At 40.1% G+C, this 71,620-nt stretch overlaps 5 protein-coding genes across 7 annotated transcripts in view; 2 read left to right on the forward strand and 3 right to left on the reverse strand.

Annotated features, from left to right (window-relative positions):
- Window positions 1-7,260: 7,260 nt before the first annotated feature.
- Window positions 7,261-18,770, reverse strand: LOC146501306 (poly(A) polymerase type 3-like). Its single transcript, XM_085133516.1, has 18 exons — window positions 18,499-18,770; window positions 18,090-18,251; window positions 17,901-17,967; window positions 17,715-17,796; window positions 17,442-17,551; window positions 17,305-17,358; window positions 17,093-17,207; window positions 16,898-16,987; window positions 15,428-15,566; window positions 15,229-15,301; window positions 15,006-15,126; window positions 14,691-14,775; window positions 12,396-12,449; window positions 12,108-12,227; window positions 11,909-12,015; window positions 11,602-11,831; window positions 10,266-10,363; window positions 7,261-7,326 (listed from the first exon to the last, which is right to left on the reverse strand). The coding sequence occupies exons 1-18, from the start codon at window positions 18,504-18,506 to the stop codon at window positions 7,314-7,316; spliced, it is 1,728 nt and encodes a 575-aa protein (XP_084989642.1). The 5' UTR covers window positions 18,507-18,770; the 3' UTR covers window positions 7,261-7,313.
- Window positions 18,771-20,787: 2,017 nt separating this feature from the next.
- agbl5 (AGBL carboxypeptidase 5) lies at window positions 20,788-44,911 on the forward strand. 2 transcript variants are annotated; one of them, XM_085133077.1, is made up of 17 exons: window positions 20,788-20,905; window positions 21,645-21,938; window positions 22,025-22,196; window positions 22,332-22,498; window positions 22,632-22,809; window positions 24,162-24,340; window positions 25,897-26,428; window positions 26,613-26,782; window positions 27,029-27,164; window positions 28,799-29,016; window positions 29,117-29,310; window positions 31,703-31,882; window positions 40,569-40,711; window positions 40,845-40,897; window positions 41,069-41,256; window positions 42,760-42,893; window positions 43,003-44,911. In XM_085133077.1, the coding sequence occupies exons 2-17, from the start codon at window positions 21,715-21,717 to the stop codon at window positions 43,075-43,077; spliced, it is 2,943 nt and encodes a 980-aa protein (XP_084989203.1). In that variant the 5' UTR covers window positions 20,788-20,905; window positions 21,645-21,714; the 3' UTR covers window positions 43,078-44,911. The 2 variants fall into 2 exon arrangements, with proteins under 2 accessions (XP_084989203.1, XP_084989204.1); XM_085133078.1 differs by lacking the exon at window positions 31,703-31,882.
- On the reverse strand, window positions 44,244-45,611 carry ost4 (oligosaccharyltransferase complex subunit 4 (non-catalytic)). 2 transcript variants are annotated; one of them, XM_085133080.1, is made up of 3 exons: window positions 45,606-45,611; window positions 44,849-44,986; window positions 44,244-44,376 (listed from the first exon to the last, which is right to left on the reverse strand). In XM_085133080.1, the coding sequence occupies exon 2, from the start codon at window positions 44,983-44,985 to the stop codon at window positions 44,872-44,874; it is 114 nt and encodes a 37-aa protein (XP_084989206.1). In that variant the 5' UTR covers window position 44,986; window positions 45,606-45,611; the 3' UTR covers window positions 44,244-44,376; window positions 44,849-44,871. The 2 variants fall into 2 exon arrangements, with proteins under 2 accessions (XP_084989206.1, XP_084989207.1); XM_085133081.1 differs by having other exon boundaries at window positions 44,840-44,986.
- Window positions 45,612-45,721: 110 nt separating this feature from the next.
- Window positions 45,722-58,764, forward strand: selenoi (selenoprotein I). Its single transcript, XM_085133079.1, has 11 exons — window positions 45,722-45,822; window positions 45,906-46,185; window positions 48,042-48,110; window positions 48,511-48,619; window positions 49,215-49,289; window positions 52,934-53,196; window positions 53,284-53,392; window positions 53,476-53,524; window positions 53,621-53,801; window positions 55,626-55,805; window positions 56,291-58,764. Exons 2-11 carry the CDS (start codon window positions 46,129-46,131, stop codon window positions 56,396-56,398), a joined length of 1,200 nt encoding a protein of 399 aa, XP_084989205.1. The 5' UTR covers window positions 45,722-45,822; window positions 45,906-46,128; the 3' UTR covers window positions 56,399-58,764.
- A 12,456-nt stretch (window positions 58,765-71,220) lies between these two features.
- Window positions 71,221-71,620, reverse strand: part of LOC146501310 (hormonally up-regulated neu tumor-associated kinase) — a 15,925-nt gene continuing 15,525 nt past the window's right edge. Inside the window, exon 11 of the mRNA XM_085133500.1 lies at window positions 71,221-71,620. This exon is cut by the window's right edge and continues 788 nt beyond it. The gene's annotated coding sequence lies outside the window, so the exon portion shown is untranslated.

Raw genomic sequence — 71,620 nt, forward strand, 5'->3', positions numbered from 1 at the left:
TTTGGTTACTTACAAATAAAATGTCAAGTTGTAAAGGCAAAAAATTGGCCCCTCGGAAGTTTTGCCTCCAGGGTTTCCACATCCAGCACACCTAGAGCAGGATTAGCACGCTTTTGTCTTCATGTTTCCAGCACCTTTTTGCTAATAGCCAGTCAGGATACAGAGTTTTTTTATAAAAACTTTAACCACGCAAACTGCAGTATTTTTATTTTTATTTAAAAGGTTCATGAGAACTAAACAGCTGCGTGCTGGAGCACCGAATATGTTAAATGAGGTGTATGAGGCTCTCTCATGCCTCATGCAATGAAACATTTATAACTGCTTTTAATTTCTGGCATTAAAGTATTCGCCTTTAAATTGAGTTTAAAATTTTAAATGAAACAGTAGACATACAATATTTTATTAATATTATATCGAATGGTAATTCTGCTTGAATATATAGAGACAACAGTTTAAAAAAGACTACAGTCAAAGTCTTTGAAGTGTCATTAAATCGAAAGTTAAAGAAGCATAAGAAAACCATAGCCTGTATAAAAAGACGCTCTCAACTTGGCAACTTGGTTTCTTTATTTTATTATTATTATTATTATTATTATTATTATTATTATTATTATTTTCCCACCGCCATGTTGGGCTTTTTAGAGACAGAAGTGACCATACATAGGTAAGCACATAAAATGATGAGTCATCAGCTAATGCTAATAAAGCACAAAATTAGACCACACCCTCAGCTCGAGGCTTTAACAAAATCCAAACATGTCAGTTATTAGAAATGAGTTAGTTAACTGTTCGTTGGTTTGGTCGATGTTTTTCTGGACAGGTGCTCCCATGAAGACCAGCCTTTTGTTCTAAACACTCGTGTGGTTAATCCAGAAAGGGCAGTTTCTGTCCCTTCTGAATTGACTTCATTCTCGGCCCCAGAGGACACGGCGTGGGAAAAACCTGAACTAGTAAGGCAGTCTGTTTGATCATGTAAATGGGCAGCAATTAACTTGTTTGCCCCCATGACATTTATCAGTCCAGGGTAATAAAGTTGGTAAACAGTGAATGAAAACACTGAAATTTAAAGCTAAAAGTCATATAAATAAATAAATACCATCAGCTATCTGTGGGATTTGAACATAAAGTCTCTTAAGTGTATGTTAACATGAGCGATGAGCCAACTCATGCTGTTTTTGTAGCGCTGTGAAACAGCAAGGAGCTGACAATACTACTGTTTTGTAGAATTGGATAAGAATTTTCAATATCATGATTTTCTCACTTATTAATGCTCTCAGGGAATATTTGTGTGTATGTGCTCACACACATCCGCACAATCCAAAAATGGGGAAGCTTTGTGTCCATAAACAGAAAGAACAATAGACTCAATATTGGATGTGACATGAGACTGCGTTTGTGTTAACAGATGGAAATCAGCTAAAGTTCAAAGACTCAAGAAATGCAGGGCCAGAGGAAAACCTTATAGTAGCCGTTGGATATTTAAATAGTTTTGTGTAACTGTGTCGCATTTTAACAGCTGGTCCAGAGGCTATAACTGACAAGAGCTAACTTTTACCACTTTTCTGTCACGCACAGCCCATCTATCTCCAGGCAAATCATAAAAGAGGCCCAACCTCCAGGTGAAAATGTCCAGACATGGTAACACCTGTTCAAGTTTTCAGTTTATAATAATAATAATAATAATGGATTGCATTTATATAGCGCTTTACAATTCCACTATTCATTCACTCTCACATTCACACACTGGTGAAGGCAGCTACAGTTGTAGCCACAGCTGCCCTGGGGCAGACTGACAGAGGCGAGGCTGCCATATCGCGCCATCGGCCCCTCTGGCCATCACCAGTAGGCGGCAGGTGAAGTGTCTTGCCCAAGGACACAACGACCGAGACTGTCCGAGCCGGGGCTCGAACCAGCAACCTTCCGATTACAAGACGAACACCCAACTCTTGAGCCACAATCGCCCCATTTATCCAATATTTTGGTTTGTCATTAAATTTCTAGAAAACCAAACTACTCTGCAGAGTGCTCGCGCCCTGGTGGGTTTCATAAAAGACCCTGGAGTAGGAAGCTTGAATAGCTTTCAAAGAAGATTTTTTTGCACTAAAAATCTTGCAGATGGATGACCAAAAAGAAACAGTGTAGCATTTTTCAGTTCTGTGTTTCATGTTTCACGATGACCTTTCAAAAAACAAGAAAAACAAATATTGAATTTAATTGGAACTTTTTTCCTTTTTTAAAAAAATCTTTTTTTTTTAGCAATTTGGTAATGATCTGAAAGTGAGATTTAATAAAAAGCTCAACGCTGATGAGACAATCTGAATTTCAAATGTAAATATGATCAATAATGAATTGAGAAAAAAGTCTTTTTTCCCCCACGCTCATAAGTCTGCAAATGAAGACACAAATTTAGTCTGGAGTTGGTTGCGACTGTGCCATCCTGCTATTTGTGTTCCTTAATGACTTTCTAATTCCTTATCAGTGGGTAGCTAGCCTCCACAGCAGGCAGACAGCGAGCAATGGCAGGGTGCCATCCAGGAACAGGTGCTCTTCCATGTTGTGCTTATGGTGTCCGTAGGCCTCAATTACATCCTTCAGGTTGCTTTTGAATTGAGAGAATCCCAGTGGGCTCAGCGCCTTGCTCTGAGCTTAACTTTTTCTCCTTACACATTTCAGAGCTCGACATTGACTTCAGTTACCACTTTGTTGCCCTGCTGGAAACTTGGCTATAGGGTTTGTTTTAATTTGGCGGGAAACTTATCCCATTGCAGAGACAAAAGAGGTGCCATTAACTCAACTGAACTCCGGTGGAGGTACCTGCAGCTTTACATTTATTTGTTGTTTTTTTATGACCGCCATCACATTTGAGCTTCATTCTACTGGAAATCTTTATAAGCGTGGTTGCTTTGAAAAGGTACAATTATTTTGTTTCAGCTTTGCTTAAACATGGTCATTTGAACCAATTACAGTTACAGGTATAAACACCAACCAGTGTTTCTAGACTTGTGCTGTGAAAAGGTGTAAACGCAGAATTTTAAACAGGTGGCAACACATTGTCATCCCTGAACGTCCAATGAGACAAAAGTACAAGGTGTCTCTTGGCTTTGGTGTGTAACCAACACCAGGCTGTGGTTCGTGTCACGTTTGCACCTTTGACTCCTGAGCCTTGAGTGTGGTAGGTATTTTCCCTTTCACTTGCTGGTTAGGTTTAGCCATTGAGAACTATTTGGAAATGTTACCAAAAACTACTAGTTTAGGTTGAGGGAAAGATGGTAGTTTGTGTTAAAACACACTGCTTCCCAAGATTAAACACATACATCAGAAAATGGTGTTTAACAAGTGACAGACCCACCTCATTACTCATTTTTCTCTTTTCTTTTATTCTTTTTAGCGTTTTCAACCTTTATTAGAAAGAGCAGTCATACAGTAGCACTCCTATAACTGCATACCTATATTTGAGACAATTCAATTCAATTCAATTCAATTTTATTTATATAGCGCCAAATCACAACAAATGTCGCCTCAAGGCGCTTCATGATACAGAGAAAAGCCCAACAATCATATGACCCCCTATGAGCAGCACTTTGGCGACAGTGGGAAGGAAAAACTCCCTTTTAACAGGAAGAAACCTCCGGCAGAACCAGGCTCAGGGAGGGGCGGCCATCTGCTGCGACCGGTTGGGGTGAGAGAAGGAAGACAGGATAAAGACATGCTGTGGAAGAGAGACAGAGATTAATAACAGATACGATTCAACACAGAGAGGTCTGTTAACACATAGTGAGTGAGAAAGGTGACTGGAAAGGAAAAACTCAATGCATCATGGGAATCCCCCGGCAGCCTACGTCTATTGCAGCATAACTAAGGGAGGATTCAGGGTCACCTGGTCCAGCCCTAACTATATGCTTTAGCAAAAAGGAAAGTTTTAAGCCTAATCTTAAAAGTAGAGATAGTGTCTGTCTCCCGAATCCAAACTGGGAGCTGGTTCCACAGAAGAGGGGCCTGAAAACTGAAGGCTCTCCCTCCCATTCTACTTTTAAATACTCTAGGAACAACAAGTAGGCCTGCAGAGCGAGAGCGAAGTGCTCTAATTGGGTGATATGGTACTACAAGGTCATTAAGATAAGATGGGGCCTGATTATTTAAGACCTTGTATGTGAGGAGCAGGATTTTGGACAACTGTTTCTACTGAAATGTGTTTGATGTTCTGTCAATAAGAAAAGTTCAAGTTCCTGTCAAACATAAGGCCTGGGGTCCAGAATCAGCCCTGCAAAGACTCCAGTCTGGCCCACTGGACAGCTTTAAAAAAACGTGGTGAAGTGCACAGATTTACATTGTGGGCTTTCTGTGGCACACAGTTAAGCTTGAATCAAACAATGCACCCTCCTGCCCTCTGGGAGGCGCTGTAGGATCTCACTGATCTCGACTGCAGTACTGTAAATGCTGTATTCATACTGTACAATACAATAATTATAGTTTTAGAACTGTTTATTAATACTCGCAATTCTATATCTATAATCTGCTGTAGCTTTTTGTATTTATAACCATACATATAACCTGTTCATAGCTTGTACATATTCATAACATACCTTCATACTGTGTACATTGTATCTATAATAGATCTATATTCTGTAACATATCTATATCATGGCTAAAGCACTTTCTGGATGAATGCAAACTGCATTTCGTTGCCTTGTACCTGTGACAATGACAATAAAGTTGAATTCAAGTCTAATTATATTCTATTCCATTGTGTTTAGTGCCAGGGTTCCTCTTTGATACTGGTACAGTAATTGCTGAAATCATTTACATGATATTAAATAATATTAATTAAAGTTATTAAAACTAAGCCACCTTTTAAACCAAGATATTTACATTAAGTCTTACGCTGCACTCATTTACATGTGGCTGAAAAGTGTTTAGAGGAGCGTATGAAAGTTGTTTACTGTCAACAGTAATAAGTAAACTTCAGAAAGAGGTCTGAATGGAGCTTTTGACTTCACCTGTTGTCAAGAATTTTGCTTGACACAAGTTCACAGGCTGTGACTAATTTAAAAGATCGTTACTCGTCCCGACGTATACGTCAGCCTTTGCTGCAAAGCAGACACTGAGCGTTTTCTTTGCTTTTTAGGACAGTTTTCCAATTCCATAATTTCCAGACGACTGTCAGAATAATTTAGATACATCCTGATTATGAGTCTATTATTAACACTCTTGTTTTCATTTGTGGAGCATAAGCAGGTCACACTTTACAAACAGACAATATTTTGACTGTCAGAATCACTAAGCTGATATCTACTCTCATTAATGCAGAAATTACGATCCATAAACACAAACAGCCAAATGCTTTTATTTCTCTTTCACTGTTTTTGAGCTTTAATCTAGCCAAGTTTCCTATTTTGTCCTATAATTTCCTTACTTGGGGACATTTAGAGGACAGACAAGAATTTTTCTTCTAAAAAAGACTCGTATAAATTAGAGGCACGCTGTGACCAGCACCTGGAAAGCAAAGATTAGCATCAATTTAGAATATATGTTATTGATATCGGTGTGTTTTATGGGCTCATTTTCTTCTTGTAAAGCATATTGAGACTTTGGGGAGTTCACATTTAAATAAAGTATTAATTACTTCATTAATTTACTTTCTTTGGTGCTGAAAATGTGGCTTTGGTCCAAACTTTAATGGGCTTCCAAAAGGCATTACATTTACATCGTGTAGTTTCTGAATCCTTGCTATCGTGAAGTCTTCTGAAGGTAACCGTTTAAATGCTGCAACACAGAACAAAACCAAAAAACTACATTGTAAAAACTAGAAAGCTTTCCATGTGTAAAAACTTTTGCTTATTTAGGTTTGTTTGCTGAGGCATTCCAGTATATGTGCACAAATTCAATAGGTGCAGGTGTGGAATTAAGCAGCAACCAGGTGTTCGAGAGTTTGTGGATTTGTATGCTTTTACAGGTAACTGCTGCTAAAGTGGATCTGACAGTTCCTGGTGGTGGGGGTGGGCTGTGACAAGGAGGGATTGACCCTCTTATCAGTGATCACTTTCAAAGAACTAATATGCACACAACCCCACCTCTTGACTGACAGCTTCAGTTAACTGAGCAAACACAAATATAAAGTCATTTTTCTGCCACTTTGTAACTCAGCGTAAGTCAGTTAACCGAAGCTGTCAGTCAGGAAGGTTGCGTGTGTGCCGTTGCTGTTAAAGTGACCATCAAAAGGCCAGTTCCTCCCTTGGTTTCCGCCCCGTAACTGTCAAAAGTCAGTCAGTCAATTAGCACAAGCAGCACTTCAGTTTCTAAAGCAGAAGCTCTTGCATGCTTGTGGGGCTGATTTATGTGCTTACATGCTTTTTTCTTCTGCATGCAGCAATGCATGTGTGTGTAGCACTATAGTTTCAGTACAATATAGGCCAGGGGTGTCGGACTCCAGGCCTCGAGGGCCGGTGTTCTGCAGGTTTTAGATCTCACCCTGGATCAACACACCTGAATAAATGATTAGTTCATTACCTCTTCATTGGTCGTGTCCAAATTCATGGGCTGCATCCTCCTGAGGCCGCATTTGTAGACCGATTACGTCACAGCGACGCGCCGAAGGCTGTCCAAATTCGTAGACTCCTCCGAATGCAGCCGACAAATGCGTCCTCCTTTTCCCCGAATTTGAAGGATGGGTCGGGTGTGTCCTTCGTGGCCCACCATATCCCAGAATTCATAGCGCGGCCCAGCCAAGCTCCAGTTTCCGGCAATGGCGGCCGCTACTAAATTTTAAAATTACTCTTATTAATGTTTCTGGGCCACAAAATAAACTTTAAACATATTTTCAGGCGAGAATGTGGGTTAGCTCGTTGATAATTAAAAATGAACACAATAACGGAGAAAGATTTCGGGTCCATTTTCGATTTTCGTGCTGTGGCGCTGACAACCGGAAATACTCTGAATTAAGGGCGGGAGTAGATCGAGAAGGCTAGACCGTCCAATTCCATAGCCGTTTACTTCCGGCCTACCCGACCTCCTGAGGACCCGGCCCACGTAGACCGCGAAGGCCGGTTCCTCAGGAGGATGCAGCCCATGAATTTGGACACGACCATTGCCTCTGCAGAACGTCAAGACATGTTGAGGAGGTCATTTAGCCTTTAAATCAGCTGTGTTGGATCAAGGACACATCTAAAACCTGCAGGACACCGGCCCTCGAGGCCTGGAGTTCGACACATGTGATATAGGCTTAACACACACAAAAATCAGGCAAATAAAGGAGATGGAGTATTTCATTTTTATGTATTTATTTTGCAAGCAGAAAGCGATCCAACCGGTGGCAATTAAGTGGTCTGCCTGTAAGAGAAACAGGCAGAACTAAGTTAGCGGTCAAGCTTGTAACACCTGCAGAACAATCCTGCACAAGTACAACAGATATCATAAAGATTTAACAAATAATCGTGGAGTTTGATTTGTCTTGTACACAAAGTAAAGACTAAAATGTGTGTAACAGATTAAAAATCTTCATTATTGGTATCAACTGTGTTATCTTCCCCAGAAATGTCAGTTTCCAGAAATTAAAAGTAATTTATAGCCCCAAAAAGTGATTAACAACAAACTCAAGCCAAGATTTCTTTTTTTTTTAAAGAGAGCAAAAGAGAAAAAGAATCCGATGCTTATTCCGAAGTATTACGCTGGATCCTGTCAGAAAACTGACACAGGCACATTTCCCAGTGAATGGCACGTCTCTTCCACCACACTGGTCAGATCACTCAGAGCAACATAACAGTACACATCTACCAGGCCTCCTCTGATCTCTCCCAGGAAGGAGACAACACTTTCATATCAATACCCTGTCATCTCACAATGTGGCATCTTCCCCTTTGAAGGTACAGTAGCGTTGTTGCTGTTGCTCAGATGTGAAACTCTTTCTTAGCTTTTATCATCCTGTTTTTTGGGCAAGGAGGAGAGTAGTGGGAGATGAAGGAAACAATTTCTTTTTAACTTGGACCCACCAAAGTGGAAAGAAACAGCGTGTTGACAGGTGTGTGAAAGGAGTGCTGCTGGGTCAACTGGGGAACTTCAGAGACCAGTTTAGACGGCTTAACAAAAGTCTCTCAAAAGAGTGGGCTAGTCTTTCTGGCAGAAGAGCAACTACACTCGTGTTCCAATCAGAAGTTAGCACTGAAGGCTAGTTTCTAAGAATAGATGATTTATTTATTTATTTATTTATTTATTTATTTATTTTTACCAAAGATTACTATTTGAGAAAAAAACATGCTGGTGCCAGAAGAGACAGAAGCCGGAGAGATTTACTCCTTGTCCTGAATTACCAGCCAGCTGTAAACTACAAGTCCCATTCCACAGCAGGAGGATCACTCCTCCCATTAGCCTTGGCAAAGAGCCGACCACAAATGTGGGAGCCGTGGTCGTCGGGAGGCCCGGTTAGGACGAGACCCTCTGTCACTCACTGCGACACTTGTCATAAAATCATTGTATCGCCATCAATCCGGGGACCTAACCACCACCGCAGCAGATGGAGGCCCAGCAGGAAGACAGGGGGCCGTGCCCTGAGCCTCAGCCCCACACAGAGTGCACACGGCAGGAGTAAGCAGGGCCACAACTACAGGGGAGCCCCAGACCTTAAACTGGACCTCCCGTGGATACACCTCTGGATTGAGTCCTAATGTTGTCCTTGATTAATTACAGACAAATGCAAGTGAGGGAAAAACAGTCTGGCTTTTAACTTCAGTCAGATCAGACACCTATTTAAAAACACATCAGATCATCAGCGATTAGTCTGGATCACAATTGTAGATATTAGGAAATACATCAAGGTGTAAACAGTGGCCTCACAGAGCCCTCGCAAATTTTAACACGAAAACAGTGATAAACGCGGTGTGCAAAGAATAAACATGCCTTGCCTCCCCTGAATAAGGATATGTAATGATATTCATAAAGAGACCACCTACTGAGAGTGCAGAAAAAACTGTTCCTTAGCAACAACATACACACTCTTACAAGCCATATCTTGGGAAATTTTGACCGGATTGGGATGCAAACAACAGAAAACCTTTAACTAGGCCATGTTATGAGACAGCTCCCTATGGATGAGTATCTCAGTGTCTCGCCTGGCACAAATCATCCCCCCAAAATGATACATATTGCATATCAACAAAAGACAGTAAAGAGAAAAAGAGCCAGCTCGTGGTATTTTTGCAAAATTAAAATCTCGGCCCGTTTTTAATCCCGTTCAATTTTTACTTGAGCGATTACAAATCGTACCATTAACGTTCCAACATCCATTATGACTAAATGTCAAAAAGAACAAAAGTACCTTTTTGAGCTAGCTTTAAAAGAAAAGAAAAATCACACATGTTGTCACACAACGGATACTTTGTGCTCTCAAATGGTCACAAAGTGGTCAGCCTCACCTTTTCTCCCTCAATCACTCGGAATCAGTTTCATATCATCAGCTGAACGCCGCAAATGTCGCATTTGGTGTAGAAATGAGAGAGGAAATCTACTCAATGCAAGTGAAAGTATGAAACTCCGAAGCCTATGAGGAATTGAAAGCTTCTTTTTGTTTTGTTTTTTCCACTTTTTTCTTTTTCTGGCAATACTAAATTCTTAAGCATAGTTCCTATTAGCCTCTTTATCCACATAGATTACAGCCCAATAATAAGTGATGTTTGTTTGTCCCTGTCATTAATTGCAGTTAATCAAAGACAGCAGATGACTTAAAAGCACCACTTAGCAAAGAGCTGGAAGAGGTCAACAGACAAAACACTTTCCTCTGGGAGCAGGGCTTCCGGGAAAAAAGAAAAAAAGAAACAATAAATTATTTTTAAATGCACAACATAATAGATCACCACCCCCAATGTATCAATTAGCACCTCACTACTATTATCTGGTCTCCAAATCGACACACTAAAGTGAAAAACGCAAGCATTCGGATTCTTTAATTTCCTTCCTCAAAGTGCAGAATATTCGCAGAGATAACTGAATCCAAAGCTGCTCCCATAACTCTAATCTGCAGCATTTTTTTTTCTTTAGCAGCCACTGACTGGCATCTGAAAAGTTGATCTGTGCACACATTGCTTCACTGCAGTTGAGTAGAAAGGCTTCATTGCCCTCTTGTGGTAAAGAGATGAAATTCATGTTGTAAGTGTAGCTTTCAACAGGACTTCCCTGGACCTCACAAAAGCTGCTATGTTATGTGATTTTTGGCACATGGAAGACATGAACTGGGGGAAACTAGGGAGAGGTTTCTGTTCATTCGTGTTCTTCTGTACCTGGGGGCTGCAAGGCTGACGGCGGGTTTTGCAAATGCAGAAGGTCCGGCGACGTGGCCGCCTGAAGGGACGTTGTGAGGCCGGTCGACGGGCAGACTCTGAGAGGCAAGGAACAGACTTATTCACAGCATATTAATATCTCCTGACAGTCTAAGAAAACTGTTAACAGTCTGATGTCTTTATGTTAAGGTAGGGGTGTCAAACATAGGGCCCGGGGGCCAGTATCAGCCCTTCAAAGACTCCAATGAGGCCCAGTATTTTGTAGCAGTATTTTCACAACCTTTAAAGCTTTTCCTATTGATAAAGATCCTCACCCCCTGCCATCCACGCCACACCAAAGTACAAGAATATTTTCTCTGAATTAATTAAAACTTCATAGTCTCAATTACAGGATACTAACTTACTAAGCAGTGATTTACCAAAACCTTAAATGTTTTTCATAGGGATGCAACGATACCAATTTTTTCAAACCAATACCATACCGATACTTGGATCTGAGTACTTGCCGATACAGAGTACAAAAAACGATACTTCTACCACACACACACACACACACACACACACACACACACACACACAAATACAATTAATTGGAAGACAGGTTTTATTATATTCCCTGCCGATAAAAAATAAAATCTTAATAAAAATGACCACAAAAAAATTTCAAGTGAAAAATAAGCACTTCTGTTAAATTATTGCAGAGTCTCCACATTGTAATTTTACAAAATATCACTGAGCTATTGTCTCAAGCTTTCAGAATAATAAATAAACTCTTCTGTTCGGAATAAAATAAATACAAATTAGGTTTGCGAATAAAATAAACTTTTAAATTATTGCAGAGTGTCCATATTGTAAACAAACAAACAAAATAATTATTATTAAATAAATAATAAAATATAAAAAATTATAAAATAAATAATAAATAAAATAATAATTGGCCCCCTAGTGGCCAATCTAAAAAACTACAACAGAAATGACAAGCCACCCTCTGATTAATGAAATAAGTTGGTATCGGTTCATGGTATCGGTTAACTTTTACGCGTATGAGTACACACACACTTTACAGTATCGGCCCCGATACCCGATACCAGTATCTGTGCATCCCTAGTTTTCCATGTAGTTTCACCAGTCAGGCCAACTTGCTTAAGTCAGTTTGACACTCCTGGGTTAAGGTACTGTACAATACTACTACAGATTCTAGTAAGTGACATGGCTGAGTGCCTAATCCACCTTAAAACCAAAAAAAATCGACTTTTTTACCACTTAAGAAAGCAAAACAAAAAAAGAAAACCAATCTAACATCCAAGAAGCAATTTGGATGGATGATTAAGCAAACCTTGTCATCTTTGAATTTTTTGGATGGTGTCTCAGATCTATGGCGTAGTTCTCTCTTTGTCGCGCCCTGTTTGTCAGCGTTGACAGGTGAGACGAGACAAGGCGGCTCAGTTTCAGAGGTTCGGAGAGCTTTCTGCTGTGGATCATAAATGAGGTCTTCCCTCCTTAGGCATGCGACTGATAAGGACATCCCTTCATCATATATGTTAGAGCTCCTGGCCAGGCTGTTGACTGCAACAAAATAAAAACGCGTTTTATAATTTCAGGAATTACTTTTTTCTGATTAAAAAAAGAAAAGAAAAACTTACTGATATTAGCGAAAGTTTTGAAGCTGCGCTCTAGATTTATTCTACATCTTTCAGAGTCTTTCACATTTAAGACAAGTCCAATGAGCCACGTTGTGCTCTGTCCATCTCTAAACCAGACAGAAAAACAGGCACGAGTTAGCAAAGACAACGCTACTCGTAAACACGGTTTAAACGTAACCAGAACATCGCTTGTGTTTACTTCTTATTCGCCATTCTGTGCCCAGGAAAGGCGTGCGGGTGAACATGGGCCAAGGAGACCAGCTCATTTCTCTCCAAAGTTGACACCAGTAATCTGATTTTCGACTCCACGAGGCCAACCCTGCCAGAGCGAACAACACAGAGTTTTCAGAAAGAGGACGGCGCTACAGCAGCCGGGAATGAAATATTAAACAGTTTTCAGCCTTTAAGAGAAGTGCTGGAACACATAAGAAGGATTCATACCCAAAGTCATGAGATGTTCCAGTTTTGCGTTGCGCTATGTACTCACCATTCGAGACGCTTCTCTTCTGTAGTATAAGATGCTTCCAACACAGCGAAGTGCCTTGAAACATGAGACAGAACAATGGCGATAGGCTCCACACATGCTGGAATCTTACATTAATCATGCTTCCTGTTTTTGAAGCTGATTGACTGTCTAATCAATATTTAAAGCAAGTCAGGCAGTGTAACAGGACAGTGGGTAACAACGCTGTACACATAACAGACAGAATACTGACGTACTGATGATTTCCCCTTTACTGCACTCGGTGTAGCCCTTGCAACAAACCACACTTTAACCTCCTAAGACCCGAACTCTTCCACGGCAGCATTTTTGATTTCTCTTTGATATTTGGGCTGATTGGGACCTGATGAATGTAAAAACAAAGAATGACCAGATTTTTTTTTTACCTGATTTTTGTTTCTAAGAAAAATGAGAGCCACATATGAGGATATTTGTTTAAAATTTCGATAGAACAGTAGCAGTATAATGTCCTCGAAAGTGGATATCAGGCCCTTGTAGAGCAAAATTGAGTATTTTGGTCTAAATAACCCAAAATGTGATGTCCACATATGTGGATGCCAGGTCCTAGGAGGTTAAAGCAACAGCTGATGACTACACCATCCATCCATCCATCCATTCGCTTACACTTATCCTTTTCAGGGTCGCGGGGGGCGCTGGAGCCTATCCCAGCTGTCATGGGGCGAGAGGCGGGGTACACCCTGGACAGGTCGCCAGTCTGTCGCAGGGCCAACACACAGGGATAGACAACCATTCGCACTCACATTCACTCGCACATTCACACCTAGTGGCAATTTGGATTATCCAATTAACCTATCCCCACAAGCTGCATGTCTTTGGACGGTGGGAGGAAGCCGGAGTACCCGGAGAGACCCCACGCAAACACTGTGTGGAGAACATGCAAACTCCACACAGAAAGACCCCGGCCTGATGGTGGAATTGATCTCAGGACCTTCTTGCTCTGCGGCAACAGTGCTAACCACCGTTAAGTAACCCAGAAGATCAGAACACACGGTGAATTTATTCAGACAGGACGATGTAAGTGCAGCAGAAATGACAGAAGCTACAGATTCCACAAGAGTTTAGAGAAAGCATTAAAGAATCAGAGAATATCAGGAGCTCAAAAATGACTCAAACCGTCCAACAGCTCATATAGCGATGAATAAATGAGAAACTGCTACAAATACCCCAACAGGTTTCAGTTTATATTTGAATCATGGACAGAAAACAGCAAAATCTGTTCAACAAACCCACCACTCCACCATTATGCAAATGTATGTCTGAAGCAGCAAAGCAAGAGTTTAGAAAGCAAACAAATAATTTAAAATCCCCACAAAAACTGACAGACGAGCCGCTTCCTATAAATGACTCAAACAGACTTCACTGAACGCAAAAGCTGATCCACTTTTTACATTTAACCAATCAGGTTTCTTGTATATTAATTGAATAACAGCAGTGCATTTTCTGTACAATCATCGTACAGTCGGCATCTCAGACATTTTCCAAAAAGAATAACATAAGACAGCCTGGCTTAACCACCCACTTTAAATTTACACAGCACATAGAGTAAGATTACAACGTGTGCACAAAACATTCTTATTTTGCCCTTTATATACAGTAAAGATACTTGTTGGAGCTATTTGTTCTTATTTTTTATTATTTTGAAATTAGTTAAAGTTTGTTGTTAGTTTACTTATATTTTGGGATTTATTTACAAGTTTATTTGTCGGTTAATATTTTGTTTCAATGTTTGTTTGATGTTACTTTGTTAAATTAGTCAGTAAGAGCTGTAGTTTGTAGTTTGTTTCTATAAATAAAGAGACTGGTATAGGACCAGCATGCACTGGGGTGGGCCTATGGTTTTTTACCAGAGCAGGAGAAGCAGCAGGAAGTAACAAAAAATGGAACCATAAAACCATAAAAACGCAACTTTCAAGTTTGCACAGTGGACTTCTTTTGCCTGCGTCCAAAATAGTATCTCGGTGCAGCAGTGGCTTGTGGACTTTTAATTGTGGGATGTTTGGTTTGTCAAACAAAAGGAATTGCCACTACAATACTAAAATGTAAATAGCTGTTAATTTCATTTAATTTATAAATATTACATTTTAAAAAGTCAAACATCATCAAATACAACGCTCTTTTCTTTGTCAAAGTACAAATGAACAATCAGAAGACACGAGTGCAAAACATCGATGTGTGGTACAATATAAGGAAATTGGGGAAGACAGTTGTGTTCTGTGTGTGGCAATGTCGATTTTCATCTTTACATGTCTTAATACATACTGGTACTTTTTGAAAAAGTCCGTTTGTTCAAAGAGTTCAGACCACTTTGCTTTTGTCTGCTCTATTTCCAGGCAGATGGCGTGACCTGTGGATGAGGAAGGAAATAAAAGTGGTTAGAGTGGTTAAAACTGGTTAGAGTCCAGGTGTAATTAAACCCCCTCGCTTTGCTTACAGAGGAACATCCCCGATGTTGTGAGTGAAACAGTCCGAACAGTCCAACTCAACTCAGTGAACAGTTTCTTCACATTGGAGCAAACAGAAAGGTTCAAAGACTGTTAAATTACGCTTGTATTTATGGTGCTTATAATCTCTAACCTCGATCAATCTCCTCATTCAAGATGGCAAACGTGGACCGAGAAACGTTGACTGAGGTGTTCTGCTGCGGGTACGCCGGGGTGATGATGGGCATTAGGTGACAGCGGTCACGTCGATTGACCTGGAAATGCAGATGCACGTTTTACTTGTGCTTTTTGAAAATATTCATTTATTAAACGTCTGGTGGTGGTGACTCCACCAGATGTTCTTTAGCTGGGCATACCTTGGTATCCCAAAAAGGAAGGTTGTTGTAGCATTTTTCTACTTCTATCAAGCGGATTGGGATCGGCCACACCCTGAGACAAAACATATGAGAGTTTCACAGCAGCTGATCCTTGTTTGCATTGGGTGTTGACACTGCAATTTAAAAATAATTGGGCGTTTTTTCATCAATGAAATGGGGAAAAAGTGAGACAACTCGCCACATGGAGAAGATCTTGAAGAATTTTATCACCAGGGTAGAAGCGGTAGCATTTGGGTACACCTGACAAATCCTGGCTACCATTATGGCCCACGATACACCGCCCAAGAAACCCAGCTTGTTGGAGTAAATGTTACGCTCTGAAGGGAAATAACAGAGAACATTAGACTTCAGCATTTATTTATTATCTCAAAGCACCCTTTAGGTATTTGATAAGACTTTTATAGTTTGCATTGCTGCTGCTTCCTAATTCTCCTTCTAATTCCTAATACTCAAATACTTGGACAGGTACTAGTCACTGGCCGTGTCCAAATTCATGGGCTGCATCCTCCTGAGGACCCGGCCTTCGCGGTCTACGTGGGCCAGGTCCTCAGAAGGTCGGGTAGGCCGGAAGTAAACAGCTGGGGAAATTGGACGGTCTAGCCTTCTGATTAGCGTCACCGCTGTCTCGGTGGAGTTTACTAAACCGGCCGTCTGCTCCTTGCTATCTAAAATATAACAGGACACTGGCGTAAATTCTCGACCATCTCACACTTCTGTTTAATCAGTTTTCTGTTTGACGTTTATTCAGCTGTGTAAAAACCAAGGAGGAACCCACCCAGGGGATTAATAAAGTTTTATTTTATCTAATCTAATCTAATAACTTTAATCTCAGCCAAACCGATTTACTCACGAACAAATAAAACACTGAAAAAAACCCAACAATAACATTTTTAGGTTGTCTAAGTGACTTATATATTACGTTTAACCTGAGTAGCGAAAGTCCGCGGTGATCTGAAAATGATGTGCCGGGAGTTGTGCCGTTCTCGGCGGCTTCAGTGACCCTCGAGCTCCCGGCTTGCTATCGAGCTGGTGGGTAGCAGATGCTCCGAAAACGTCGAAGCACTTTTGCAAATATGCGATATCTTGATAAACCGAGCAGATATTTGATGTTTACACAGCTACTTTGTCGCCTGAAAATATGTTAAAAGTTTATTTTGTGACCCAGAAAGATTAGTATGAGTAATTTTAAAACTTAGTAGCAGCCGCCATTATCGGAAACTGGAGTTTGGCTGGGCCGCGCTATGAATTCTGGGATATGGTAGGCCACGAAGGACACACCCGACCCATCCTTCAAATTCGGGGAAAAGGAGGACGTATTTGTCGGCTGCATTCGGAGGAGTCTACGAATTTGGACAGCCTTCGGCGTGTCGCTGTGACGTAATCGGTCTACAAATGCGGCCTCAGGAGGAAGCAGCCCATGAATTTGGACATGACCACTGTGTCACTAAACAATAAATCATCACTTATTTTTTGGCCTGTGGACAGAAGACTATGTCAAAATACTAACAGATGTGTCAGGAGGTAAACTACTCAAGGTCTACATTTTTTATTTCAGAATGTAAGGCGCGTGCTTGAATGAAACGCCAACATGGCTTAACAATATGAATATAAATGTGTAATTATCTTGCAAGTTGAAAGTCCGACTCACGTTTGGCCCATAGTTTGATGGCTCTCAAAGCAACCCTAAAGTTGAGAACATTGGGTACCAGCCTGAGAATCTCTTCTGTAACTCTGTAGCCTAAAGACAAGAAATAAAAGTCAAATTTTGTTTTATTTATTTATTTTTTAAGGGCGCTAATTGCTAATTAGCAATTTAATTACCAAATTTTAATCTGACACTTACCGTTGAAACTTCTGACACAGCGTGCATCTACGACGTTCTTCACTATGCTGTTATTGAGGAGGTCAAGGTTATCAGGAACGCTCCTCTGAGACAGCAGAGCGAAGACTAAGTCAATCTTTTAAGTAAGACAAACACAAAAACATGATTAAGACAGATACAAAAACACTGAATCATCCTGCATTATTAAAAAATTTGCTCTCTAAACAAATTACCTGTATCCCTTCCCAGGACAGTGTGATGACCGGGACGTAAGCCTCTTCGATGGCCTGAGGACAATGATACCGTCAGCTTGCACAAAATAGCAAAATGTCATTCATCTTTTGTACAATGACTCAGTGATGTGACTGACCTGTATGTCTTTGACCTCCTTCTGAGCTTTCAGCTTTGCAAAGAAGGAGGTGAAGAAGGCTTTTCTCTCAAGGAATCCAGGTCCAACACACAGAGCATCAATATCAGCACCTGTCAAAATGGCACTATTTCAGATAAAAGCAAAGCCAGGGAAAGAGCTAACTGTCCTTTCACCGTGTTCTTACAGAAAGTTAGCACTGAAAGATGCCGTATAATCACAAAGACATGCAACGTTTAATTGCACAACAACATTAAATAATGTCTGGGTAATTACCCTTTGAGTGAACTCCCAGATGATACGAGCCAAATGGGAAGATCTTGCCTCCAACTTTTTCTGTAACCACTTTAGGTACCTTCTAAAAATCAAATGACATCACCTATCAAAATAAACCCTGTGCAACTCTCTTTGTTTTTCAGATTTGGAGATTCTTTTTAAAAGAAATGCTAGATAAATTCTTACCATTTCTATGCACATTTCTTTGAGCCAATCCCTAAAGAGGGACTCCAGTCTTTTAACAACCCTTTCTCTGCAGATGAAACAGAGCATTTTGAAATTTCTCTGAAGTGAAGGGTGCTATGCAGTCAACTGCTTGCTCTGACTCTTTCTCAAGGTGATGCAACATTAAACAGGGCTGGAAAAAATATGTACCTGTGCTCCAATTCTAAGTTGTTTTCATATACATTGTAGGATTTCATAGTGTCTAACAGTTTTCTGGTCTGGATCAAGTTTTCCTCTTCAGGTAGATCCTCGCTGATTGGACCAGTGAGCCCATAGGTCCTTGGCATGTCTGACCATGTGGGAGCTTGGCTCCTGTTTGGAGTAAAAGGAAAATGCTAGCGTACTAATGGGAAACCTTAAAAATAAATAACATTGTGCAAAAACTAACAATATGCATAAAATGTACTTGCGCCAACTATTTTGTTACGAAATTTTAAATATGATTCCTATTAATCCCATAACAAATCCGTAACCATAACAAAGACCGGATAGCAATGATGTGTTTTAGCTAGCTAAATTGCTGAAAAAGCAGCAAAAAAAGGGGGACGCAAGTACTTACTGAAACATTGTTGCACTTGTTTCTTTAGAGTCAGGTATATCTTGCTTGCTTGCTTTCTCAAATCAAAACAGCGCTAATAATAACAAGCTCCTTGAACGTTCCATGTTCAGCAATGAAGGTGAGCCGCAGAGGAACAGTGACACGTGACGTGAGCCCCAGGTATGTATGCTTTTAAAGCTGCATTAAAGTGCATATGAAACACGACAAGTATCAAGGGTAATTTACACAAAAACACTGTAATAGATAAACAGTAATAATTTAACTCTGTCCGTGAAGCTGGATTTAAGAGCTAAAGTTTTTTGAACAGCGCCCTCTTGTGTCAGTACAGAAAGTGACCTCACTGGTTTGGTTGCTGCTTATGGAGTAACGTTAGTTATTAGCTAAGCTAACTAATAACAGAACCGGTTACTGAGTGGAAAAGAAGGCTGTTATAAATAAAAACAGCCTAAGAGAATTCATTTTTATTACCCCTGGCTGCAACAATTTGTTTTTGTTAAAATAAATAAATAAATAAATAAATAAATAAATAACAGATAGGCTGTCACTTTATCGCTTAGGCAGTATTTATTATTTGGCTAGCTGCACTGAAAGGGGAAGATCCACTTGTTAGGAATGATGGTTGGGTGTCCATGTCAGCTGTGCCGAGCTGTGCAATTACAATTAATATGTGTGGATCATGTCCACTTTAAATTTATATTGGCGCAGAGTAGCTAGGTCTTAGTTTTGTCTCAATATAAAATATTTGAATTTGATATTTAAATATAAGCAAAATATTTGTCTATTACCTGTGGTATTACATTAAAATATTACTTTATTTCAAACGAAGCTCGTTGTTTTGAATATCATTAAGTGTTTAACTATGCTTAATAAAGTTGATATAAGTTTCACTTATGCAATAAGTCTCTTTTTTTTTAACAATAATTAATTAATTGTTAGTTATTGTGCTTCATTAATATAAGGTTGCTCTAAAAAGCCCCAAAAGCCTCCAGGTAGTACAAAACACTACAGCGAGAGCTCTGACAGGGACAAGAAAGACATATTTCTCCTATACTGACTTCTCTCCGTTTGCTCCCTGTTAAATCCAAAATTAAATTTAAAATTTCTTCTCCTTACCTACAAAATCCTAATTAGACCCCATCATGTATTAAAGAGAATATCTGAAAGGGATTTCTGCTATCAGACTCATATGAAACCAGCTTCCAGCTTGGATTCAGGAGACAAACACTCTCTCTTGTTTTAGGATTAGACTCAAAACTTTACCCCGTACTCTCTCTCTATTTTTTTCTTTTCTCTTTCCACTCACCCCCACTCGGTCATGACAGAGGGCTCTCCCTCCCTGGGCCGAGTTCTGCTGGAGCTTTTTCCTTCCCACCGTTCAAGATTCAAGTCTTTATTTTCATTATTCAAGCGTAACAAAATTGCACCTATACTCCCTCACATGGTGCAAAAATATTTAAATAACCAGTTAATATACTAACATGTGTATTTGTGTGTCTGTGAAAATATATGGGCTTATACATGCATATACCTACATTATGCATGCATTATATACAAACATATGTAGTTCTGGAGGATATAAACAGTAAAATGAGATTACTGCAGATTAGGAATGAACATCAGTTTTTCACAGACCATATGTAATGTGTATATATATGATCCTTGTGAAATTGAGCATTTCACTTTAATGCTATTTACAGATAATGGGTTACTGGCCTGGGTTAGGAGTTAGGATGCTCTGATAGCATCATCTCAAGTTCTGAGGACCTGTGCTAAACATTTGTCTGGCTTCTGAATGCAAATAATACCAGAAAGATGGGGATGGGAAGACAGCATCAGAGGACAGCTACTGTACATGACCCATGTCTATCCTGGGACAGGATGTTGATGTGATAGAGAAGTACTAGTAGCTGGTTGTCCACAACAACAGCAGTCCGAACTGGCAGACCGACATAGAGGCTATATACAAAAAAGGTGCCAGGTCTGCTTTGTAGAACAGGCCTTTCAGGTTTGAGATATTCTGGGTGCATAATGTCACTGCAATGCTACAGCCAAATAATGCGAGAGACCTTTAAATAAAGTAAGCCTACACTAAGGTTATGTTTCATAAGGAAAAGAACAACAAAGTTGGTAACTTTAATTACTGTTTTTTAAGATAAATCGACTTATATTTTGATTATATTTTTGCATGTCCACTGTAATAAGCAGACCAAATGCACAGAATGACTTTAAAACGTTTCGCCACAGTGGAAATAACAAAATCCATCCTGCAATTTGTTAGGCTAAGACACAAGGAAATTTCCAGGCAGTGTCAGTTCTCCAGAGGACCCTGAACGCAGCATACAGAGCTATGAATTGAGGGTTGAGAAGGACGGTGAAACAAAAATGGACATCGATCGAAAATAGGCTGGTAAAATTGACATTTTATATTTTCACGTAAAGACGCTGATGCAGATTATGTGTCGAGGTAGTGTGTGGACCAAAAACGTAGAATAATTTTCAAAAAACAGATTGTTCCTTCAGAGCAATGACTGCTAGTGCCGTTGCTAAGTTAGCCTCCGTAGCTTAGAAAGGTATGCTAGCTGTGTGGAACATTAAAGGAAGGACACTGGCTATTAGCTGTGTAATCGATTTAAGCTAGCGGTTGCTAATTTGCCTTAAATCATGTGAAATCTTTTTATGAACCGACTGTAACGCTTGCAGCCGTTAGTTCACTCCCCCTTTTTACGCTGCCCTCGATTTCTCGGTCAGCTGTTGTTGTTATTGCTTGTTGTTGATACACTGAAACGTTATTTCATCTTGTTGGACAGACTTTCACTCACGTTTTTGTTAATGATAAGGAAACAGTAAGCAACCAATGTACAGCAATGGCTACACGAATAAAGCTTGTAATTGTAGAAAATGTTTTATGTTGTTGGTTGTGGCCATCGTTGTAGTTTCTGTAATGGCCTCGAGATGTCGCTGTTTCGTCTTACAATCAAAAACTAGTATTATGGTAAATTACATCTGTAGAAAATTCTTTGTTTATTATGTTTTTGAGAAATACGTTACATATACATAAAACCCCTGTTGTAGCCGGTTATACCTCCTTTCCCTTTTATGTTTTTGCCCAGTGTTAACATATTTTTGTATTCCTAATTTCATGACAGGTGATCTGTGTCAGAATTCTGACGGGCACTTCACAGAAAAGAAAAGTGAAAGAGGCCAGAGTTCAGAGCCATGGAGGCTCGCTTTGGGAATATTGTGTTTAGCTCCAAGTTTGACTCAGGGAACCTGGCACGTGTGGAGAAGGTGGAGAAGGTGGAGAAGGGCAACTCCAGCCTTTCTTCTGACACACCTGCTAGTGGAAGCTCCTCCTCTGGGTCAAGCCTCACCCCTGATTATGAGTTCAATGTGTGGACGCAGCCAGACTGTGCCGGCACAGAGCACGAGAACGGAAACAGGTAACCAAAATTTAATTTTTCGTGCCACACCAACTTTACCACATTAGATGACTTAAAGTATCCCGTATCATGTTGTGGTTTTTCAGATCATGGTTTTACTTCAGTGTGAAGGGGGCAGCACCTGGGAAGTTACTGAAGATCAATGTGATGAACATGAACAATCAGAGGAAACTCTACAGCCAAGGCATGGCTCCTCTCGTACGCACTTTACCGGGCAAAACCCGCTGGGAAAGGATACGAGACAGACCAACATCTGAGGTAGATATTCACTCTCTGAGCCTGTCAGAGAGAGGATGTGGGCAACAGGACTCTGTGAGGCAGAGTACTGCCTGTCAGGCTATTATTATCCATCTATAAATATCATTCTTCTTCTTTTCTTCTGCTGCTTTTCAGATTGTAGATAACCAGTTCATCCTTTCATTCACTCACCGGCTATTGGAGGTGAGAGGGGCTACCACCTATTTCTCCTTCTGCTACCCATTCTCTTACACAGAGTGCCAGGAGATGCTGCAGCAGTTGGATCAGAGCTACCCCAGGGCTGCTCAGCTCAGTCCGAGCAGGTAAAGCGCACAAATGACACAACTATGTACACACAAATTTGGAATCTTTTCTTTGTCAAAGTACCTTAAATGTGTACAGTTCTCTAACATTTTTTTTCCCTTAAACTCTTTCCTGCACTGCTCCCACTGCTAGTACTCCAGGCACTGTATATTATCATAGGGAGTTGCTATGCCACTCTCTAGATGGCAATAGGGTGGACCTTCTCACTGTGACCAACTGCAGCGGGATGCAGGATGAACGGGAAGCCCGTCTGCCCAAGCTGTTTCCTGACACCAACACTCCAAGACCACACCGCTTCCCTGGCAAAAGGGTATCATTCAATCATACACAAAAACAAAACAATCACTATTCTGTAAAGGTCCCCTATAATGAAAATTAGTTTTAGACCATTATGAGATTTTTTTAAATACATTCCCGTGTGTAAAGTATGTCTGTGAAGCAAAGTTACCTAGTCACCTAGACCGCCTCCAAGCAGTTAGCCTCCCCCCATGAAGAAAAGAGTAAACTAGTACATCCGCACATAATCAACCCATAGCTGCTTGTTTCTTCCTCGGTGAGTCTGATGTAGCGAGTTATAGCATGCTGCTAATATAGATGCTAAATGTAATAATGTGGATTGTCAGCAGCAATTTTCCCACCTTAGAAAGGGCTGTTTTACCACAAGTAAAGAAATGATCATTTAATTTAAACTTAACTGGCTTTTTGTTAAGCTGCATCCACACTGGAAGTGAGTTGCTCATTGTGCATTACTTTTAAGCTGAAGACTGTTCACTTGCAGAAATTCCAGGTTTTGGCTGCCTTGGTAAACCCCTAATGTATTTACTAGAGGTGGGAATCACCATACATCCCACGATACAATATTATCACAATACTTAACGCACGATACAATATTATTGCAATTTTTTAAAATATTTTGCGATATTCAGATTCTGTACATAAAGGTAAACTTTATCAATATTCATTTTATCTAATATCAAAGTCTCACACTCAGTCTTTCTCTCATTTCAGTTTTATTGTTGACAAACTGAACGGTTTGTATTACAGTCTAGTCCAACTTAACTGAACGCAACCATCTGGTACAATTATAGCTATTCTGAACTATGCAGTTTATGAAAACTATGCAGCCCCTTCAGCAACTGAAGAATTTGAAAGTAAATTAATACAAAATATAATTTTACATTAAATAAAAAAGTTTTAAACTTAATTAAAATAAAACATGTCTTAAATTAAAATAAGTAAACTGTCATGTTTATTGCTGCCAAAAACAAGTTAAACACATTTGGACAGTGAAGGAATGTCAGGATTCTTGCTCAGAAAAAGGATCAACATGCTCTGAAGTCAGAGCACAAAAACCTTTTTTGTAACAAAATATCGATTTCTGCTGTCCCTGTATCGATACATTATTAGCAAACAAAATATCACCATGCTACACAGTATCCATTTTTTCCCCTACCTCTAGTATTTACTACCAGTACAAATGTCAATTATTGGTATTCTTAAAGTCGCTGAATATCCTTGACTTTCTGTGTTCTCCAGTTGCCACATGGCTGTGAATCACTTCCAGTGTTTTGTAGATTGGGACCTTTAATGATAATTTATAACACTCTGACCTTAAACAGGAACGTTCACTCTCGGTATTTGCGTGTCTGTGTGTGTTCCCAGGTGTTTTTTCTCAGCAGTCGGGTGCACCCTGGGGAGACTCCCTCATCATTTGTGTTTAACGGTTTCCTCAACTTCATCCTGAGAAGAGATGACCCACGTGCACACGCGCTGCGCAACATGTTTGTGTTCAAGCTCATTCCCATGCTGAACCCAGACGGGGTTGTCCGTGGACACTACAGGTAAGAGTTTCACATTCATATACATCCTTAAATGAGACATGAGAGTGTTTCCTCTCAATAATAATGTGAGTAGTGTGCACCACAGTTATAGTCTGGAAATGTGCTACAATGTGTCGTCGTGCTACATTGTTCTGTCATTATTGTCACAAAACAAGTTGGTTTGATGTTGAGCCTGTTAAAAGGCTACACAGCAGTTAACAGTTGCTAGTATAAGATGATTATCTCTGTGTTTCTGCATAGGAAGTCTTACAACTGTAGACCCATATGTACTGCAAATACAACGGATATATCCTATTAAAAATAAGCATTCTGTGTGTTCAAAATCTTTGTTTTTTGGCTTCCTAATGAAATTTTGATTTGAATAGAAAGTTTGTCTGAAGACCAGGCAACCAATGGGGATATGGCTTCTGATGCTACAGTGCAAATGTGTCTGAATTTGTACAATGACCATTAGTTTTTGTATTGCTATGTGCATATCTTCTTACTTTGCCTTCACAACATTCATTGTCAATATCAACTGAATGTCTCTGCTAACATGTGCATACATTTAAAACTTACATAAGAACTAATTTATGCACGTGTGTGGCCAATGAACCTGCTCGTTTTAGGAGAAATCAAGAAATCCAGCTGGAAAAATTAAGTTTCTTTAAGCCCTATGCAGTTATCACTCAGGGTAAAAAAAAAGCCCAGTGACTACGACCTACTCAGAAATTACGTGCAATTTAATGCAGGCGCATTTGCACTCAGTTAATGGAAAGCTGCCCACCTGCTATCTGCTGTAACACTGTGAAGATATGCATATGCTGACACAGGGGTGAGAGAATACTGGAGAGTTTTTTTCACATTCCCAGCAATAATTTAGACTACACCAATGAGAGAGCACCAAATCATGGTAGACCTAGTGGACACAGGAAGACAGAGAGCCAATCTGCTGTATAGGTGAAATATCATTAAGTCATAATCTGGTTTTAGCCTGGTTCTTCTTTAATATTTCAACTTTTTTCAGTTTTGAGGTTTTATGTTTAATTATTGTGTACAGACAATAAATTGCTTGTGTTAAATAAATAAAAAAACAATATCTTTCAAGATGTGACAATTTCAAATACAGTGATGGAAACCCTGGCTCTAGTCTGGTTATGGAAACTGCTTTTGGTACAAATGATAAGATTCTGGAAATCAAACTGGAAGGGAAGGTCGACCACAGCTGAGTTTAGTTTAGGCTCATCACTACTACTAGTCATAAGGAGGTTAGAAGAGCCAGCAGAGGTGAGATGTGGTGACCTTTTTACCAGATGTCCCTGTGTCTCAGAGAATGATGCACTGAGGTGTCAGTAAATGGTGACGCTGCTTTCTTGGCATGTTAGTGGTATGCTGCCTCTTCTTTTGATTCCCAGACTTGTGTTCCTCTACAATTTTACTTAATCTAAACATCACCATGTAATAATGTATAAAATAGCTCACATGTTAAATTTGGCAGAGGAGAAGTGTACAAAAGACTCTCTGCTGGGTTTAAACTTGTCGACAATAAAGATTCTTCACTTTCTCTTTTTTTAAAGGACGGATTCCAGGGGTGTGAACCTGAATAGACAATACTTGAACCCCAGCCCCGAGTTACACCCGTCCATCTATGCAGCCAAAACACTGTTGCTCTACCACCACACACACAACCGCTTGCACAAAACACAGCCAAGCACTCGTTCTAACGGCCCCACCCATACAGAGCCCCCAGCTGCTAAAACAAAACCTGCAAATCAGCACGAAGCACCTCCCCTCACTGCCCTCGAAGTCACCTTAAACCAACGGAACGCAGAGAAAGATGCAAATCCTGCGCAGCCAGAGGTCCCCGTGATGATGGAGGAAAACGCCTGGGCTACTTCAGAGGCGGAGAAGGGAGATCAGAACAGCTCATCGAGCTCCACAGAGACTGTAGTTCCAGGTGCTGGAGATTTAGCAGCACCACAGGTGGAGGAACAGGAGTCGGTGCCACCACAAGAGGGGGGTGTGGCATATTATGTCGACTTGCATGGGCACGCGTCTAAACGTGGGTGTTTCATGTATGGAAATAGCCTTCCTGATGAGAGCCAGCAGGTAATAATGAATGCATTTATCCATTACTTTGCAGTACTTTTGCAAAATTGTCAAATAACATTCAAATTTGTTTTTTACTTTTCTATCATTTAAAAAAAAAATTTTTTTTAAGAAAGACATTTTCTACATTTGATTTGTACTTTCTGTCACGTGTGTCTGAATTGCTGTGATTTTCTTGCCGCAGGTCGAGAACATGCTGTATCCAAGGCTGATCGCTGTGAATTCTGCCCACTTTGATTTTCTGGGCTGTAACTTCTCTGAGAAAAACATGTACGCACGAGACAAGAGAGATGGCCAATCTAAAGAAGGCAGCGGTCGGGTCGCCATTCACAAGGCAATAGGGCTGCTTCACAGGTCAGACATTACATTTATGACATTGCTGCGATCTGTGTTCGGTGTAGGAAGTTTATGTGGTCGTTTTTCAGGTGTTTAAAGTGTGATTTCCAGAATTTTTACTCAGTTTCGAATTAGCCATAATGACCAAGTGCAGATTTTGTGGGCCCAGTACAAATTAAGTTGCAAAAAGCCTTGGAAACACAGTAATGCTTTTGTGTTGTAATTTTATATTTTATCTTGCTTCTGCAACTGGGTACCGACCAGTTACACTCTGGAGTGCAACTATAACACAGGAAAAACCATGAATACAATCCCACCTGCCTGCCATGACAACGGACGAGCTACCCCCCCTCCACCTCCATCCTTCCCTCCAAAATACACTCCAGAAATATTTGAGCAGGTAGGAAGCGCATATATAACACACACATGCATATAATATCATATCATATTATATCATAACAAGTGTTGTGGCCATTACTAATAGTTAGTTACTCTCCATAGAAAGTCATTTGCTCCACTTTTCTTTGAATTATTTCCCACCCATCGACTTTACTTGGGAGGTATGTCCAAGTGTATTACCTTCCCCTTCAAGCATACTTGTCACCTCGCATTAGAATTTTCTATTTTCATTTTTTTATTGATTAGTGAGAGCAACATCTCAAAGACAAGGCCTGCTTGCTCTTATTTTGAAAGCACACTAACCACAGCCTGCAGCATACTGTATGTGGAACCGGTTAAGACACACGCGATGAGCTCATTGAAGCTATAGAGCAAAACGAGCGTTATCTTCACATCAAGACAATGGAGTTAGAGTTATTCGGCAGGATGAAAGACTCACTAGAGAGCAGATTATATTACTTAGTTGTTGGCTATGTCCATACGTACACGGGTATTTTTGAAAACGGAGATTTTCCGTTTTCGTTTTAAAAAATAATCCCGTCCACACGTAAACGCAGAAATGAAGGAAAACGCTGCTAGGAACATGCCAAAGCAACAGGTGGCGCTATATTCCTAACCGTGCAGAAATGTTGGCCAATCAGAAGTCTAGAAGCCTCGGTGGGAAATAGTAAACAATGCTGGGGCATAGAAGCAGAACCGAGTCGTATGTGTGGAGGGACAGTAACTGTGTGTGTATATGTAAGCATTTAAACACTGCAGAGAGAACAATTAACAGTAACAGTATTGTAGAAATTCATTTCACCGAAACAATAACGTGGCGCACAGTGAGACGTCAAAAAATGCGCACACCTTTGACGCTGCATTTTCTCCGTTTTTCTCGTCCACACGTAAATGCAAAAACGGAGTTTTCAAAAATATATTAATTAATTAAGTAATTATATTACTTAGTTCAGCGGTCTCCAACCTCTTTTGCGCCCCGGACCGGTTTATGCCCGACAATATTTTCACGGACCGGCCTTTAAGGTGTCGCGGATAAACACAACAAAATAAAACTAGTACCGGTACCGGAAAAAAGAAAATTTATTCATAACAAACGTGAAAAGACCCAGGAAATCCAAGTTAACGATAAAAACGACAACAAAATAACGCTGAAAACCAATAAAAACCCTGAAAACCATAAATTTCACACCTGAGCCTCAACTCTCGCGGCCCGGACCGGTGACTTAGTTGTCACAAAGTATTTGGCAAATCAAATATTTAGACAGAGAAACTATGTTGTTAATGACCGATAAAGCACTTGTATGCATCGACGCTCCTCCTCCAACAAATAGAACCTAAATCTATGACCTAAATCAATACCATCTGGAAAGTGTAGGAAAAACATACCTGGACAGAAAAACACAGGGGAACACTGTCAGTCATTGACTGGCCTCCCCAGAACCCGGATGCGTATTTGCACATTTTAATAAATCATTGCACCTGCTTCCCATTTTTCTACAAAATATAAAGAAATGAGATGTGGCTCAAGACAGTACTGTACACCTACCCTGACACGTTAAAGAAATTTGGCAATTTATGTAAACAAAGTGCGCCTATCTATATCAGTTCTGAAATACATTTGGGTGATGCCATCAGGTGGGGCGTGCTGTGGCGATCTCTGCCCTGGACATGGCAGAGTGTAACCCTTGGCCGCGACTGGTGCTTTCTGAGCACACCTGTCTGACAAATCTCCGAGCCTGGATCCTCAAGCACGTCCGCAACACCAAAGGACTGAACGCTCACATCCATGCCAACCCTCCTCCACGAATACACCACAATGGCAGCAAGGTGTCACCACCAAAGAGCTTTAACAAGTGAGTTCCCACACATTTTTTTTTAACTTAGATGCCTTTAGTTTGTCCAAAGATAACAGCTGGGTCATGGATTTCTGTGATTCCTTCATTTTCCTACTAGCTGTCTGTCTGGATCTGCATCGGAGAACACCCTCAGCCGCGTCCGCTGCAACAGCCAAAGTAGCAGCAGCCAAACGCCCTCGCCGAAGATGCACAATTCCCCAAGTTTTACTTTCGGTTGCCCCCCACCCCGAACTCATACACAGCACAACAGCAGCGGACGTGGAGGCAACAAAACACTCGGGCCAGTCAGAGGTAAGTTTAATTCCCAACTATCTGCCTGTGCTGTGGCTGCTTTTTTTTTTCTTTTCTTAAGTCACATCTCCTTCAGTGGTCGTCTGCTCCACTCTCTCTCTCTGTGTATCACAAATCCTCTCTTGTGGTCTCTCTCTTTCTCATTTTCTTCTCTTTCCTTTTCTTCAACCTCTTGTTCGTTGCTATTGGAGCTGTTCAGAAAGGCTGGCTGATGTGTTATTGTCTGCGTGAATGTTAGCTTCGGGTTTGCTGCGCGTGACATGAAACTGGCCACAGGTTTGGGATGAGCTTGGTGTCCTGGATGTTAACGACCTGTAACATCCCCCACATTACCCCCGCATGACCTTTGCATGACCCCTTTTCCTGCTGCTGTGTCCTTACCCTAAAGAAAAATCTCAACATTGGTTTACATTTTGGTACAAAACTCCTACATTTTTCTCACAGTATGGATAATCCAGTATTCTAACATGATGTTTAGAGATAGTTAGAGTTATCATGTTTCTTTTCTTCTTTTTAAAGAAATATGATGAGTGCAGAATAGACACGCGTCCCAGTCTCAATAATACATGTACCAGGGTTTCCACCAGTGTATAAAGGGTTTGCACGTGACATCATGGGAATGTCGAGCTGTCCGCTATATTGGACGTGATAAGCGTCACTACTTTTTTGGCTCCTCACAATGCCTGTATTCTGCTACATGGTTGGGTGCAGCAATCATCAGAGACAGAATAAAATCATTTTAACTGCTTTCCTGTTGTTTCAGATGGAAGAATATGAAAATAAAGTTGGCAGATAAAGGCATCAGATAAACAGTATAACATTTAACAATTATAAGTTAATTACATTTCTAGCCTCCTAAGACCCCAACTCTTTCATGGCATGTATTTTTAATATCTCCTTGCTATTTGGGCTGATTGGGACCTGATGAATGTAAAAACAAAGAGATCCACAATTATTAAAGGGCATTAAAGAACCTGGCAAATGTTATGACTTTATTCTGTTTTACTTACTCTGCTCATATTCATCCACTTCAGTCCACTAATCACTGTAAGATATATCCTTCATCACTTTATTGCAATAGAGTTGAATATGTTTTGGTGTTCTCCAGCTTGTATATGCATGCATGCTTTTAGGTCTGTTCAATATAACGATATGTAGCGGATGACGATATAAAAACGTTTCATTTTACGCTATTGTTTGTTTCGTGGTGTCACAAAATAAACTGTTTACGGCAATATTTTTTCATCATTTTGATGGTCACTGTAGTGGCTATATTCATTTCTTTACGTTCCCTCTTTCTCTTACATTTAAAGTAACAACACTACGGATGGATAAGCAACTTTTTTTATGCGTTGTCGTTAGCAACAACGACGGTAAACCCAGCTTGTGGCTCCGCCATCTGCTTGTTTATTTTTCCACATTAACCTTTCACAATAAAGCTGAAGATCCTGTTGAGATTTTTCAAAATAAACTGAAATGATGACAAACAGAAGGACCAGTCAAAACAAATCGAGGACCTTATTCCTAAACGAGGGGCTACCTCTGTAGCACGGACGTGGTTTGGTTATGAAAAGTCTGACACGGACCAGAAAACTGTACTATGCAAATTATGCAGGAAACCGGTCCCCACCTCAGACTCAAACACGACAAACCTCTTCTACCACCTACACATGAGAAGCAAAAAAGAGCCGTCAGGTGCTCAAAACATTAGAATAGGCTTTCCTCCGCAGCACGCCATGTAGTAAATACTCACAAAGAAAATGCGGCCCACTTTTCAGTTATTTATTTGTAAAAAATGTTTGGGATCATGTATGATTTTCGTTCCACTTCTCACGTGTTCACCACTTTGTGTTGGTCTGTCACGTGGAATTCCAATAAAATTGATTCATGTTTGTGGCTGTAATGTGACAAAATGTGGAAAAGTTCAAGGGGGCTGAATATTTTTGCAAGCCACTGTATGTCTAAAAACGTATAGTTTCATGCCTCGGTCAAAACACTCGACTCCAGGTTCACGACGCCAAGCTGAAAACACTTGAGATTCACAGAATTTACAGAAAATGTAAATTTTTTGTGATATATATCGTTGTCGGGACGATAAAGGTCTTATATTGGGATATGAGATTTTGGTTATATCGCGCCTACATGCTTTTTACTTTCTCTTCATGCTGGAAGTGTGAAAAAAGATATAGCGATTGTCTTCCTTTTCTCTTTCCTGGCAGAAACCCTGTGTACCAAAAGAATTTCAGTTTGCTTTAATGAGTTTTTTTGCATTTACTTTGCGTTACCTGTAATGACTTTGTTCTCAGTGCATGCAGGGTAGTTTCAGCCGCTTTGTGTATCCCTACGGTCCCTGCACGTCTCTGAGCAGGTGTATGTGTCTCCCTCTCTGTAGACACTAAGCCCCAGGAGAAGAGACGCCCCCCCCATCACCACCGCTTCATCCTCCGGTCTCCCAGCAACAGCCACACACCCGCTCGCCCCCCACTCTCACCCCCTTCCTCCTCGTCCTCCTCATCTTCCTCAGTGTGTGCAGCAGGCTCCTGTCCCCTCCCGGCCTCCGTCAGTATGACAGGTCTGTACTCCCTCCAGCCCCCCAGCCTCTCCACCTTGCTCCCATCCCTGCAGGCCCTGCCCCGTCCTGGGCTGCTCTCCAAACTGAGTCCCCTGCTCCTTCAGAGCTTACCGCCGGCCGCCAGCAGTCCAACTGGGCCCACCCCGGACTGAATCTGACTTAAACCATGAAACACTGGGCTCATGTGCTTGTGCGAGATGATTGAGTGAGATTGTCTTTTCAGAAACCAGCCTGGTAGTCCATGTAGGTCAAAGCGTGCGTGCGTGCAAAACATCACTGGTGCTAGTAAATAATTTTTTTCTTTCTGCACAGTAATTACATGTCTACAGTTTTAGCACCTTAAGGTAAATAACACTTTCACTTGAGAGCGAATGTGTTCCTCAGATCTCAGCTATGACTGAAATGCTTTTTCTCACCGACCTTGAATCAAGTGCTGGTTGCTGCACTGTCCTCTGGCTCTTTGTACCTCTTGGTACCTAATATCTGCTGTCCTATAAGACGTTCAGAGCACACAGTAGATGTTATCCGTAGACATAATACTATAATATGGATCCAGACGAAGCTTTTTGTGTATACAATAATAAGCTAAAGCTAATTACCACGTTACTCTGCTCACCATTTGAAAGTAGCCGGGAGATTTTCTTCTTTATTCGCACAGTTGCTGTTGTGATGCGTTTGATTTTTGAATTATTCATTGACATATTTTTATAGACTGAACATAGTCAGACTTTATTTTCTTTAAAAGGCTTCCAAAGCACCCTCTGATCTGTTCTGTTGTCTTTGGGTTTCGCTTTAATGTTGATTTGTAAAACGATGTCACAAGTCGATCACATTATACTGTCATTTGAGGCTAAACATTTAAATAGCTTTTTTAAATTTCTTATGATTCAAAGTGACATTTAAAGGTTTGCTTTTAGATTTTTGTACACAAGTCAGTTTTTCATTCTAAATACCATTAAAAATAAATAAATAAATAAAAACAAAAACCTGCATCATTCCAATGTCGGACCAACATTGGTCATGACGTTATAATCACAGCATAGCCTACTGCCAGAAACTGTGTACCCTCATTAGCTTAAGTCCTTAAGGGGCACCCACACAGGAAATGTTTTGCGGCTCATTCGTTGGCATTTACCATCCTCTCATACATCAGTAAACAGCATCCTTCCTTCTCATTGGTCATAGCTACAATTTCTCTGATTATCGTTGACTTTGGTCACCATGTCACTCACTTCCTGTGTGGAGACCTCATTATGGATTTTGCAATCTTGTAGCTGCTTTGGGATAACTACGGTTGATTTGTGGGGCTGTTTGCCAGCAAGTAGTATTATATGAAAAGAATGAGTTTAGCTTATAGCCAGTTTGACTGGCATGTGTTTATTGTTTTTTAATATGACACTAACACTGGTTTAGGTTAGGGCTGCCACAAACGATTATTTTGATAGTCGACTAGTCACCGATTATTTTTGCGATTAGTTGACTAATCAGATCATCATCCATTAGACGTAAAACGTACAGCTTATTGCACCAGCAGCATCTGCTCTTAAATAACTATCATTAGCTTACACCTTTAAGTGTTTAAGATATGTGCTAACTAAAAATAAAGACAAGATGATCGTTTATTAAATTTTAATGAAGTTTGCAGATTGTTTCGGTGGAGTTGAGTAAACTCAGCCGTCTGCTCCTTGCTATCTAAAATATAACAGGACACCGGAGTAAATTCTGGAGCATCTCACACTTCTGATAATCAGTTGTCTGCTTGACGTTTATTCAGCTGTGTAAAAACTATAACTTTAATCTCAGCCAAACCGATTTACTCAGGAACAAATAAAATACTAAAAAAAGCCAAACAATAACATTTTTAAGTTATCTAAGTGACTGATATATATTTAACCTGAGTAGCGAAAGACGGCGGTGGGTTTAAAAACAATTTGCCGGTAGTCCGGTGTTCTCACGGGCTCTAGTGAGCCTAGCCCCCGGCTAGCTATCAAGCTAGTGGGTAACAGACGTCTCCGAAAACGTCGGAGCGCTTTTGAAAATATGTGGTGTCTTGATAAACTGAGCAAATATTTGAGGATTATACAGTTACATTCTCGCCAGAAAATATGTTAAACGTTTATTTTGTGACCCAGAAAGAATAATAAGAGTAATTTTAAAACTAACTAGCTGCCGCCATTGTTGACAGCTGGGCTATGAATTCTGGGACAGAGCTACTTCTTCTTCTTCGGGGTTTAACGGCAGCTGACATCCTTGTACATGCAGTGCTGCCATCTTCTGTTTCAGTCCGTTATTACACTCTTAAATCCTACTACTTATTCCTGCGTCTTTTGTGATCTTACAAAGCTTCAAACGAGGCGTCGACTATTAACCCTCCTGTCATCCTTTAAAAAACTTACGTCCATCACCCTAGAGGCCGTTTTCTGCCACGCCCCATAAAGTGCTATAAAAATATTATATATTCATATTTTTTTTCCACTTTAAATTAGCCAATCTTTTAAAACTACTTCTCCCTGAAATATTCATATAAAGTTTTAATTATATTTCGGGGGTTTTAACCCTTTAAATCGCAGTTTAATTACATGAGCGCACTGTTTTTATAGCCCCAAAAAACGAAAAAACTAAATATTTTCCATAAAAAACATTTGAAGTAATATTTGACTTTTATTATAATTAGGCCTTTGGATGGTCCAAAGATTCGCACCAACATTTGTTTTGATCCAGCATTATTTTTTTTACAGGGGCAAATTAAAAGAAAAACTTACGTCCATCACCCTAGAGGCCGTTTTCTGCCACGCCCCAAAAAGTGCTATAAAAATATTATATATTCATATTTTTTTCCACTTTAAATTAGCCAATCTTTTAAAACTACTTCTCCCTGAAATATTCATATAAAGTTTTAATTATATTTCGGGGGTTTTAACCCTTTAAATCGCAGTTTAATTACATGAGCGCACTGTTTTTATAGCCCCAAAAAACAAAAAAACTAAATATTTTCCATAAAAAACATTTGAAGTAATATTTGACTTTTATTATAATTAGGCCTTTGGATGGTCCAAAGATTCGCACCAACATTTGTTTTGATCCAGCATTATTTTTAATGCAGGGGCAAATTAAAAGAAAAACTTACGTCCATCGCCCTAGTGGCCGTTTTCTGCCACGCCCCAAAAAGTGCTATAAAAAGATTATATATTCATATTTTCTTCCACTTTAAATTAGCCAATCTTTTAAAACTACTTCTCCCTGAAATATTCATGTAAAGTTTTAATTATATTTCGGGGGTTTTAACCCTTTAAATCGCAGTTTAATTACATGAGCGCACCATTTTTATAGCCCCAAAAAACAAAAAAACTAAATATTTTCCATAAAAAACATTTGAAGTAATATTTGACTTTTATTATAATTAGGCCTTTGGATGGTCCAAAGATTCGCACCAACATTTGTTTTGATCCAGCATTATTTTTAATGCAGGGGCAAATTAAAAGAAAAACTTACGTCCATCGCCCTAGTGGCCGTTTTCTGCCACGCCCCAAAAAGTGCTATAAAAAGATTATATATTCATATTTTCTTCCACTTTAAATTAGCCAATCTTTTACAACTACTTCTCCCTGAAATATTCATGTAAAGTTTTAATTATATTTCGGGGGTTTTAACCCTTTAAATCGCAGTTTAATTACATGAGCGCACCATTTTTATAGCCCCAAAAAACAAAAAAACTAAATATTTTCCATAAAAAACATTTGAAGTAATATTTGACTTTTATTATAATTAGGCCTTTGGATGGTCCAAAGATTCGCACCAACATTTGTTTTGATCCAGCATTATTTTTTTTGCAGGGGCACAGGAAATTCAATATAATGGTATATTATGGTTTTTCACTTTTTCCCCACTAAATGCTTTTTCCTTGTTGTGTTCTAAAATAAAATGAAAAAAAATATGTAAATGAAAATACAAGATCAGTTTGAACCAGAAAAAAACTTTTATTTTGAACAATGAACATGAACATTTATGTTTTTGGGAACGAGAAAGATATAAGTAAGAAAGAGCGAGGGAGAGGGGAAGAGCATATGTGGAGGTGTGTGGAGGTGTGGTGTGTATGTGGAGGTGTCAGAGTCCTCAGTTGACGCAGAGGCTGCAAATGACCAGAAGGTGGTCCTTACATGTGGACTTCCCGCATTTGCAGCAGGTGGTGACGACACGTTTCTTTTTCTCATGGCAGAAGTCGCACTGTCTCCTGCCCTTGGAATTGGGGATCAGGGCGGGGTCTGCAGCAGCACTCTGCACTCTCGTCACGATGTCTGCAGCACCTGATGAGCGGGGAAGGCGTGTTCGCTTCAGTATGTGTGGGTTTACTAAAGCTTCACCCACTTCTTCAGCATACAGCCTCCGTTTGTAATTTTTCTGCTGTTTCCAGGATGGGTCGATAGCTGTCCACAGCACGTAGGAGTTGTAGAGTGACACGTCCAGCAGGTTGTGGAAGAGTGCCACTGGCCAGCGATTAGTTATCCTCCTACAGGAATAGGTGCCGACAACCTAAAAAAAAAAAAAAAAAAAACCCCACACAAAAAACAGAAAATCAAACCTATGTATATTTTACAAAAGAATATATGAGCAAGAATGAATAAATCTGTGCGTAACTGATGCGTAATGACACCTACCTTGTCAAGGTTGTCGACACCACCTTTGCACCGATTGTAATCTTGTATGATTACTGGCTTTCGCTTCCCTTCCTCGCTCACATCCGGAGAGCGGTGTTTTGTGCTCATCAAGAGCACATTTTTGCCACGTCGGGGGATATAAGAGACAAGAGTGTGGGTGAGCGTGAAGGCGAAGGCGGACGACAAGACCGCTCTCCCTCTTGTCTGGAGCAATCGAGGTGGAAGCTCCGGCTTATTTCTCCTAATCGTGCCGACTAGGGCCAGTTTCCTCCTCAGCAGCTCTTCTGCCAGGGCAAAGGACGTGAAAAAATTGTCACATGTCACCACGTTTCCCTGGAGCCCCTCTGTTAGCTCCAGAGCAACCCGCATCCCCTGGTTCACCTCCGCGCGATCGCCAGTTTTGCCGGTGTATACCTGGAGTCTCCAGGCGTAGGAGGTTTCCACGTCGCATACAGCCCATATTTTTAGACCGTACCTTGCTGGCTTCGTTGGTATATATTGCTTGAACTTGCACCTTCCTCGGAACGGGACGAGCTGTTCATCAACACAAATGTCTCTCCCTGGGTTGAAGAGCAGCTCCAGGCGATTCGTCCACAAATCCCACACCTTGCGGAAGGCAGCCAGCTTGTCCTGACGGCGTCGGGGTCGGGAAAGCTTATCATCAAAACGAAGCGCCCCGCCGATTTGATGGAAACGCTTGTGGGACATGGTGGCTCGAAAAATATCCCGTCCGCATTTATCATCCCAGAGGCTGAGAGACGATTCGTGTCTTGACCGGTAAACACCGGCCAAGATGAGCAGCCCAACATAAGCACGCAATTCATCACAGTCCATGTCTCGCCAGCCGGCGACTGCGCGTCTCCCGTGCAGATTTGTCATGGCCACCGTGTGCTGCACAATTTCGTCTGTGAAGAGGAGTGCAAAGCTGGATGCCGGGTCCCTGATTCGGGCGGCGGCGTAGTGTGTCGGTCCTGGGGTGACATTTGTAGCTGCAGGAACATAGCGGAGGGTCTCCGTATGTGTGGGGGACCACACGATTTTGCCATTTTTTGCAGTCCATTCCGGAGCTGCTTCCTCCGTCTCCATCTCCCCTTCGCTCTCAGCGTCAGATATTTCTTCATGGGAACTGGACTCCAGCTGCTCTAGTTCCACAGAATTATCCGTTTCCTCTCCATCATCCTCGGAGGAGGATGAGCAGCTATCCTGGCACTCAGAGTCCAGGACCATTTCCAACACTTCATCTGTGCTATAATATCTTGCCATCCTGAAAATGACTACTCCCGCTCTACTGCTCATTCTTATAACCTCTGCTGCATTGCACCTGCATAAACAATTTGAGCCCGCAGACAAAATAAAGTCTAATTTGGTTTTGGCCCCTGCTTTTATGTTTATTTTGTTTATATCGCAGGGTGGCCTTCAAAGAGAGGAAAGACTTTTGAAGTTAGACACAGACACACTTATTTTTCTCTTTCTTTTTTAATTTTTTTAGGCATAAAGACCTTTATTTTACATTTTTTAAACTTACACACCATTGTCTAAGACTGTTAGTGACACAGAATTATCATTTATTTGAGCAGAAAGTCTATGGAATAAATACAGGATTTACTCCATTGCCGTCACTTGCCCAAAAGTGGGAAAATGGCGCCACCCAGTGGACAAATATAAAAATTACAATTTCAAGGCCCTGAGTCCTCATTGACATCCAAAGCAAAAAAAAAAAAAAAAATCATATAATAATAATTTTGGGATGAAAAATAGCGTTTATAATGGTTGTCAATGGGACACAAAACGGCACAAGGAAGTTGGGTGTGGGGATTTTTGCTGCTCAGCCATTTTAGGCTGATTTAATAAATTCACACCGAAATTAAAAAAAAAAATTAAAAAAAAAATCCTTTGGCAAGTTTGGTTATATTCCACTGAACACAGTGGAAATGGCTTGAATTTAAAACCAGAAAGGAGCACAAAAAGGTGCCAGGATGACAGGAGGGTTAAATCAGTTGTTGACGATTCTGATAGTCGACGTAATCGTGACTAGTCGACTAATCGTGGCAGCCCTAGTTTAGGTGTAAATATGGTGAAGAGTTTTTGTTTGTTTATGTATTATATGTTTCCTTAAACTGATGAAGATAATATTTATCCTAATTTGTTCAAGCAGATAGACATGTTCCTTGTGTAAATCGATCGTGGCAGGTGTGTAGTAGGCTGTCGACGGCTAGAGTTAATATATCTTGTGGTAAGCAGTCGTGAGAAGCTACCATGTTGTCTAAGATTTTACTCATCTATTGTGGAATTATAGTAACTTGTCTGTAATTCGTTTTTTGCGTGCTGTTATCCAAGTACTTGATGATGGTCTGTGTTTTAGGACCGGCCGTTTATGTTGCACTAACATGCAGAAGTGAATTATTATTTATTTATTTATTTTCTTATTTTTTAGAAGGAGCAAACAAACCAGATCATTAAGGGATCAAAATAGCTTTCAGAACATCTGGCCTTTGCTCACTGTAGCTACTGTCCGATCCAGTGCTGTTACACATTGTAGTTAAGCTGTGCCTTGCTTTGTTGTAAGCAGTAGGTTTTGAAGGTCCTGCTCCTATTGTGATCTTATAGGGTATATATCCTTCTTCATCTGTCTTTCATATTCAGTGTGACTTGCCCAAGTTGCAGTGATCTCACAACATAAATTTCTTGCGAATTCAAGCGTCGTTAAGCCAAATAAAAAGCTTTTGTAGAAACAGTCCTTAATACTCACGCTGGGCTCAGACTACATGATACTTCAGTCTGTCGCAGTGGTCGATGTGTCAGGTGATTAAGAGTTATAAAATCTTGTTCATCTCTTCTTTCACAATCAGTGTGATATCATTTTGATTTTCAATAAAAGAGTGTCAACAGAACAGCAAACAAAGGAGTGTCTATGACACTGGCTATCTTGTGTTACTGCTTCTCACACTTCTTCCTAACTATACTGGAACATCATTCTCTCTTTTGTAATGTATGTAATAGTACACCTTCCTTATATGTCAGCCCTTTTGTTGGCACAGCTTTTTTTTTTTGTCTATCATGACACCCTATTGGCATGCGTTACTCTCATTTTTGTTCCCAACCTCCAATCGATGCTTTATGTGACTCAGATCTGACCAGCCTGGTATCGTATAGTCTGAACACGGCATTAGCTTCAAATGTCAGCTCTCTAAGTTAGAGGAAGCTCAGAAAACCCTGCAAATCTGTCGATGAGTATATAATCTACAGATTTGTAGTCTCATCTAATATTACTGTACTAAAGGTTTTAGTGTAGCCTCAGCTCAGTGGAGTTACGATCTATCAGTCTAGATCAGTGACCTGCTAAATGGTGAAGGAGTGTTCTGTAGTTGTTGTTTTTTTCCTGCTTTCTCACTGTGAACTATGATGTTCTGTGTCCCAGTCGTTTCAGCCCTAAAGCGTCTACATCTTCATTGAAAATGACGAACTCAGCTTTGGTGAAAACACTGTATGCATAGTCACATTCTCAGTAGGTCTTTCGGCTTTATACTCCTTATGAGAATTGTGCCATTTCCTTCAATGTGGTGCTAACCTTCTATACCAGACTACAGTTATGTGTTTGTCCGTGTAACGTCTCTACAATTGTCACCTTTCTTGAATGTGCTGCTGTCTTTTAGCGCCTCTCTGTTTAACCTCTGGAATAAAAACTATCCGTTTGTCAAGCAGCTACAGAGTGTGGGTCCTTTTGCTCTCTTTTGACTCTGATTGTGATCTTTATTTTTCAGCTTTCACGTCGAGGAAAAGATCAACACCAAAACTCTCACCACTTAAACTTAGTTAGGAGTATATGTAGATTATGAGATATTACAGGACATTCAGTTATTTCAACATATTTGTTTTTTGCCAGCATAATTGTGATACTTTAAACATACACACGCTAAATGGCTTAAATCTTAAGTTTTATAAATCAGATTCTTAGTGTTTCATCTTCCACTCTTTGTTTCTCCTTTCTTCTCTTTGTTCTGTTTATTTATGTGTCTTCATCTGGTTGACAGGCATTAGCTGCCCGGACCTTGAGACTGGTGGACCCAGTTCTGCGGTCTGGTCCAGAATGCCTCTACCTATACGTCCTGGGCACATAGGGAGAGGGTGCCGAACTCTTACAATCACTCATCCCCCCACAGAAGCTGGTAGAGAGGTTAGGTTACCTTGCTGGCTCACTCACTGAGCAAATTCACTTTTCCATTATTAACACTTTGTTGCAAAAGATCTCCCGTATTAATATACACTTAGACTATGATGTGTTGTTGTAATGTCTCCATGTGTCACAGACTGCTAAAGACCAGGGGCCTGAACACATCCTTTCCTCCATCAAATTTAGCAAGTAAGCCCTATCTTTTTTTTTTTTTTTGCATTGTAATAATTTGACTCCAAAACAGTCAACAAAGGCTGGGATCTGAAAAATGAAATGAAAACCACTCTGGAAACTCCTTCTTCATGCTGATATTTTCTTTCATGAATAGCAAAAATGTTAACCTCTCTGTCGCCTGCCCAGGTGTGAGCTGCAGCCCCACGTCAGCCGCATTCCCATCCGAAGGATGGGCTCGACTGACGCACCTCCCAAACACAACAATAAAGCATCTCCATCTAGCAATAACCCACCAGGAGGTAAAGAGGTGTCTGCTACCATGAAGGTGTGGAAGCTGCTCAGACCTGGCCTCCACAGACACCTGTCATTGTCAGGCATGTACACCTGCTTGTTGCTCTGGGCTGTTTATGACCAATGATCAGTTAAAATGGGGCTAAGTGACACGAAGGCATCTCATAAAAGTATGTTTTACTTGATATTAAAGGAGAATCGTTTCTAAAACAACAACATAGAACTCATGATCGTGCTTATTTGTGCATCTGACCACAGTGTGTATGAAATGTAATGAGATAACTTTGAATGACATCCAGAGAATGAGTCTTATAGAGTCCCCCTGACTTTTCAGATATGTACAGATCTGTACATCCATATAAAGGACACACATTCAGGATCCCCAAGTGATAGAATGACTTCAGTCACCCCCTGATTTTGACACTGAGGTGGACATTTCTGATTTAAGTGAAATATTTCAACAGCTGTTTTTGGTGCAGTCATACATTTCCCCCTTCTAATTACTATGGTGTTTGCCACCTGGCTTTGATCCGCAGATGTAGAAGTTACTTTAGTGGTAATTAGCATATGTTAGCATAGTGATGCTTCAGAGTGGACCTATTAGGCACATTAGCTTAATGTTTTTATTCTTGAGCTCTGCTAGAGGTTTTGAATGATACACATGCTTATTTTAGTGACACCTTGACACAGTCCGTCAGGTTATCCACCATCTTAAACAACATGTTTTACCGCTACAGTGCCGAATGCTTGTAATAAATATAGGTAAAACTTTCTCTGAGGCCCATGTATGTAAGAGTGACATATATATATATATGAGAATGGAAAAATATATAATTTATGATGGTCAACCCAGGCACATAGCTCTGGCTCTGAGCAAGAAAGCCCTACCCACTTGCTGCTCAGATCTTTTGTTTGCAATCAGCAGCCAGTCAGAAGAAAGTCAGCTTAAGGAAGGGGCTTGAGCTGATTTCTGTGATGTAGTGAACTGAAGAGCTGCGCCAAGGCCCAGCATGACATAAAGATTAATTTCAGCTTCAAAACTTTGGAATATGGAGCTGAACTGAGTGTAACTGGTCTTGTTTAATCCAGGGAACACGCTATCTGTGACCATACACTGCAATCCCCTCTCATTCACATCAACCAGACACAAGAGTCTTCCTGTTAAAGGGGAGTTTTTCCTTCCCACTGTCGCCAACGTGCTTGCTCATAGGGGGTCATATGATTGTTGGGTTTTTCTCTGTATCTATTATTGTACGATCTACTGTACAGTATAAAGCACCTTGAGGCGACTGTTGTTGTGATTTGGCGCTGTATAAATAAAACTGAATTGAAAAGAGTAAAAATGAACAGATGGAAACCAGCAGTCTTTAGACTCAGAAATGGACTTTAATAAACTGCCTCCTGCTGGAGCATTTTATTACTGCACTACATAATTTTGTGTCCACTAAAATGTAACAATTTCTGAAGTTCTGGTCCTTAAACCCACAATGTCACCATCAAGTTTTACTTAATACTCCCATTTCCCACATTACAGTGGACACCTCACATATTCTTTGCTGACTCCCCTCTGTTGTTCCATTCTGCAGGTGTATCTGAGAAAGAAGCTGCCATACAGCTGGCCTCTAAAGCTTTACTGAAGAAAAGCACAGACAGAAGTATCACGTGCAAAGAAAGTGCTATCATAGAAAGTGCAGCAGAGGACATGGGAACACAACAACAGGTGAAAACCGATGTGCACACTTCTCGTTGTTAATGTACATTTAGATTGAAGCTATAATTTAATATGAATAACTAAAAGATGACCAGGCTGTGTGATGTTGTCTTTAAAGGTGGAGGAAACTCCAGTGACTGTGCCTGACACTGTGAACATGTGTGAGACAGTAACCCTGTGTGGAGAAGCCTAGGAAACCGACAGCCTAAAAATATCATATTGAGCAATTGAATACTTCAAAATGTGAGAGGGACTTGTCACCAGTGGAGGATTGATTGGGGCATGATGATGTGCAATATAAATAAATTTTTTATGTTTAATCGTATTGTTTTTAGCCTTTTTGGGCAACATTTAGAACCTAGAATTACCTGTTACAACTACTGAGCAGCTTTTGTTTTTACTGGAATAGCTGAAGGTTAAGTGCCTTGCTCTATGACATTACATTAGCAGCTGTATTGGGGGAGTGGTTCAACCTTTCCAAATTTTTCCAGCTGCTCAAGAATGCAGACTTGAAACATCCTTGAACATTTCAGCTACCATAATTGTACCTCACATTTCCTGTTTTTGTGATTTAAGTTGCATTGTTCTGGTCCTTGCTGCTCCCCTCAGATACCGACCAATACTGTTATGCACTGCTAAATATTTTATTAGGCAGCCACTTGTACAATTACAAGGAAGGGATGATTTTTATTTAGACTCATAAGCACAATAGCAACTTTATAATCTCATTATCTCTATTGTGGATGTTTAACAAATGTGAGATGAGTGTATTTATTCCACTTTTGTGCTTTGCACATACTGTTTATAAAATGGTTTTTACCTACTTGGCCTTTTTGTTTTTTAGTTTTTGTGATTCTACTCACCAAAAAAGTAAATGTCACATTATAAAATCCTCCTGCGTGCAGGTTTAAAATAATGTATTATGTGTATAAGAAACCAAAATGATCATAGCTGTATGCTGAAGCTAAAATTTTGTGTGAGGCTTATGGAAGTCGAGGGTTAAATTAATGCTGCAAAATGCACTCAGTGAGGCTAAAGGAAACGTGATGCATCCAACTGGAGTGAACACCTAAATAGTAACCCGTTTGTACTGAATTAACTTTTCTTGTCACAGTCCTTTTTTTCGCACGAGTGAGAACTAATCATTTACAATTATACATCCTTTTATATGTATATGTGTATATTTATTCATATAGCGTTCGTGTTTTGGGTTTTTTTGCAAAAAAGATTGTGATGAACAAAACTGTGTTTAAATTTGGAAGTATAAATAATCTGCAATAAACTCCATGTATTTTAAAGTTGCATAACAAATGTTTACATGTGTACAGAGCAGGTGAAAAAATTTAAAGACTGTAGAAATTCAAATTCAAACATGTTTATTAGAAAAAGAAAAAAAAAAGATCCTTGTGCAAACAGAAATTACACCTCTTAGAAAGAGGAGATGATGAGGGGAATGATGTAATCAAGGTGGTGGTTTTGATGTCCATCTCATCTGTAGGGAGGAAAAAAAAGCCTCAGTCGTTTCACAGTTGTTAAACCTTAAAATCCTGTTTGTTTGTAATTATTCCTCCAGATTTTTAGTAGTGCTCAGTGATCAGCCATGAACTAGGATGGAACAAATTAACTCTATATATGTAGCCCAATAACCTTTATTTCTGTGCATTTTCCTTTATTAATGACACTTACTGAAAACTGTAGAAGGGACTTTTCTTCAATAATAGAATAATGTAGCACTGACAGCATCAAAATTATACTAACTAAATGTAAAAGCTGCCATACTATAAAACAGTTATAGATGGATTTGAGTCATGTTTTTTAATACATGGGGGTATACATAATAGAAACACAATAAAAAGAAAAACTGAAAGAACCTGCTTTTGTCCAATTTGTTATTTTATGATGATCAACATCAGAAATGACAATGTTAAAAGAAAAAAACGCAAACAGTGTCTGACCTCACTGACCTCTGCAGTCATACTGTACAACTCTACTCCTGCTTCTTGGGGTTATTCACAGCAACGTAGTGGTATAACACCACTAGCAGGAACAAGGAGACGCCAAGCATGTTGGCAAATATGGCCAGCTGCACGTCTGTCACCATTCTGCAAAAGGACACAGAGGCAAGATTAGGCAGGTGCTGGGGTGAAGAAAAGTGTTACATCAGTGGGTAGTAGGAGAAGAGGCATTTTCAAAAGGTTAAAATAAAGTCATGTTTATTTTGTATATTCTGTGCTTATTTTTACAGCTTTGGCAGAGACCTGAATGCATTTCAGGACCTTTCACCAGTTTCAAATAAATGTCATTCTCTCTCACTGGCGACTTGAAGATAAGGCATGACAATTATGTCACAAATTAACACAGAAAGTTGGTAAAAAATGAAATAGTAGCGAGATCACGCACAACTTCTTGTAATGTTACAATTAAGTGCCGACATTTTGCACGTTGCCGCAGTTTGCATATTATGATTTTTATGCGAATCAACAGAGTGATAATAACATATAGGAGTGATCGGATAGTTTCAAAATAATCCGCCAAATTATCATACATTTTAGTAAAATTTCTAAGTGGACAATCAACGTAGCGTTAGCAATGCTAAGCATGCTAACTACTAACACCCCCACGAACTGAACTAAGTAAAATAAGTAACGTTTCATATTATATTTCAGCGAAATTACAAATTTTATCCAACTGCAATCACGTTTCCCAAATGTTATCACTCACATTTTCTGTTAAATTGCTTTTTAACTCCCGGTTCGAGCAATACTCCAGCTCTCCAACAGCAGGTAAGCGCAGTGACGTTTCTTCCGGTCAAAGCGGAAAGCCACGTCACATCTAGGACGCCATAGAAGCTGTTTGATTGATGGAGTTGGTGAGCAATTAACAGGAGTCAAAACTGTTTCCGGCACTTTAAAAGTTATTTTAGCATTCTTTTTATCAGGTGAGACCACAATCACCATACCATAGTGGAAGAGTGACCCAGTCAACAGGATTTTATGGAATTTTGTGTGTTTATTTTTTCAGGGTCCTCCAGGTCTGCGTGGCGGTAGTGAGCTACGGATACCTTTAACCGGGAAGGGGGTTGCGCTCCGTAGGAGTGGCTCCTATGGTTCGACATCGCCTCACCCGGCGTAAACGAAGGCGGCCAAGCTAGATGGTACTTGAACACGGCAGCTAACATTGGAGATTTGCATTTCCAAAGGAAGAGATATTTAGTTATCTCGTCTTTGAGCCAGACCCTACCGCCATGGCTCTTTACGAATATGTCACTCAGGAGCAGCTTGCGGGCTTCGACAAATATAAGGTATGATTTATAGGTTACAATGGCATGCTAGCAGCTAGCCGCTGAGCGGACAGGTTCTGTGCGTTTAGCAGCTAGTTGTCACGATCTGCAGGGTGCTTCCCCTGAAAAATGTGTAAAGGTACTCAGAGTTTACGGAACGATACCGGATGTTTGCCATTTTTCCTGTTGAAAATAAAAGCCGCCAAGTAGCTCATCTCATATTCACCAATGGTACGTTTTTTGTTTGAAAATTTTGCTCGGAAGTGTCCTTATTTTCTGTTTTACTTTACATTTGGTGCATATGCGCTAAAAGCTAGCGACTCCTGTCTGCTTATGTTGTATTTGAATGGAGGCTTCTTTGCTTTGACACCACAATTCATATACTTTATCTATTTCCTTTTTATTGGACTCCAGCTGTAATTTTTTTTTATTTCAGCCACTGTAAGGAATAAAACTGCTAACGAACACCTGTAATGGTAGCGTGGAGAGGAAACCATTGAATTGGATCCAGTAGGATATGAGAAACAAAGAAGCACATTAAAAACGTCTAAATACAATTGTAAAAAATTCTGGGGTGTACAACATTGTCTTTTGATGGGTTTTGAACGGAATCACACTTTGTGTTTGCCAACTAATAGCATTTTAGTTGTTAGTTAATTCCCATAAGGATGCGCTTCACTGGGCTATTACCAGTGCGCTCATCTGTAAGGGCATGGAAGTCATGGGGTATTTTAAGTAGTAAGTTGATCTTTGAATATCTTCATTTCGTTAACATGTGCTATAACATTACAACTTTTTCTATATATTTTGCATTATTTCAGTCAAGTTTCTTCTTCCTTTAAAACCCTAGTGTGGGTACTCAGGCTCATTCCTAATACCTCATGCTTTTACTGCTTCACACAGCAGCAAAAGCAAGAATCATCATATATCTCTGATTGTCACAAGAAACCATTTTTCTCCAGTATTTGCTTTATAAGTGGCTTCCTCTGTCTAATAGCAGCCGTAACCCAAGCAGTGGTTTCTAGCAGACAGCAGAGAAGGACAAATGAGAGCAAATGAGGGGATTGTGGCTTTCCTTGAAAACAGAGGTTGCTTTCTCAAAAGGGGAATAAAGATGCATATAGATGAGCTTTAAGTGGGAAGAACACAAGAGCGTGGAGATTGCTCAGCTGATCAGTTCACTTTCTTTTTCTGTCACTCCACTTCTCTCCTTTGTAACAGGTCACAGACTGCAGGGCCACCTTAGTTGGTGTGAAAGTGACAGACTTGCGTATCTGTTAGTGCACACAGACTATGATTATAGTGCCTGTTTTTCCATGTGTGGTTATAATTAATCACACAGGTGATTACACAAACAACCTATTATGTCATTACATATTATAATCATCATTATCTACAAAAATTAGCCTGTGTCCTTAGTTGGCTGTTGCAGTATTAAGTGCTGCACTGTATTCACGGTGAACTGGGGAGCTCAGCTTTTGTAAGAACAGTGTATTTGGCAAAAACAAAGCAAAACAAAAAACCAATAGTTAACCTTTGTGTAGTCCCCTAAAAATGAAGATCCCACCCTTCTTCCAAGTATCTAGGAGTGACAGTGCGATCAAAGTCTATCACAGGAGATGGGTGTGCCAAAGGTTTGATATGAAAGAGTCAATATTTACTCATAATAGGAAAGCCTACCAAAATAAAACACACAGTGCAATGCAATATAGCTTTTACATTGGGTCCTACAATGGATAAAAGTGCACACTGCAATCAGTTTTATTCTTATTTAGTACCAAGACGGTCCAGTTAACAAGGCAGTTGCTTTGCTTTATCTGCAATGAAATACAGAATTAAAGACCTGTTTGTGATCACACCTCTGTGCCTCTTTGCAGTACAGCGCAGTGGACTCGAATCCCCTGTCCATCTACGTCATGCATCCTTTCTGGAACCTTGTTGTGAAGGTGAGGAAGACCCGTCCAGCTTTATGTGTCAGTTGCAGGCTACATCATTAATGAGATTTCCAGCCGTGTGCTGTGATACAGTAGCGAGACGACCTGATGCATTACCAGCGCTCATTTTTCTGCCAGTGTCAGAACACATCAGTCACTGATTGTAATGGTTTGTTTTAGATTTGGGAGGATTTTTTGTTGTTGTTGTTTTTAATGCTGTCATTTAACCAGACAGTCATTTGAAAAGGTTCATATTAATATACATAAATCTTCTATTCAGCAGTACTAATTAAATTCCAGTTATTCAATATGCCATTACTATGATGAGAAAACTGTGTGTGAGAACTGAGTGCCATGATCATGAATTGTTGTTCTCACAGCCTTTTTTTTTTTCTCACTCTTTTCTCAACAGTTTCTACCCACATGGTTGGCACCAAACCTCATTACATTTACAGGCTTTATGTTCCTTGTGTTGAACTTCCTCATGTTGGCCTTCTACGACTTTGACTTCAATGCATCTTGTAGGTCATTCACTTTTTCTTTTTTCTTAAACTGGGGAGGGTTGCTCAGTTTCTTTTCCCTCAAACAGACTAGACGTGGGTTGAATCCATCGCTGTTGTCTAGAGTAGGAAGAGCGATTCAGACGTGCAAGTTTGTTTATGGAAGGCAAAGTCCAGCGATTGACTGCCTATGGTGGCTCGTGGTAATCACTAACCCGTTACGTCATTCACACAGGCAACAACACCCAGGGAGCTGTTCCTGTTAACATTTCCCAGACTACATCTCTGTATTGCAAATAAGATACTTTGCTCTGGCGTGTTTGCTGTCCAATCTAAGTGGTTACCTTATACACACATAAATGAAACACTCATGGACAAAAGGCTGACCTCTACAGTCAATATGAGGGCCAGTCAGGATTTTTTCTGTCAGTACTGAGCTCTTACAGGAATAGCTAAACAGTGCACACATATTAACATTTGTCCTAAAATATTGACTTTTTTAGATTGGATAACATTGGTCTAATGAGTGGAATCAGTAATGTGGAAAGTTACTCTAGTCTAAGTTTTTCATGATCTCCATGTGTCGTGCCATATACTCACAATGTTTGTTTCTCAGCTGCAGGATACCAACACGTGCCTAGTTGGGTCTGGGTTGCAGCGGGGATCTTCAACTTCTTAGCCTATACACTTGGTGAGTTCTGACCTCTGCAACTCCATGTGGCTTGTTTTTATTTTTATTGTACATTTTTTTCCCTTCTTACTCATGGGAAGTAGAGAAACTCACAGGGAAGTGCAGTGCCTCTCGAAAGCTTAAAGGCCCCTATTCTGTTTTTGTTTCGGATGTTTACTTTATAGAATGAGGCACGCAGACACCTGTTTTTCTGTTTTTGCTATAATTGGATTGTTTATATGCACTCATGTTACATTTCATAGCATTACATTTTCATTTTTTAGAAGTATTTCTAACTGAAATCATAAAAGTTATCAGACTATTTGTAACTTGAATCAGATAAAGCTGCACTTGTCTGTCTAAAGCTATGCATGACATCCTGGAGGTATGTGTATAAAATATAAGGGACTAACCACCATTGCAACAACATTATAAGAGTAAATATATTGCACTCCCAATTCTGATATTTATATATTTTATTTAAAAAAAAACTTGAAGTAGGGCTGCTCGATTATGGCAAAAATGATAATCACGATTATTTTCACTGAAATTGAGATTATTTGACGATATTTATTTAACAATAACAATGTATTCAATAATGACTTTAAAGATAATAAAAAATAATATAAAATAGTGTGCAAATACTGATAACAGTGCAAATGTTTGCAATATAAAAATAAATGAAAAATGTACTTTGCAGTGCTGCTCTGTGGTGCAGCTACGACACTGTAGCAAAGTTTACACACTATGTCTACTTGATCCACGTCTGACTCATGAACCCATAATGTTTCCACACCACTGAAGTTTTTTTTTTTTAACTCTCTTTTCAACCAACGGCAGTCACTCTCCTCTCCAAATAACTTCTGCTTAGCTTTCCGAGCTTCCTTCGGGTCCTATTTGTTGTGACACGTGTTCGAAATGCAGAGAGGTGCGCTCGATTTGCCACACGGAACAGCGCGAGAGTAAAGCACGAGGGAGGGGCTAATAATCGGCCGAGTCATTTTTAATGATCGTTGAAAGCCCAGATCGTAATCGTGATTAAAATTCGATTAATTGAGCAGCCCTAACTTGAAGGAAAGCATATTTGAAATAAAATTGTCTGATATTCAGTATGACGTGTGGTTGTCAAGGCTTCAAAAAAGAGACGCATCTTCTGACAAGTAGCAAGGTTGGTCCAGGCTGGAAAATGTCATTGGGGAAATGGCTTTCAGTACATATGGCTGCCCACTTAATAGCTATAACATAAGTACAGTGGTCCCTCGCTATAATGCGGTTCACCTTTCACGGTCTTGCTGTTTCACTGATTTTTTGTTTGTGCAATTTTGCATGCTTTAAAAAAAAATAAAAATTTAAACAGCGCATTGTGTAATGTGTTCTGATTGGCTGTAGACCACTGTCAATCAATCTCGTGCCGTGTCTCTTGTACAGTACAGAACGCGTTCAGCTTGTCAAATTTATCTAAATCTTTGATCGCTAGCGGTGTGACTCTGAAGTGCTGTACTGTATGTTTGTAAGTTTTCTCCAACAAACAAAAAGATGTCGATGAAACATTTCGCACCGTCAAAGGCAATCACGGGTGCCTTTGGTGTTATTCTGTAATACTGGACTTATTTTTACTTTTAGAGCGTTTAAACCATAAAGAAAAGTGAGAAAATGTTCATGCCTGCCGGAGTAAAGTGTAGAAAGTGTGTAGTGAGGGGTTTTACAGGCATAAAACATCTATAATAATTGTAAAAAAATAAAGTTAGCTACTTCGTGGATTTCACCTATCGTGGGTTATTTTTAGAACGTAAGTACCGCGATAAATGAGGGACCGCTTTTGTTAAATTTTCCCAATTCTGTTTGATCTTTGGGCTGAAGGAAGGACAATACTCGGTGTATAAATGCTCAATCAACAATCTTTTATTCCATACAATTCAACACTTTATGAGCCTAAACCATCCGGAGGGGAGATGAGCGCGGGAAGGTGTCCGCCTGATCTCGAAGTGTCTGAGCGTACCACACATTCTTATAGCTTCAGCCCCCCCTCCACCTAGTCATAAAACCTAAATATCCACATTATTTCTCTCTCTCAGTGAGCCTAAGTTATGACCTTGGCTTCCTGTGCAGTATGTTCTGTTCTTTTCTAATCAGACAAATAAGGTGAAGACTCTCTGAAAACAGTATTTCTTATAAATCAGCAGTATAATGCATCATAAAACAATATCATTCATTCACAATAAATGAGCAGTCTAATGTAATACAAATCAGTTTAATAACTGTAATAGTTATCACCTCTTCAGGAGAATAATGCAAACTAAAACTACATAATGATTTCACAATCTTTAATTAGGGGTCCAATGTGGCATAAGATAAGATAAGATAATAATCTCACACTTTGAAGCAGCTTCATTCCCTGACTGTAGAGAAGGGTCACACTGCAGCATCCTGAAACGTAAGCCATTCCTGCTGGACTGCAGAGTTAGGTTAGAGTTGAATCCTCTCTCCGTTTCTTCTGTTTGTCCTGAACACCATTAGTGAATGACTGATAGGGCTGTTTGATATAACGATATATGTCGGATGACGATATAAAAACGTCTATCGTTTCATTTTACGCTATAGTTTGTTTCGTGGTGTCGCAAAATAAACTGTTTACGGCAATATTTTTCATCGTTTTGATGGTCGCTGTAGTGGCTATATTAATTTCTTAAAGTTCTCTCTTTCTCTTATATTTAATATAACCACCCTACGGACGGACAAGCGCCTGACAACAACGATGGTAAAACCATCCCGTGTCCGCTTGTTTATTTTCCACATAAACCTTTCACAATAAAGCTCAAGATCCTGTTGAGACTTTTCAAAATAAACTGAATCACGTGAAAGAGCAGATTATTTACGGATGAGAAGCAAAAAAAGCCGCCAGGTGCTAAAAAATAAACCTTAGACTCAAACGTCTTTTCCCAGCCGCACGCCGTGTAATAAATACTCACAAAGAAATCGGCGGCCGTTACAACTTATGTCTAAAAATGTATCGTTTCATGCATCAGTTAAAACACTCGACTCCAGGTCCATGACGCCCAGCTGGAAACACTTCACGCAAGTCGAGCTGCCCGAGATTCACAGAATTTACAGAAAACGTTACATTTTTGTGATTTATATCGTTATCAGACGATAGAATTCTTAATATCGGGATATGAGATTTTGGTCATATCGCACAGCCCTAATGACTGATGACCTCAGTAATCGCTGCGTGTAACATTAAATATGAATGTTTAGACATGAACGAAGCCTCTTATCTCTGGCCATACTTTCAGTTTTGACTTTCTCATTGCAGTTTATGATAAATATCAGCTCACACAAGTGAATATCATCTTTTTATAATTGTCTGTTGCTCTCCCACTGACATGATCTGTGTTAGTTATACTGATCCCTTCTTATCTATCCTTCCGTCATACTCTGTGAACCATTAAAGTGAAGCAACCGTGGTGTTTCATATGAGGCTGTGCTCCTGAGTGAACTGAATGAAGCCCAGTTGTGTTGGTGTAACAGTGAAGTGGGAAGTAGGAATGTTGCTCCCTTTGACCAGTTATGCTCAACCTTAGCTGAGCAGAGATGTCATCATATATACATATCCCCATAAACTTGTACTGTATGTGCTGATCTGTGTCTGTCTGTGCTTTTTATAGATGGTGTTGATGGCAAACAGGCACGTCGCACCAACTCTTCCACACCACTAGGGGAGCTTTTTGACCACGGTCTGGACAGCTGGGCCTGTGTCTTCTTCGTGGCCACTGTATACTCTATATTTGGGCGTGCGGAGAGTGGTGTCGGTGTGGTCACACTTTATTACATACTGTGGGTGGTGCTGTTCTCCTTCATACTGTCCCACTGGGAGAAATATAACACTGGCATCTTGTTTCTGCCTTGGGGATATGATATCAGCCAAGTGGTAAGTTTTTGGTCATTTGGATGATTGACAGTGTGAGACACTACACTAGACTTCTAAACATCTGTCTTGTGTCCTGTCTCCTTGCAGACAATCTCCCTTGTTTACTTGGTTACTGCTGCAGTGGGTGTGGAAACCTGGTACCAACCAGTTATTTTTCACCTTCTCTACAGAGACCTCTTCACCTTTATGATCATTGGTGAGCTGTGTTTAATTACTCAGTTACTGAATATGTTCATTCATTAGCCAAAGCAGTGAAACAAACTAATTTCTGATTTCCAGCTTGTTCCTTCACTGTGACCTTACCCATGAGCCTCTACAACGTCCTCAAGTAAGCACAACTTATATCAGCTTTAGATCAGATTTTCTTTTTTCTCTTGCCTTTGCTAATTCTGTTCTTAACTGTTTTCCCACGGTGCTTTTGCAGGGGTTACAGGAATAACACATTGAAGCACAGCAGCCTGTATGAAGGTTTACTGCCTTTCCTCTCTCCGTTTCTTCTGTTTGTCCTGTCCACCATTTGGGTGATCTACTCTCCATCCAACATCCTGGAGCTGCAGCCCAGGATCTTCTACCTCATGGTGGGGACAGCTTTTGCCAACGTCACGGTAAGTGTGTGATTTTTTTTTTTTGATTTTTTTTTTAAAATTTATTTATTTATTACATTTTTTGTGTGATTTTTTTTTTTTTCCTACACCTCTGCAATGTAGTTTCCTCAGTCAGAATTTCTCATTAGAATTGCAAACTCTGATACTAATACCTAATAATATTATATTATATTATATTATATTATATTATATTAATATTATATTAATATAATAATAGAATAATAATAGTACTGATACCCAGGAAAATACTTGATACCATTTTCTATACCAAAGATTTCATTTGTGTTTTTTCAACTTGTCAAAGATAGATTACAATAGTCCTGGTCCATGCACATGTATTCAGCTACAGTCCTGTTTATTTCATATGCTTCTGGTGACTTGGCACTTGGGCTGGGTGATGTGAGGAAAATGTAATATCGTGATATTTTTCGGCTATATCGCGATACACAATATACATCGCAATATGTCTTGAAACCCAGTGCCCCCGAACCAGCTGGAAAACAAGACCACAAATGTACAATAACATAATAATAATAAATTTTATTTATGAGCACCTTTCAAGTCACCCAAGGACACTTTACAATAGGATAAAACACTTAGTAAAACAATGGCAGAATAAGAACAATAAAATAAAAGCACAAGATATAAAATTAACAAACAGTGGATTCACAGTGAATATGCAGATTTGAACAGAAGAGTTTTGAGTTGGGATTTAAACTGTGGGAGAGAACCAATGTTTCTTATTTCTGGGGGCAGAGAGTTCCACAGCCTGGGAGCAGAGCAGCTGAAAGTTGTTGTAGCTCGTATCACAGCTGGCTTATTTAAAGTTTTCTTTGGTTTATGGTTCAGATTGCAGAGTTTAAAACAGTCTTAATTTTGCAGTGGATGACTTTTGAGCTGGTGGAAAGTTTTCTTGGTACTGCTACCTTTTGCGGCAGTAGTTTTACGGCATGTTTTGCAAATTACAGCATTATGTTCAACATCCTCCCGCTATCACCATATTTTTCCTCATCTGCTGGTATATAGACGCATGCTCAGCGCAGTGCGCCGGTAGAACATTTTCTGGTTGGCGGGGTTAATGATGCATTCGCAGCATGTGGGAGAAAAGAAAATTTAGAGTGAGTTACATTCAGACAGCTTAATATTTCCATGGCAACTTATACTGGATGGTTACAATAAAGCCATTTTAACCATCGTACGTGGAAAAACTCGAGATACATCGAGTTTATTCGATGTATCGCCCACCCCTACTTGGCACCGTATTTTTCTTTCTATAATGAGTTGTTAAGGTGGACTGCCACCGTTTCTGTTTAGCTGCTGGTGGACTTCAACTCGGGACTTTTCAACTTCAGTGCGAGACTTTAGGAGCAACACAACACTTTTTAGACACTTATTGTGTTTTTCTGTTAAGTAATGCTGTCTGTTAACCTCACAGAGGGGCAAGACTAATAGCATTTGCTGCCTAACTCCCACAATAATGTTATCCTTTTATCAAGTAGCCACAGTTACTAGCTGTTGCCTTAAACCATAACTTAATAGATGACTAATGTGACTGTTAAAACAGTATATAGGCTTACAGTAATGTCAGCCTGGTTAACATTTATGTTTAATACTTGAGTGTTGGTGAAACTGTAGCTTTACTGACCTCATGGAATTCCTCAGAAATAGAAGGGTGTCGGTCTGTAAGATGCTTCACTGAGGATCTATTTTAGAAAATCAAAAAACAAACGCTACTATCATGTTTTCGGAAATCAAAACATGCCATACATATTACTTTTGATGAAGTACATAGTTAATGCTTTTTCACGTGTCTTTGTCTTTCAGTGTAAGCTGATTGTGTGTCAAATGAGTAACACACGCTGCCAGCCACTGACCATACTGTTACTGCCCATGACAGCGGTGGTGGTGTTAGCCATCACCAGGGTCTTCACCAACGAGACGCTTCTGCTTTATTTGTGGACAGCTGCTGTTGTATTAGCGCACATACACTACGGCGTGTCTGTGGTAAGAGCACACATGCAAAGAACATGTTTGATTCCCTGCTGTGCAAAGAGGCTGCAGCTGTTCCAAAGACAAAGATGTGTTTGTTGCTGTAGCTCTGCCTTTATCCTGATTACCAGCACTGCAGCAGTGCCAGTAACACGCAGCCAACTGAGGCTAAGAAGACACTTAAAAAAAAACCAAAAACAGTGATTGTGTTCATAAAACACCAAATTCGAAAAGGTCTTCATTTATGTAGCCATTTTATACATAATACATCTTACTGCATGGCCTGTATAGCTGTAAAGAATAATGCTTCTGTCCTATATGAGTTAGCTTGGAGAGAAAATGTGCATGTTAAAGAGCAATGGCCCAAAACCTGAACCCTGAGGAGACCAGTGATTTTCGTTTTCCTAAACTTTGCATTCAATACAAAACTGAACTGAAACAGAATATATGAAGGCCTTTGAATTTGAATTAACTGCAGTTTTTACCTTTTTCGTTGCTAGGTAGAACAGCTCAGTAACCACTTCAACATCTTTGCCTTCTCCCTCAAGAAGCCCAACAGCGACTGACAGGAGGAGGAACGAATCGGCTTGAAAGGAGCAGAGGTTTAAGCTTCTCTCCTCCTCTGCTTACCGACACTTCACTTTCATCACCGCGGAAACTGCATCCCCTCCATCCATGACAACACTGCAAGTGGAAAGGACTAGGGTTTTCTTTTTCCAGTGTCTTCAAAAACACAGTCACTCTGAGCACACACGCTCACACTTCCCCTAACCTATCCACCAACCAAACTCTGGTGTCAGCGGTGTGGTGGGCCCAGGGGCTCTGGCTTCCGTCACTGATGATTGGCCAACTTGGTTGAGCCAATGAGGTGCAATTGTTTCCTACGGAAATGTGCTTCAGTCGCGAGGACAGGAGCCCAGACGAGCCATGCAAAGATAAACACTCGCATCGTTTGTTCTGCTATCTTTCGCGAGGGCCCTCATTGTCCCAGCGCAGTGTCCAGACCGCCCCCCTCTTATATTGTCCATAACAAGTCAATGCCTAACCCTTAACCGCACACGTTTCTACTCCAGGCCTCCACCCTCACACAGCCTGTCTTCTAAGATCCGACTCAAAGTGAGGAAAGGCAGAAATTCCCCTCACTCCCGAGGTCTTCACAAAGATAGATGTACAAGCTAATTGACACAGGAAGATGCATTATTCTGTTTTAATGCACATGAATAAATACTTTGTGGCAGATATTTGATTATAGACACAGCCACAAACACGCACACACACACACACACACACGTGTACTCTTAAAAGTATTATGAATGTATCATATGCCTTGGGGAAATGCCATTTCAGTTTTATTATATTAACAGGAATGCCTCAAGTAGTGTTGTTCTTGAACGTGACCAAACCATCAAACTCTGGCCACATGTGGCTCCACAGCTGGGTCCAGTGTTTAAGGTTCTGTCACTTTTTTTTAAATGAGATGACTTATATATATATATAAATGGTATATGTCAGGGGGATTTGGGGCATCCTTTTTTCTAACTTAAATGAAACTGTAAAACATTGTACAAATTTCCCCCTGCGCTGTCATCTTAGAACAGAGTTGACTATAGAGCAAACCCAGGTGACTTTTACTAACTTTCCACTTTGACCTCTGTCTGAGCACTGGCTTCCCAACTCTACCTACTATCTGAGGTGTCGTGTCTTCATGCTGATTCGTTCTTTTCTTCTTCTTTTTTTTAAACATTTTTTTAAAACTGTTTTGGTTGTAGTTTTTAACATTTTTTAACATACATCACATCTTTTGGTTGATTCAACTGTTGCTATGGCAATGGTGTGTGGTAAAGTTGCGCAGCACTTGAATGAAGAGTGGGTCCAAAAACCGCTAACGGAGCGGGCTCACTCTGAGGGAACAAGTCGTCGCACGGGACACCGCGAACTCCACAGCACCGCCTGGCTCCGTGGTCCCTCCTCGCACAGATACTGTCAGCTCTTCTATTTTTGTTTTTTCTCAGCAGTGTGTCTGATAACTTCTCGTTGCTTTTTCCGGTCCTGTAAAACACTGTTCCTCTCTTGTGATTGTAACTATGTATCCAGTGTGATAACCATTCAGTCATGGCCTCTGTACTTGGATTTTCATCAAACTGGTTTTCAAAGCATGCCGAGAGAAGAGGGGCAGGCTTGTTGTAGTTCAGCTCAGGTTGTTAGTTTCACCGTTTTTGAAAACCAGCCAAACCAGAAGAAAACCAGTATGAGATGTAAAGTTCTTGTTTACTTGGGGTACCTCAGTCTTTATTGAAAGGTGGGACAGGAAGAACCAGTAAGCTGAAAATAAAAGGACAAAACCCACAAAACTCAACACTGAATACGAATTATAGGAAAACCTTGGACTGGGCTCAGGAACAGTTAATGTTTGTTAGTTATCTGACTGAATACGATTTACAGTCATAGTAAGCATCATCTCTTTATACAGTCTTCTTTATTTTAAGGATACATAGGTAACATGCACTGGGGATATATAAACAACGCTGGTATCATCTCTGCAGTTTTACCACTTGTGCAGAAGTTTTGTACGTAAACTGTTACTGAGCATCATTGAACACTGAGACCACAACCTGGTTAGTGTCCCTGTACGGCTGGGAGGAACATGGACAGCTACGTAGATGATTGTGATTCGCAGTACCTGTTTTCAGTCATTATCGCATTATAACAGTTGACACTGATAGGACAGTTTTTTTAAATAAATGATGTTTATGGAGCCCCGCTTCATAAAGTAGATTGTAGTAATGTGGCAACAACTGTGACTGATTTAAGCCCGGCACAGTGAGCTAACTGTGTCTCTGGTGGGTTTGTGCACTGTCTGGGTATGTACAGCTCCATGAGTACATGTCTGTTTAAGTATGGGTGTATACGCTGTATGTGTGAATATCTCTGTAAATACATATTATTATTATTTCTTCCTTTTTTTTTTTTTTAACTGTAAGTGGGATTGTTGACTGTCTCACAGTTCGTGATGGGGTGTGATGCCAGTCAGCAGCACAAAACACAAAATGGTCTATGGAACAGTGTTTAAATGTGTCGATGTTAAAGGGTTTTTTTTGGTTTTGTTTGTTTGTTTTTAACAATTGTAGGTTTTTTTTTTTTTTTAATTTGTGCTGCTTTACCAGATGATAAGATCACCTCCAGGTCTTTTCTTTGGGATCCTGTGGAAAGGAGCAGTAGGATTTCCTCTCCAGGTTGCAGACACTACAAACTCAATCCAAACAGGGAATTCATATCAGAGAAAATGTTATCTGGGATTTTTTTAAATTATTATTATTTAAAGAAGGAAACAAAAAATTGTCATGCTGCTTCCTTAGTTTCTTTAGAATCCAATTTGTGTTCTTCAGCTTCACTCACCACCACGCGAGTCTTAACCACCCACCCTCAGATGAACCAAGCTGTTGTATAATGCTGCTCTGGCAAACACTCCAGAGCCTCAGTGTGGCTTCTTGTGATGTTGTACTTAACCAGTAGAAGAAGGACTGTACGGAAACAAATAAAAATAGATTTTCTTTAACATTTTGCTGTTGACTGAGGTTTGAACTTCAGGGCTCGGAAGCCTGTCATTTCTTAAGTGTCCTCCTGAGGGTAGCAGAGAGCAGCATTCACTCACCTCATGTAGTACGAGTGCTGCACTGTGATTACATACAGCACTATGTTATTAGCTGCATGCAGAATATTCAGAGAAACTTTCCACAGTATCCCGACTGTTGTCTTTGAAGCTTTTGGGGTGTCAGCGCAAATTTATTGATTGGTTAAAAGCAGTGAATATTACAGCCGACCCATCTAACAGATTTGAGCAGCACCTCATACACTGTTGTTTTAATATATGTGCCAATCCTCTTTGCACACAGTGTGCAAGAGTCTCAGACCACCGGTCATTTCTTTATATTTTGTTAGGAAAATGGAAATAGTTGCTATGATTTATTGAAGCAAAAAAACGACTTTGTACAATTTTAATGAGCTTGGAACTCTTCTTGTCCCTTCTTGTCTTTTAAGTATTCAGGAATAGTTCTCCAGGCTTCTTGAAGGACATTCAAAGCTCTTCTTTGGACGTTTCTGCCTTTTGATCTGTTCTCTGTCAAAATGCTCCCACACTGCTTCAGTAATGCTGAGGTCCGGGCTCTGGTGGAGGCCAATCCATGTGTCACAATGTTCCACTGTGTGTTTTTCTATCAAGATGCTTTTAGTGCATTGGCAGCGTGTTTGGGATCATTGTCATGCTGAAAAATGAAGGAACCGGCAATCACAGTCTTTGCAGAACGTATTGTATGGTGGAACAAAGTGACAAGACATGACTTTCAGATGCTGTAGATATCCTTTTAGGCGTAGCAGTCATTTAGTGATCCAGTTGTCCAGTTCCCTGAACTTTTTAAGGGCAAACTGCACACTCCAATTTTCACAACTTAGGGTAGTATATATTGTAACTAGGGCTGCCACAAACGATTATTTTGATAGTCGACTAGTCACCAATTATTTTTGCGATTAGTCGACTAATCAGATCATCATCCATTGGACATAAAAGTACAGCTTATTGCACCAGCAGCATCTGCTCTTATATAACTATCATTAGCTTACAGCTTTAAGTGTTTAAGGTATGTGCTAACTAAAAATAAAGACAAGATGATAGTTTATTAAATTTTAATGAAATTTGCAGATCGTTTCGGTGAAGTTTAATAAACTCCTTGCTATCTAAAATATAACAGGACACCGGAGTATATTCTCGAGCATCTCACACTTTTGATAATCAGCTGTCTGCTTGACGTTTATTCAGCTGTGTAAAAACTATAACTTTAATCTCAGCCAAACCGATTTACTCAGGAACAAATAAAATACTAAAAATAGCCAAACAATAACATTTTTAAGTTATCTAAGTGACTTATATATATTTAACCTGAGTAGCGAAAAACTGCGGTGGGTTTGAAAACGATTTGCCGGGAGTCCGGTGTTCTCACGGGCTCTAGTGAGCCTAGCCCCCGGCTAGCTATCGAGCTAGTGGCTAACAGACGTCTCCGAAAACGTCGGAGCGCTTTTGAAAATATGTGGTGTCTTGATAAACTGAGCAGATATTTGAGGTTTACACAGCTACATTCTCGCCTGAAAATATGTTAAACTTTATTTTGTGACCCAGAAAGAATAATAAGAATAATATTAAAACTAACTAGCTGCCGCCATTGTTGGAAACTGAGCTGCGCTGCGCTATGAATTCTGGGACAGAGCTTCTTCTTCGGGGTTTAACGGCAGCTGACATCCTTGTACATGCAGTGCTGCCATCTTCTGTTCCAGTCCGTTATTACACTCTTAAATCCTACTACTTATTCCTGCGTCTTTTGTGATCTTGCAAAGCTTCAAACGAAGTGTGGACTATTAAATCAGTCGTCAACGATTTTGACAGTCGACGTAATCGTGACTAGTCGACTAATCGTGGCGGCCCTAATTGTAACTTTAGAGAAATATAGCTGCATCTCATAGTATATATTATCAGAAATGGGAAGCACTTGACCTTTGCAACAGATCTAATCTGACAAAAAAAAATACACTACTAAAATTGATAATTACTGATATTCAAGTGTCTTATGCTAAAATAAGAAAATATAAATAAAAATCGAACAAGACCTCAGCTGTAGAAAAATGCTTCCATTATTGCGCCACATTAAAATGAGCATTTTACCACATAATTTATTTCAGTTTCACTCATTTAAATAATGAAATTGCTTTAAAATGGAATATACTGTTGAACCTATTTACACGAACGAAAGAAGCTACTTTTAGTCGCTCCCTTTGTCACAAGGGGTCGCCACAGCACATGCGTGGCAGATTTTTATGCCACATGCTCTTTTTGACACAACGCCCAAGAAATCTGCATCTCCTCCTTGGATTAAACCAGCGATCTTTTAAAGCTTGACAGGCAGATGTGTAAATCGCTACACTGCTGAGTCACATGTGGAAAGAAAAATAGTGAAAATAAAAGTTAAGAAGTGGAATGAACTAATACGTGGATTAAATCATCCACAGTTTTGCCCATGCAATGAATTCAACATGTCTGCAGCTGTTCTCCAGTCAAACTGTGGTCGAATGAACTCAGACAATCTGCAACACAATTACATTTTTGAGTGGAATAAGGAAAACAATTAAACACACACACTACTGGAGCTATGCTGTTCAAGTGAGTTCAATTCATTGCACATTTCTAGTGCTGTGTGTGCCTCAGAGATGAAATATCAACGGTAGGAACTGACCTATCCTTATGCATTATGCAGCTCATCCAGCAGATGGCGCTGTAGGTCAGCAGATGTTGCAGTTTTACTAGCGTAGAGTGGACCTGACAGTTGAGAACTATAAAAGCATTGTTTCAGCACACAGTTCTCCACAAAACGAGCTTCACACGTAACACAACTGTTGGCATTTTAAAGTCTTCTTCGTAGCATGAACAAAATGTGCCGAACTCAACACCCCTGACTTATGTGGCTCTGCTGTCTCTAACAGACTTCATTAGTAATTGATGTGTCCTTGCATGCAAGTTTGTCTGACAGCAAAAAGCTTGTGTGTTTTTGGTTTTTATCAGCTTTGCGCTCACAGAAAGACTGTAAAAATAAATCTCACGGGGAAGTTTAAGAGACAGAGTACTGATTGAAAATGAATGAAAACTTTCAAACAAAGAGAAATCTGAAATGCTTAAAGTCATTAGGGCAGCTGCCAGAGAACATCAAAGAGGCAGAGTCCGTGGCAAGTTTGCCTTTAATAATTGCTTGTAGCTCACAGAGCTGTATGTTTGAATGTGGAGGCGCGTCGGGCCAGCCTCTCCATTGTGCATGTGTAGGTGCTGAGTCCTGCCTGTCAAAACAGCTGGCAGCTCCCCAAGATCTTTTTCACGAAGCAATGATTCATTCAAACAAAGAGCGAGCCGGGGGACTGTTGGCACATTAAACACGAGATCAACTTGATTGTCTGGGAACAACGGCCTGGTTGCAGAAGTGTTACAGAAGAGTGGGGGGGATAAATTACAGATGATCACTCATTTTCAGTTGATCATTTATACCTATTAACATCTGTGCACCAAACGAGTTCCACACTTTATGGAGAAATATATTAATCCCTTAAAATCTCACAGTCTTTTTGCTTGAAATGCTAAAAAAGTTTAAAGCTGGCCTCTTTGATAGCTGTGGTGGATTCACAGCATTAGCAAACTGAAAAAAGACCATGAAGTTACAAAGAAAGAAGCTTTAGTTTCCTGAAGCTAATCCTAAAGCACAGGGGACTTCTGCTGGGTTGATCCATGTGCTCAGTCTTCCAGTCACATTATTACTATTGTCAAAACGTGAGTCCTTGGGGCCACTTTCTGAAGCCATGAATTTTAAAATCATTTTCAGTGAAGAATTCTTTTAGACTGAGCTGATCTATGAAGCAGGGGCTGCTTCGTAGATCAGCTCTAATCCATTAAACAGCACAGCTTCTGTGGGACCAGGTGGAAAAAACTTTGTCTTTAATTATATTTGCTAATGAATGAGTAACAATTACAACTGCACACTTGATTGTTCTTAAATCCACCCAGGAACATGTAAAACAGATAACTGACTAATTTTAACTGTCTGCTTATTAGAAACAAATGTACTTTTACTAGGTTGACATAAACTGTGCACCTGTAGCGGCATCTCTTACTGTTTATTAGGGGTGGGGGAAAAAATGGATACTGTGTAGCATGGTGATATTTTGTTTGCTAATAATGTATCGATACAGGGACAGCAGAAATCGATACTTTGTTACAAAAAAAATTTTGTGCTCTGACTTCAGAGCATGTTGATCCTTTTTCTGAGCAAGAATCCTGACATTCCTTCACTGTCCAAATGTGTTTAACTTGTTTTTGGCAGCAATAAACATGACAGTTTACTTATTTTAATTTAAGACATGTTTTATTTTAATTAAGTTTAAAACTTTTTTATTTAATGTAAAATTATATTTTGTTTTAATTTACTTTCAAATTCTTCAGTTGCTGAAGGGGCTGCATAGTTTTCATAAACTGCATAGTTCAGAATAGCTATAATTGTACCAGATGGTTGATTCAGTTAAGTTGGACTAGACTGTAATACAAACCGTTCAGTTTGTCAACAATAAAACTGAAATGAGAGAAAGACTGAGTGTGAGACTTTGATATTAGATCAAATGAATATTGATAAAGTTTACCTTCATGTACAGAATCTGAATATCGCAAAATATTTTAAAAAATTGCAATAATATCGTATCGTGAGTTAAGTATTGTGATAATATCGTATCGTGGGATGTATGGTGATTCCCACCTCTACTGTTTATGAGTGCCAATAATATTTTATAATGAACAGTTCACGTAAAATATTGTTTTTATTGGCTTAGATGTGATAAAATGTTAGTAAGTTTGAATGTATAGTGAATAGTAAATGACGGCCTCTAGAGAGGAAGCTTTTTTCATGTCATGTTTTGTTATGTAGATGATGAGAAACTTTAGTAAAAATATTTCATTAGGCTTTATTTTCATTGCAGGAAAGATAAGAGAAGCTTTACATGGCAGAGAGAAGCTAAAAGACTGAACCCAATTCATGCAGATATTAAAGGTGTCTGTCCATCCCTGACCTTAAACTTTTATAATGCTACACTGTAGGATTTTGATGTGCTTCATGGACAAACAGTGATCTACCGCGCTTTAAAAGTCGACGTGTGTTTAAGCAAAGGGCGGCTCCCACGCGCCGAGGTTAAAACGTCTCTGGTCAGGACGTCCTTTAGTGAATTAGCTGGTGTTGATGCCCAACTGACAGTTAATCAGAGGTGGCATCAATTAAACTGCCCCGGGCTCAGGTTGCTGCCCTGCGGTGCTGGGCGTTTTGTGCACCGCTGACCCCCCGTGACTCATATAGGGACGCTCACGGTGAGCAGCTGGAGCCCAGTTAACCACCACGCCACCCTGGACTGTTCCCGGCCCTCCACTGCGAGGTGACTCTCAATTATGGATGACCATCATTAGAAACTAGACACGCCGGAACACAGGGTTACCCAGACTGGCACACACAGGCGCGCACGCAAACACCGTGATGGACACGGCGATTATGCTCAGAGACACCCAAGACTATTGAAGTGCTAATGGAGTAACACCATCCATTTCATTCCATAAGCACTGCACCTGTAACCCCTGTGGCCTCCAGGTCACCACCAGTTAGCATTTTCCATATCAGTGTCATCGTTACTAGCAATTTAAAAATCTGTGTCATATCATGATATTCGAGGGGGGGTAGCTGAGTGGTTGAGTTCTTCTCTTTCATGCATGATAGCGATACAATATTCTTGTCTATTGTACATAGATGCAGCATATTTGGGGTTTTGTATCAGCTCTTAATCCTGCATTTGTTCTGGGATCATCCGGGGACGTCTCTCATCAGTCGTTAACAGATGAACTGAGCTGTAGACTGTAGACGGTGGCGTTATGCGTTCACAGCGTACGCGCACGCAGGCACACACATACACAGACACGAAGGCTTCAGCTTACAAGTACAATCGGGGCACGTTGGGTTTTTTTGTGGGCTCTTTTCTGCAGCTTTTAAATACACGATTCTCCCTCAGGATTAGTCTGCACGGAGACAACGTTTTGTGCACAGACAATCGAAAGCAATCTAACGAGACCACATTGTTGCATACCAATTTAGTAAAGACAAAGACACTGATCCACGGAGGGCGGTGTGAACAAATGCTATTTAAGACGAGAAACTTACAATGACTTTATAAATGGGTACAAAGACAAATGAGGAAAGAAGGGAGACTGGAGGGAAATGATGAGTGAAAAAAGATTTAGGACACATCTGCTGGGTTCAGAAAGCTCACGGCTGCTGTTTCTAATGCTTCTCTAATATTTAACTAACTTAACGTCAAAAGAAATTGCAGGGAGACAAGTCCAGGCATGTTTGATGTCTGAACAATTTTAACTAAATGAGCACACATGACTAACTGCCCTTGACCACAAGCAACCGTCTCTATAGCATCTTACCAAATGGGCCATAGCCTTCAGGTGTGTGTTATCTCAGATCTGGACGTCCCAGCAAACTCACTTCAAGGTCAGACTATGCAATGCTTTTTAAAAACTCAGGAGCTGCATCTCAGACTCTACAGTTAGCATTTTAAATGTTAACATTTTAAATGTTAACTTTTTCTTTTAACTAAAAGTTAAAAGAAAAAGACTGAATAAGTATAGCTTGGTTGGAAGGGTTGGCAGGAGAAAGAACATGGCAGCACGGCTCAGGATTGCAAAGTTGCAACTGAACAAACAACAAGACTCTGGAACAATTTTCCTTTGAGAGATGAGGCCAAAGTAGAGATGTTTGTCCATCACACACAACATCACGTTTTAACTCAACATATCAGCACAAATACCAGCTGTCAGACACGGTGGTAGAGTGTTTTTCAGCCACAGGATCTGGGCAGCTTGCAGTTTTTGAGTCAGCCATGAAGTCCAACAGAAGCTTGGCTGAAATACAACAGGACAATGATCTCAAGCAATCTCAATCAATGTCCCAGTCAAAGTCCAGACCTTATGCATAGCTCTCTTAAGGGCCCAAAAACTTCAGTGAAGCAACACTGTAAAGCAGAGTAGATCAAATTTCCTCCTCAAGTCATACAGAAAATGCTTAATTTGAGCAATCGCTGCAAAAGGTGGTTCTACAAGTTATTGAATCATGGATTTTACTTTTCTTGGGACTGCACAGAGTCCTGAGAAAACGTTCTCACGACTGTGCTTGCAGATGTGTTTATGGGCAGCTTTAAATTTCACTGAACAGCAGCTGAATAGCATCTTTATGTGGGTACTCACTTTCTTCATCAGCAGTATGTAAGCATCTGCTTGGGTCCGGTGGCCCTGAGAGGCCAAACTTAAGACAACACCAGCAATAAGATAAACGCTGGAAAAGCATACAAAACACAACGGAAATAGGAAAAAACAGATTGCCAAAAGCACTGGGGAAGTGTTTCTGGGGAGACAATAACCCGACGGACCAGTTCAAGGAACCCAAAACATGGTAGGTGTGTTTTATCGTGATTCATAAAATACTGATGATGGATTTTTAGGCTAATAGTTAGGCTAACACACTTACCTCTCATCTTTTCTTTCCTCACAAAGCTAATAGATCCTCCACTTCTTTTAAGTGTCTCCCAGCGCAATTCTTAGCATATTTTGGTTCCTGCAACTGGTCCGTCGGGTTATTGTTTCCCCATAAACACTTCCCTAGTGTGTTGTGGATCTATTAGTTTTGTGAGGAAAGAAAAGATGAGAGGTAAGTGTGTTAGCCTAACTATTAGCCTAAAAATCCATCATCAGTATTTTATGAATCCTGATAAAACACACCTACCATGTTTTGGGTTCCTGCAACTGGTCCGTCGGGTTATTGTTTCCCCATAAACACTTCCCTTTTGGCTTTTGGCAATCTGTTTTTTCCTGTTTCTGTTTTCGTTTTCCCTAATTCCGTTGTATTTTGTGTGCTTTTGCAGCGTTTTTCTTATTGCTGGTGTTTTATTAAGTTGCAGTCTGTTTGGCCTCTCAGGGCCACCGTATCCAACAGATGTAAATGTCACACAGACCTACAGCTGTCCATAAAGCATGCATAATCCTGATCTTTTACTATTTCCCTTTCCACTTTCAGAAAGTGTGTGTAGTTAGTGCAGAAGTGCTGAAAACAAATGGAAAAAGACCTCACAGAGCTTCACGTTGACCCTCGGATGTCATTCTGACCTTAATGGACCCTTTTATACCACTGGTTGTGGAAAGTCTAACTTTTCCTGCATGAAGCCAGTAGAGCTTGAACTCTATGTTCTCTAACACCTTTGAAAGCCTTTGTTAATGGCACAATGCTCATCACATGACATTTCCTGTGGCATGCATGCAAATGCAACCTTCCAGTAGCTATGGATCTGTAGGTGCAGCATGCATTTTTAATTGAATTTCCATACCACGTTCATCCAAATTGTTGTGCGCATGGTTTATTCAGAATCAGTGTGACTGAAGTCATTTGTAAACGGGTGAGGGTTACCGATGCTTGTTTACTCACACCAACATTTCCAGCATCCAAAACAAGCATTATGGATCTTTTTATGTTAATTTAATCCAAAGAGCTAATATAGTTTCAGTATAGAGTTATACTGAAATAACATATTTTGTTTCCAGTGTTATGCACGTTTATTTACATAGACTTACTTTACTTGGCAGCTTTACTGTTACTCTACTATTGTACAGCTTGAATGTGTGCTCATGTCTGATAACAGTATCAGAGCTTACTGGTTCATATCACTGTTAAGTAGCCAGAGAAGTAACTGGAGTTCGAAATGTATCCAGCTCAGTGGGTTCAATCTGTCCATAGTGGGCACACACAGAACATCCACCTCACCAATACACACACTGGCAAACAAAAGTATCAGATGACGGTCCCTGAATTATTGAGAGCCACCAAGCAGCAACCAGATTCTTCTACATCTTTGTCCTGAATTTTAATGATCCGCAGATCCTAGACTTGGGGGGGGGGGGGGGGGGGGGGAAGGTGGCACAAGCCAGAGATTTGGGGAGAAAACATTGCTGACTTTTTAAATATACATTTATTTTGCCCGAAACACGAGAATCTCAGGTTAAACCTCACTAAATTTCGACAACCGCTAAACAGCCAAATCAGTTGTCAGACGTAAACACAAAGCGCGGACCCGACGCTTTCTCACCCGATGGCAGGTACACGGACACGCCGTCGGGGCCGACAGCTCACTGATTCTGATGCGTCGGCGGGTCCACGCTTTGTGTTTACGACTTTTTTTGTGCTCGAGTTTGAAGCTGCAGGTTTCATCTCTCTCCAACCAAAGTTGATTGAACCAGCAGCCAAAGATGATCCAAACTTCAGATTTCGTTTCACATAAACATCGTCATGAATTCCCTGACTTTTGGTGTTTTGCTTCCACCACGATAAAATCACACTTCCTCCCCCCTCAGTGTACTTCAAGAACAGTTTCCCATCTAAAAATCTGTTTTCTGCATTATTGCTTGCTTAAATTTAACTGACTTCCCTGAAGAAAGTCTCATGTCTGCTGTTCAATACTAAAGAAATTTAAACTTTTTAAAATGATGCAAAATTGAAAAATGCTGTTTCTAATCAAACCTTTGTAACGTTGTAATGTTGCTCTGCTTCACTTCAGCAGCGTCAGGTAATGTTTATATGTTGGTTCATGGTTTTCTTCTGTTTTTGTTCTACTGCAAAATATTTTTAAGGTTATCTGCTATAAAAAGCCAGGCCAGGAAAATCTCCTTCATCTCCTTCACAGTCATCTGCTGTGATGCTCACACCTCTGATAGTCTCACAAGTGGCAGCTTTCTTTTTATAGATATAAAAATATGGATATGTACTGATAAATGATCAGAATTATGTTTCTGACTGTCTGAGGCAAAATTTCTCTGATTCAAATCGAATTGACTCGTGGATCAAATCAGAACCTTGTGAATCAGAGTCTAATTGATTCTAGAAATCAGCGACGATACAGCCCTAATGATACCTCTGCATATGAAGGTGCATTCAGAACAACAGCTAATGTTCTCACACTTTGTGTCATGTAAGAGCTTATATTTTATGATTTTAAAGCGCAGTAACCTTTAGCATCTGTCAGCCGATACTAGTCAGGGCGTAAATCATATGGGTGCTTAGTGCCTATAATTTTACTATAATACAGAAACTTTCTGTTTGTCTGTGAACTCCGACTATACAGGAGTCGAACGACCGAAAATGGCGCACAGGTGCACTTCCAAGTCTTCTCATTTTTGCGTCAGTAGGCCCCTGAAGGTTCTTATCTAGATCAGATATTATGATGTCATTATGTTGCAACATGATAATATCACAATACACTAAAATGTGTAGTCTTTATGCACTTACAGCACCTTATAATAGCATTTAATTTCATGGCAATAACGTCTAATTTATGACCGCAAAACTTGCACGATGTGTTATGATGTTATAATGTTGCCTAAGAACCAACTAGCAATTTATTAAAATAATAGACATATACTTGCATATACAATGTATTACCCCTGTGCTTTTTTCTACTACCCTTGTCAACCTTGACTATTTGATTGGCAAGATATTCGTCAATCAAATAGTCACAAACTGACATTTGTTTGTGCTCACAAACATTTTTTATTCCTCTCACCAAGTGAGACATTGGTCAAAAAAAAGCACGACCTGGGGCCGGATAATCGGAAGAAGATGTTAGGATGCCTGCGTCGTTGACCCAGGGTTTTTGTGTTTATTATATTATTTATAATTTCTAAATGGCCTGTATTTATATAGCGCTTTACTAGTCCCTAAGGACCCCAAAGCGCTTTACATATCCAGTCATCCACCCATTCACACACACATTCACACACACATTGGTGATGGCAGCTACATTGTAGCCACAGCCACCCTGGGGCGCACTGACAGAGGCGAGGCTGCCGGACACTGGCGCCACCGGGCCCTCTGACCACCACCAGTAGGCAACGGGTGAAGTGTCTTGCCCAAGGACACAACGACCGAGACTGTCCAAGCCGGGGCTCGAACCGGCAACCTTCCGATTACAAGGCAAACTCCCAACTCTTGAGCCACGATCGCCCCTAGTCTTTGGTTTCTTTGTTAGAGTTCTGTCTTTTGGTTTATGTCTCTGTGTATCCTTAGTTGCTGTTTCCCCTGTCGGCTATATCCCCGTGTCCAGTCAGTGTCTGTGTCCGCCCTGATCCCACGTCTCTGTTCCCTCTGTAGTGCCTGTCTGTGAGTCTGTGTCTGTAAGTTCAGTCTGTGTTATGTTTCCTGTTTTACTTTGAAAGTCCGTGTCTCATGTAAATGCGTCTGGTTGTGCTTCCTTTGTCTCGTTAGGCCTGATTTGCCCCAGCTGTGTTTCCCTCCTGTTACTCATTCCCTGATTGCTCCCTCTGTGTATTTAAGCCTTGTGTTTCTCTGTGTCCGTGTCGCGATCTACCCTCATCTTGCTGTGTGTTCTGTCTGTCTGTGTAAGTTTATTTTGGATTCTCAGTTTTGTTACTTTTTGAGTTTAGCAATTAAAGCTGTTTTGAGTTACTTTCTGTCTCCGGAGTCTGCACTTTGGGTCCACCATTCCTGTCTGCACACAGCGCAACCTGACAGAAGATGGAGTAAGAAGAGTTAAAGATAGATTATTTCCTAAATTAGATTTATAATCTATTTCTTGTTATGATCATCATGTTTTCATATTATCACTTCTTTTAACCATGATAGTTGTTTAGTGTACATCTGACACATACCACAAAATAAATAAATAAAAACATTTGTATTCTTTGTGTAACAGTTTTTCTTTTCTTATGGCAACAATAACTTTGAGAAAGAAAGAACATAAAAACATCAACCAGTATCAAGGACTGCTTTTACTTTCACTGTCAGTACAAAAATCTATTTCAGAAGAGTGAATACAAACAATCATTTTGAATTCTGCCTTTGACTTTGTGTCAGTGGACATCAGCACGTCGAAATTCAAGAACAACATGCTTGATAGGTGCTCGTCTTGTTGATGGACACTGGAGTTGTACGACTAGCTTATTGTTAAGAGTTGAAAGCTTTGGCACTGCAGCACTGACCCTGCTGGTGAGGAAAGGCATGAAGAGAACAGCAGAGTGAGAAAGTAATATCTTTAGGATTGTACTTTTCTGTAGCTGCCATTTAAATCCGCTCTAAATAACTGTCGCTCGCTATTACTTCTGCTGACACCAGTATTTACTGAATACGTCTTTAGTTACTGTCCCTGAAATA

The sequence above is a fragment of the Neolamprologus multifasciatus genome, chromosome 15 (genome assembly GCF_963576455.1).
Source record: "Neolamprologus multifasciatus chromosome 15, fNeoMul1.2, whole genome shotgun sequence".
Taxonomy (NCBI): domain Eukaryota; kingdom Metazoa; phylum Chordata; class Actinopteri; order Cichliformes; family Cichlidae; genus Neolamprologus; species Neolamprologus multifasciatus.

Excerpts from the sequence above, each read along its gene's own strand:
- LOC146501306 (XM_085133516.1), bottom strand. Across the intron at positions 15,567-16,897 it reads CATCAAACTATGGGCCAAAC|AGCGTAACATTTACTCCAAC; the intron begins GTGAGTCGGACT and ends ATTTCCCTTCAG. Across the intron at positions 14,776-15,005 it reads GAATGAGGAGATTGATCGAG|GTCACGCCATCTGCCTGGAA; the intron begins GTTAGAGATTAT and ends CCTCATCCACAG.
- ost4 (XM_085133080.1), bottom strand. The coding sequence starts at position 44,985 with ATGGTGACAGACGTGCAGCTGGCCATATTTGCCAACATGCTTGGCGTC.
- agbl5 (XM_085133077.1), top strand. The coding sequence starts at position 21,715 with ATGGAGGCTCGCTTTGGGAATATTGTGTTTAGCTCCAAGTTTGACTCA. Across the intron at positions 27,165-28,798 it reads CTCCAGAAATATTTGAGCAG|GTGGGGCGTGCTGTGGCGAT; the intron begins GTAGGAAGCGCA and ends TGATGCCATCAG. Across the intron at positions 40,898-41,068 it reads TCCTCCATCAAATTTAGCAA|GTGTGAGCTGCAGCCCCACG; the intron begins GTAAGCCCTATC and ends TCGCCTGCCCAG.